This window comes from Myotis daubentonii, chromosome 3 (genome assembly GCF_963259705.1).
Source record: "Myotis daubentonii chromosome 3, mMyoDau2.1, whole genome shotgun sequence".
NCBI classification, from domain to species: Eukaryota; Metazoa; Chordata; class Mammalia; order Chiroptera; family Vespertilionidae; genus Myotis; species Myotis daubentonii.
In genome coordinates, this window is record NC_081842.1 from 207984401 (window position 1) to 208055132 (window position 70732).

At 53.9% G+C, this 70732-nt stretch overlaps 1 pseudogene; it reads right to left on the reverse strand.

Moving 5' to 3' along the window:
• Positions 1 to 7407: 7407 nt before the first annotated feature.
• LOC132231995 (U4 spliceosomal RNA) lies at positions 7408 to 7482 on the reverse strand (annotated as a pseudogene).
• Positions 7483 to 70732: the final 63250 nt, after the last annotated feature.

Below are 70732 nucleotides of genomic sequence, written 5' to 3' on the forward strand. Positions count from 1 at the left end.
AATCCTTTCTTGCATTCATTCAATACATGTTTATTATGTCCTATCATGTGCTGAGCCCTGCATGTGAGTTGGGGTGTAAAGGATGACTGGTGCTGAGCTTGGATGCATCTGATGAGTGGTTTGAGGCCCTCCCCTTCCCTTCCCTTCCCTTCCCTTCCCTTCCCTTCCCTTCCCTTCCCTGCCCTGCCCTTCCCTTCCCTTCCCAAGGGTCTGTTTACAATACTCAATGGGTCTAGGGTCAGAGGTGTGGGTTGGGAATGGCACTTGATAATAAAAAGCATAAATTTACAATTGAACACAGCCATTTTGATGCTTCTGAGCCCAAAAATATTGTGTCAAAATGTCACAGCGGTTGTAGACCATTGGAAACGGGGGAATCAGAAGAGTTGTTGCAACTGGGAGATAAAGGTCTGAGACTATGATCTTGAAGGAAATGGGTCACGTGATCATGGTGGGTGTTATTGCCTGGGCTTGGGGGTTAGGAGCTCAGGGATGGAGGAGAGAACCCTGGGAACAGTCCATTGAAAGATTGAAAGTCAGAGGAGGCATGTTCTGAGAAACAGGAGCAGAACCAGATGGGATGAGAGCTTGAAGAGAGGGTGGTGGTTAGTAGTTTGAGGAGATCCAGGGCCTGGTGGTCATCGGGGCATTGGTGACCTTGGGTATGGCCACCTCTGTGACCCTGAGGCGAGCACCAGAACATAGGGAGTTGGGAGTTAGAAGGGGTGGGATGGGGAGATGGGAAGCCTTGGCCATCCTTTGGAGGAGGTGGGCAGTGAGAGGGAGGAATATTCTGGGGGTGAGGCACCACTTTGGTTAGGATGCAGTTTGAGGCAGAAGAGACAGGTCTCCTTGGTGCTGTGCATGTCCTAGACGCACACAAGGAGATTGTGGGCCAGTCATCTTTTCATGTGAATAGTGTCTTCTTATTCGCCAAGTCCTTCCAGATAATGGGAGCTATTGCGTCCCTCAGTAACGCCTGAGCACCTGCTACATGCCAGATTGCGTTCCGTGTGCTGGGGATCCAGCTGTGAGAAGGTGGACAGGATCCTTGCCTTCAAAGATCTCCCCATCGGGTGCGGTGAGGATGTCAACAAGCAAGTTATAACTGAACTACCTTCCATCAGGCTTCATCAGAGCAGAGCACCGAGAGGAATGGTACAGAATAAGACTTCATTCACGTGTGGGAACTCGTGGGCCGTCTGTGTAGGCTGCTGCATCTGGGGCTAGGCCTGAGTTGCTGCAAGTCGGCCAGGTGGTCAGGAGGGAAAGCTGGATGTGGGCGAGAGCAAGGGCCCTGGAACCCGCACCTGTCTCTCCCCACCTCCAACCTCAGTGCTGTGAGTGGCCCGTTGGACAAGCTGGCACCCTTCACCATCAACCTGCACACACACTTGGCCCACGACTCGCGGAAGTTGAAGGGAGATCAGGTGGAGCTGGAGGAGCTGCAGGTCCAGGTGCCATCCCTCATCAACGGGGAAGGGGAGGTGGCGCTGAGACAAGGGTTTGCCCAGCCCTGACCCATAATAAACACTCGTAGCTGCTGCTGCTCCACTCTTACCTTCCAGATCTCACACAGGATGTCTCTTACTCCTCACGCCCCCCACCCCCAAACTCCAGGGAATTTGGGGAGAGGTCATTGGAACTGCATTGTGTTAGTTGCACTGACACAGTGCAAAGTTCTCCAGAGAGGAAGTGGGACCATGCGGTTGAGTGACAGGGGTGGGTGTTGCTTTAGCTCAGGTGGGTGGGGAAAGCTCCTGGGAGGAAGGGGCATTTGCAGCAATTCCCGGGGAAGAGGTCGGCATCCTCCGGGGTCAGGAAGAAGGGCAGGGTGGCTGGGGCCTGGAGATGAGGGCATAGGAGCCAGAACAAGGAGAGAGCCTCGCCGGCCATGGTTGGATTAGATTCTGTTCTCAGCAGGGCAGGGATGGGGCATGATTTAAGCTTTTAAAAGCTGCTTGGATGAGGGAATGTTGGGGTGGGGGAGAAGACGGAGTGGGGGGCCCACTTGCAGTTGGTGGGGCTCCTACAGTGGTCCGAAGAGATGATGGCGACCAGAAAGGGGGGGGGGTGCTAGCTGTGAGAAGAGAGAGGGGTTTGGATTCTGGATCCCTTTTGTGGACAGATTTAGGACTGAGGTGGGCTTGTGATGAATGATAGAGAGGCATTAAAGTCCTCAAGAATAACACAGTTATTATCCGGGACTCCTTGGGTCCTTGCTTCTGGAAAGGACATCCTTTCTTTCGTGGCTTCCTTGCTAGTGGCCCCTGTCCTCAGTGGCTACGACGACCCATCCCCCGTGTCCCCTCCTGTCGCCTTTGGTAGCCTACAGGGCTGGCCCCACCCCCATCCCTCCAACATCCTGTGCCTTTAAGATGGGGAGAGAAAGGCCAAGTGAAATCTATCTTCTCCAAGTCCTGCCCTAATGAGAGGCAGAGAAAGAAGGTAATCAAAGCAAGAACCAGCCTGGGGGAAAAAAGAAAAGATCTTTATCCTCCCAACCCTGCAAGTTCCCCTCTGGCTCTGAGAAGCCTCAGAAGATTTCTCTCCGAACATATGAGTAATACCCGGCCCAAGCGCTCTCCTCCGAGCAGAGGGAGAAGATGGAATGATTCTGTGTTTGATTAGAATTTATTTCCAACCTGCAGCCTCCCTGGTGTCAACCTCCCACGCTCGCTGGCTTACAGCCTCTGCAGAGTTTGGTGGCCAGAGAGGCAAGGTGAGGCAAGAGGACCCAGGGAGGAGAAGGGAGGGGGTAGAGGGGAGGCCGAGGGATCTGCAGGCTCCAGAGAACTTCCAGTTGTCCTGTTGACAGTAGGGACGGGGAGAAGAGATGTCTTCTCCACTCACTACCCCCAGGGAGAGGGGACAGCAGGGTTGCTGGGCTAGCACAGCTGTGAACAAGAGCTGGTTGGGTTTGCTGGAGTCTGGGGAGGGCTGGCTGACTGGGGCAGCGTCAGGCTAGGCTGCTAGTTTGCTGTGTGATCTTGGGTAGCTCATGTCCCCTCTCTGGGTCTCAGTTTCCTCATTTGGCGTTGACAAGCCTTTAAAGACTAATTTCTATGATTTTAGACAAATTCCACATGTCTGGGGGCCAATTTGGTTCTCACTGAATTGGTTTGGGGGAGGTTCCCTCTTCAGTGGTTCTCAACCTTCTGGCCCTTTAAATACGGTTCCTCATGTTGTGACCCAACCATAAAATTATTTTCGTGGCTACTTCATAACGGTAATGTTGCTACTGTTATGAATCGTTACGTAAATATCTGATATGCAGGATGGTCTTAGGTGACCCCTGTGAAAGGGTCGTTCGACTGCCAAAGGGGTCGCGACCCACAGGTTGAGAACCGCTGCTCTATGTCCTATTGGGGAGTGATATGGGCCAGGGGGAGGGGTCATGGCAAGATTGGAGTATTAAGACTTTGAGGTAAGGGCTCTCTCCTTTTTTGGGGGGTCATTTCTAGAGGACTGGGGTAAATCACACCAAGCGACTCTTCTTTTTCCATCACTTCATTCATTTAATCTCTCATTCACTCATTCATTCATTCATGAGTCACCACATTCATTCATGATGTGCTAGGTTCAGCGAACAAGACCTGGTCCCTGGCCTCACAGGCTCTCAGTGTGGATGGTGCAGCGTGCGGCCGAGGCCCCCCTTCAGCACTGAGGCAGCTCACCCTCCAGTTTCCAGGAGTGCTGAGAGCCTCCTTGGATTGCCCTTAGCCCAAGTCAAGGTCACAGCCCTTCTGAGGTGCACCCCCTGGCCTCAGGGTGGGAGAACTTGAAGGGTGAGCCTGCCCCAGAGCTCCAGCTTGTGGCAGCTTCAGGGCAGGCCAGCGTCTCCTTCTGCCCAATCCTGCTTCCTACACCTCCCGCAGGTGCCTTCCCAAGAGCCCTCCCTCCCCGCCCCCCGCATGAACCTCCTGCATCCACATCTTCATCGGAGATGCTGTTTATCAGCAGTCTGCCCGGACAGCCCTTTGCCCACACTATCTCATGTTATCCTCCCAACAGCCCTGAGGGAGACACCACGGTGAAACCATCTTTACACACTGGAGTAAAGAGATGAGCTCTCTGCTTGCAGTCACACAGGGTAGTAAATGGCAGAACTTGGACTTGAACACATGGCACCTGACTCCACAAGCCAGCTTGTAACCACCCTCTGGAGCCTGGCCCATCCCAGGTAGTCAGCAAAGGGCAGGAAGCCATTATTAGCACCCTTTTCTGCCCGGAGATTGGGCTGAGGATGGCTCTGGACCATTGCCATTTTCCCTAAGGACCTCCCCCCCCACCCCCCGCCCCACCCCAACCCAGCTGGCCTGCAGCCGCGATAGTAGCAGCAGCAGCAATCTTTGTGAGCCTCCCTGTGTGCCAGCACCGAGCAGAGGAAAACAGCACCTCCCTCAGCCACCCACTCTCCAGCTGCCCTGTCAACCACTGTTACTGCCACCGGTGGGTGTCTTTGCCTGTGCGCCACCTCACGTGTGGTTGGTGCTGCTGGGGGAACTGCAGGCAGAAGAGATTTGGAATCTGAAGCCACTTCAGATTCTTCCTGAAACTGAGCCAAATCGGAGACCCTGGAGGATGGAGGCTCTGGCCAGGCCAGGACCTGTGACGAGCAGTCTGGGCAGCGTCCTGGTTGCGAGGAGACCTAGTTCCAGTCCCACAGACTCAGGAGGGGTCCCTGCACTGCTCTGGGCCTTGGTTCCCCAGCCAGAGATGGTCAGCAGACCTCTAAGGGCCCTTCAGAGGCACAGCTCACATTCACATGGAGGGCCCACACCCTCTGAATGTCCAGAGGACCATCCCTCACTCACTGGTGTAGAGCTTTACAGTCTGTCAGCACTTCATGGACGTGGGCACATCTGAGCCCCCTCAGCACCGCTGTGAGGCTGGATGGCCGATCGCCTTCCCATGTCAGATGGTGAATAGAGGCTCAGAGATCAGAAGGGACTTTGCCTCAGGCCATTCGATCTTTGAAAATTCTTGAAATCCCTTCATTTTTAAACTGCAAATAAAAAATATGTCTGTTGCTGAAGATCAGAATTGAGAGCTTAGAAATCGTCTCGGGGGATCCTGGAGACCCCCTCCTGCACGTGGTGCAATGACCAGTGGCAGAACCAGGGCCAAGGCCGAGTCCGGGGCTCATGCAATTACTCCTGGTTGGGAATTTTTCAGATTTCATGCCACGAATTGTTTCCTGTTTAAGACTGAAACCTCAACCACTAATGGGAAGGCCAGCACCACACGAGCTTGCGGGCATTTGGTCCGCTTCTGATTGCCTGTTCTTGGGAGATGATTGGGCCCGGTTCACCTTGTAACGCAGCTGCGGGCGTGCACAGTGGAGACGGCTTCGTGTATTTATTTTCCTATCACGGTAGCACAGGCGGCCCAGGGAGGAGGTGAGGGTGAGCAGCAGGGACAAAGAAATGCGTGTGTTCTGGCAAATTTGGGGAATTAACTCTGAGGTGGTTCCAAGGAGAAAATGATGTTTTGAATCAGGACTTATTATATGTCTGAGCTCACTGCCTTTTAAAGAACCCCTTGTTTACCTAAGTGTTCTGTTTATAGATTTATTCATACATGATTCAGTTTCAGAAATAATCTGAAGTGGCTAGTTATTTAATTAGATTGTGAGTTCCTTGAGGGCTGAAACTACCTTCATTATCTCTCCTCTTCTGACAGGCTAACCAACTCCTGCTTGACCCTACCCACTGCATCCCCCCCAGCTAGATTCTATGCCTCTCTCTGCTGCAATAATCCATTTCTGTGTCATTGTTTTCCACTGAATTGTCAGTTCAGTGTGCACTGGGAAGATGTATCACACATCTCAGTATTGTATCCATCCATCCAACAACCAAATATCCATCCAACCATCCATGATCCATCCATCTCTACCATTATCTATTTATGTAACTATCCATCATCCATTATCCATTGATCCATCGATCCACCCATCCACCTATCCATTCAACCACCTACCCATCCATCCAACAACCAAACACCCATCCAACCATCCATGATCCATTAATCTATCCACCCATTTCTACAATCATCTGTTCATGCAGCTATCCAACTATCCGTCTATCCATCTTGTGCTGCTGTGCTGTGTGTGGGCTGTGATAAGTCAGTGTGACTAGAAGGGTCTGTGAGGGCCAATCAGGGCTAAAAGCAGTAGGCCCCAGAAGCCCGTGGGGCTTTGGAGAAAGGAAGCTTGACTGTTCAAGTTCACAGGAAGCCAAATGGAGTTCACAGAGAAAACCCCTCCTGAGCTTGTGGGGCTTCGCCACCTGAGGCCTTCCAGGCACCTGGCATCTCCCAAGTCCAGAACCAAACCCATTTCCTTTGTGCTCCACCTCTTCCACCTGCTTTTCCCTTGTCCTTCTCTGTCCTTGGAAATGACACTGCCATCTATCCCTTTGCCTGTTTCTTCCACATTTCTTCAGGTAACAGCACTTATTTTCTTGGTGTAATTGTTCCTCTTCCAGTCTAGTTCTAATGGGACTAGCCCAGGGGTGGGCAAACTTTTTGACTCGAGGGCCACAATGGGTTCTTAAACTGGACCGGAGGGCCGGAACAAAAGCATGGATGGAGTGTTTGTGTGAACTAATATAAATTCAAAGTAAACATCATTACATAAAAGGGTACAGTCTTTTTTTTTTTTAGTTTTATTCATTTCAAACGGCCGGATCCGGCCCGCGGGCCGTAGTTTGCCCACAGCTGGACTACCCTATCAGCATTTTACCTCCTGGCCAGAGGGAAGGGGAGTGGAAAACATCCAAATTAGGCCAATTATTGTTTCCTAGGCCTCAGGCCATAGGGCCAGGTGCAGAGAGGGACACCTGATCAAGCCTGACCAATCATAGCTCTTCCCTGGGATTTTTCTAACTAGAGCTGATGGGAAAAATGTCTTTTCCTAATGGTTACAGGCTTTAAAGATACGAGTCCCCCGAGCTCTTTGCTGTTGGATCGAGAATGACACCAAGACATTCAGGAAGAGGGTATCCTCAAGGTGCCTGCGGCCCAGGTTCCAGTCACTCCTCAAGTCAGCTCCACCACTTCACTTCCTTCAGTTTGTTTTCAGGACAGGGGTGAGTCGTTGGGTAACATTTACCCTTTTCCTTCATAATTTGATTGTATTTCTGTCACTTGCAATCAAAGAATCTTGGCAAGCACATTGCTCAATCCAGCAACTCAAGTATCTTCTTTGGTTCAGCCCTCCCCTTTATTTCCTTGTCCAATCAAAAGCAAATTCCTGCCCAGCTGGTGTGGCTCAGTGGTTGAGTGTTGACCTATAAACTAGGAGGTTATGGTTCAAGTCCCAGTCAGGGCACATGCCTGGGTTGTGGGCTCAATTCCCCAGTTGGGGGCATGCAGGAAACAGCCACTTAATGATTCTCTCTCATCATTTTTTTCTTCAATTAACAATAATCACGCCTCTGATAAACCTCATTGGCTATGATGCTGCCACTGTGCAAAGCTGTCTCTCATCATTGATGTTTCTGTCTCTCTCTCCCTTTCCCTTCCTCTTTGAAATAATAAATAAATATCTATATTAAAAAAAAGAAAAGAAAAAGCAAATTCCTTGAATTCAACCCTCTGATGAGCTCTCAAATCTGCTCCCTTCTCTGCATCCCAACAGCTTATTGGATTTTGGGAGATTCTCTCTCTGGGTCCAGTCTTACCCATTCCAATCTCTCACTTTAGCCAGGGAAATCTTTGTAGCACAAATTGGACCAGGTTATTCATGGCTATAAACCCTTCCGTGGCTTTCCCTTTACTCTCAAGATAAAGTCCTAACCTTACTAGTATATTAAAATTTTTTTTTGGAAATAATTTTAGGTTCACAGAAGAGTTGTAAAGATATTACAGAGAGTTCCCATCTATCCTTTACCTCACTTCCCCTAATGTTAACGTGTCACATCGCCATGGTATGTTTGTTAAAAATCAGGAAATTAGCATTAGTTCAACACTATTAACAAAATGACAGATTCCATCAGTGTTTCCAGCATTGTCCCTTTGCTTTTCCAGGCTCCGATCCAGGGTACCAGGTTGCGCTAGAAGTGCTAGCTTTCCAATAGGGCATTGAATGCCTTTTGCGATCTGGCCTCTGTTTACCTCCCAGCCCATCTCTAGCCCCTCACCACACCCCTTTCTGCTCTGCTCACCCTGCATTACCAGAGGTTCCTCAAAGGGGTCAGGCCTTTTCTTATTCCTCTCTGTCTGAGGAGCCCCTATTCCCTTCCTTGACCCAACTAACACTTTTTCACCCTTTAAGACTCTGTTCAGTTAGCTCTCCTTCTTGGAAGCCATCTTGACCAAACCCCGCGGACCCCTGGGCTTCTCTAGCCGTCCCCCTTGCTCTCTCCATCCTGCATCTTTACCTGGGATTTTGATAATCTGTTTCCTGTCCTCTCCATTGAGCTGGAGCTCCCCGGGGCCAGCACCCTGTTTAATTTACCTCTGTGGGAACTTGGTGAATGTTTGCAAAATGGATGAAGTTAGGAAAAAGTCAATACCTACACAAGTGTCGGCAATAGCTCAGAGGGAGAAATCGGCAGCCAGGGGGAGCTTCTTGACTTGAATCTTGGAGGATGGAGTAATAAACTAACATTCATTGAGCACAGACTATGCGCCAGGCACCATTCTAAGCACTTTGCACACACTAATTGAATTTTCACGAAAACTCCAGGAGGTAGGTACTATTATTCTCTCCATTTTACCGATAAAGGAATAGAGGTGAAGCAACTTGCCAGGTGCTCAATTATTAGAGGCACAGCTGGGAAATATCCTGAACTGCTTCTGCTTTGCTGGACTTGTGTGTGTCTCCTATGGAAGGGGTAGGAGGTATTCCAGACCAGGGCAACTGGTAAACCTAAAATATCTTCGAAGGTAAGCATGGGCAACCCAGTTCCTTGAAGAGTTCCTGGGGCGGGTGTGTTGTTGGTTACCCCTGAGGGTGACAGGTGGGGGGACAGCTGTTGGCAGATGTGGATTTGGAGAGCTGCATGCAGGTGTTAGAGCCATGGACACTCTCTGGAGTATAAGTTGGCCAGAGGCTAATGAAAAGCTCTGAGAGCTGGGAGAAAGCCAAGCAACCCAAAAAAAGAATCTCTCAAGGAAGGAAAAACATAGAGGCCCAGAGAAAGCAGAGTCCCCTGGCCAGGGTGGGCATGGAGTCAGGAAGAGCCTGCTAGAGTGAGATCGTCATACCAAATTCCCACGAGATGGGTGATGTGGTCCAGGTAGGCACTTGTAAGTATCCCCGAGTTGATCATCTATCACCTGAATTTTCCTCCGGGTTGCATGGCTTTGTACCCTAAATGGAGGGGCAACTCCTCATATTAGTGATAACTACTACTTGTGCAGTGTTTGTGAAAAGACCTTTCATATCCTATTGTTTCTGGGCATCCTTCCAGTGCCCAGACAAGGCAGGCAGGACTATATCCATGTCCTGTTTACAGATTAGGAATGGGGACTTAGGGTAGTGACCTGCCTGGGGTCACCCAGCTAGAAAGGGACACAATAAACATTGAATGAAGTCCTTGTCTGTAACCTTCGAGAAAGGGCAGTTAGTGCGTGAAGCTGGAGTACCTGGCACACAGTGGGGATTCAATAAAGAGCTGTTGAGAGGATAGATGCAAGTGGTATCAGAAAGGTGTAGGAGAGCAAGGCCCCCATCATATAACAACCTAGCATACCGCACACTCAGCTTGTGTCTGGAATGATGCACATACGACACCATTCAGGCAACCCTCACAACTTAGCTGATTAGATTGTCACTCTCCCCTTTCACAGGGGCGGGAAGGAGACTGAAGGAATTGGGCAACTTGGCGAGGAATCCCACAGCCCGTGAGTGTGCAGACAGGACTGGAGCCCGGTCAGACATGGAGCATTTGCACTTCCATAAGTCATTAGATGGTTACCTACTTATATAAACACACAGGTACACGCGAGAACTCATACATAGACATACTCACTCACACATGCCCATAAAGAACAGATATGTACTCAGACAGGCATACAGATATACACAGGTGCACAAATAGACATAGGCACACACATTCAGATACTCACAGATCTAGAGACACACAAAGACACACAGATATGCACACACACATCTACACACAGATATGCACACAGACACACATCTACACACATAGACATACACGCATGAGTTGTGGTCTTTGGAGAAGATTCACTGATGCCTTGGCTAGTGTCTCCACATGAGGAGATGCCAGGGAATGACTGGGTGTTCCTTGGTTGGTTCCAATCCAATTCCTTCAAAGAATACAAACAACCAAGCTTTCTAGAGAGGACCGTCTCCCTCCCCCCCTCTCCCCCCACTTCCAGCTTTCTTGAGAGGATGACAAAGGCATACAGTTGTGTCACCATGACCACAGTCCTGATATGGAATGTTTTCATCACCCTCGTGCCCAGGTAACCCCTGATCTGTTTTCTGTGACTGCAGTTCTGCTCTCTGTAGGATTTCACACAGATGGCATCACATGGTACATGTCTTTTGTGTCTGGCTTCCTCCGCTCAGCACAGTTATTTCGGGACCCATCTGTGTTATTGCTAGTGTCAGTAGTTCATTCCTTTGCATTGCCAAAGAGTATTCCGTTCTACAGAGCTACCGCATTTTGTCCATTCGCCAGTTGATGGACATTTGAGTTGTTTCCAGAAGGGAAGTGACCTATATTCACCCCAGAGGGATTTGGTGCTGGGAGAGCTGGGAGGGGCCAGTGGAGTGGAGTGGGAGTGAGTAGGAGCAGGGATTTGGAAGTTGGATGAGCCGCAGATTCTAGCCTTGGCTTAGTCAACTACTAACCTCTCTGAGCCTCCATTCTTCCTTCTGTAGAATGGGAACAAAAACAACCCCATGGGATAGATTAGGAGGATTAAGTGCCTGGAGGCTGATAAATTCAAAGAACATTCATTTAGCACCTATTATGTGCTAGGCACTGTTCTTGGTGCAGGGGATATAGTGGAGAATTAGATAAACAGTCTCTATGTTCTCTCATGGAGCTTACAGGCAGTCTGGGAGATGTAAATATGGAAACAAAATCAACAGTTATAAATTGTGACAAGTGCTATTTGAAGGAGCCAAATTCGCATCTACGTAGGACCAGGTTATCAGAGAGTTTGTTCAAAGAGACGATATTTAAGGTGGAACCTGAATGATGGGGAGGTGGAGGCGGTGGTGCTCTGGGGAGTGGGAACAGCACATGCAAAGGTACAGAGTTTGCAAAGGTCTGACTGCGTTTCAGGCACAGAAATGGGACGAGATCTGCTATGGAGACACCAGAGAACTGACTGCAGGCTTGGTCGTGCTGGCCTTGCAGGAGTTTGGTTTTTACACGAAGAGCAGATTTATTTTTGACACAGCGAGTGCTAGTTATTTATTCTTCCTCTCATTTTCCATCACCCAAGGGTCTCAATTCCCAGTTCAAACCTCTTTCCAAAAACTCAAAGTGGGCAGGTGCAAGGCTGGGATCTGTAGCCAGCTGAGCCTGTGCCCTTACCCCGACCTCACCAGCAGGCCTGGCAAGCTGGCTGGCACCAGCTGGTGGGGCAGGGGAAGAGGGAACACCATCTGCTGCTCCCTATTGTCCATCAGCCCATTGTCTGGTCCGCACCCTCTGCTCTGAGGACAAGGGTGACAATGGGGGAAAGTGATCTTCGGGGCTCTTGTTTCCTGGCCTGGCCCCTCGTCCCCACGATGACACCAGGAGAAGCCCCCCTGGGGCGGAGGCAGGGACTCTGCCAAGCGGGAGGCAGCGCCGCCAGCGCCACCCGGATCCCTCATCATCTCCCTGGCAACCGCAGCTGCCAAATTGTCAGTCGGAGGTTTTTTTTAGCGCCCTGGGTGGGGGTTTTCTTCTTGCATTCCCTTGAAGGGTGGGGTGCTCTTGGCCAAGGATCTGCTTATCACTTTCTGAGGACCCCCTACTCCTGGCCTGGGGTCCATGGGTTCCCCGGGCCACTGGGAGCCAGTGGCCGAACAAGCCAACTCAGACCAAGCACATGATTAAGATGCCAGCAAGGCAGAGGCACTGAAATAAACTCAAATGATATTGGAGACAGAACTTGTTAACTTCTTTGTGCTCATTTTATGTTTTAGTGTTATTTTTGTTTGGACTTAACACAGTGTGGGGGAGCAGGGCACCGTATTCTTTCCATGGCTTTGAGTCTTGAAGAGTCTGGACCCAGCCCCGAGGGGGCCTGAGGGGAGGGGTGCAGACCCCTGGACGGCGACCCTCTCATTCCTCTGGTGGGCAATTCAAGCCGTGCAGGGTGCCTCTCAGAGCTGGCTTGTTAGCAGCTGGTGAAGTCTGCTCTCTGGCGTTCCAGAAGCCAAAAGGGGCCATACAGTGTAATAATGGCCAATGTTCCCTGAGCAGTTACTATGTGCCAGTAATTGCCTTATATATGTCAACTCCTTTACTCTTCACAACAAACCCAGGAGGTGAAGACTACTATTAGCACCCCCATTTTGTAGATTGGAACACTGGAGTGCACAGAAATAAAATTTATTTCCCAAATCACAGCTATCGGGTGACCAAAGCAGGATATGAACCTGGCCAGCTGAACGCCATGCTCTTATGCTGTTATTCTCTCTCTCTCTCTCTTTCTCTCTCTCTCTCTCTCTCTCTCTCTCTCTCTCTCTCTCTCTCTCTCTCTCTCCACCCCCTACGCCCACTACTCTGATTGCTGGTGGGACTCATGCCCAGCTCCTTTTTCAGGAGGTGAGGACCCCCCTCCCCCCAGCCTCACATCAGGCCAGAACTCTGGGGAGATAAAACTAAAGATCCAAGGCCCCTCTACAGGCTTGTCAATGTCCAGGGGTCTGCACCCCTCCCCTCAGGCCCCCTCGGGGCTGGATCCAGACCTCACTGACTTGGCATAGCGCGTAGGTGGGAGCTAGACGGACCGACCTGGGTTTGTGTCCCTGCTCTGATACTTACTGGCTAAGTGGCCTTGGGTAAGGCGCTTCACCTCTCTGAGCCACGCTCTCCCGCTCTGTACTTCGGGATAACAACCATACCTCCTGCACTGGGTTGGGGTGAGCCGTGAATGAGCGCCTGGAACAATGCGTGCCCCTTAGAGTGTGCTCAGCAAATGCTAGGGTGATGGTTATGACTGCTGTTGCCCTCCCATCCGGGTGACAGGGGGATTGAATAATGGGCGAAAGCACTTTGTACGTGGAGGATAATGACACAAGTGCCTGGGCTTTGTGACTCATAAATACGAAGTGTTCAGTCTGGAGAGTGGGAGGGTGAAGGCTGAGCGATCCATCCTCCCTGGGCGCTAATTGCCAAGTGCCAGCTCAGTGCCACGGCAGTGAGGGCACCGGCAGCTAAGAGGCAAGGGCAGGCTGCCAGTCTGCACTGATCCCTGAGTCAAAGGAAAGAGGCTCGCCCCTCCTGCCCCCCCCCGCACGTTCCTGTCCCTCTCTGGGCCTCAGGCTCCCCATCTATGGAATGGGTGATTGGAGACGAGCTGATTCCTAAGCCCCCTGCCCCAGCTCTGATTTTCGATGACTCTAATAGAATGAAAGGATTATGTAAAAGTAAAAGTGGAAAAGAGACACACGGTGTGGTTGGTGGGTTGCAAAAATGTACCCGTTCTTCCCTTTTCTCTGTAATCGCGCCATTTACAAAATGACTTTGCAGCTTCTCCCTTCACTAGGCGGAGCCTGTTTCTGCAGCCCTGAGCCCGGCTGTCCTGGTGATTTGCTTTGACTGATGCAAAGTGAAGGAGTTGGCCACGTGCGGTTCCAAGTTTAGGCCTCAAGAGGGCTGCAGCTCCCTCTCTCTCTTTCTCTTTCTCCTCTCCTCCTTTTTTCCCTTCCTTCCTCTCTAGAGACTCACATTTCCTCTATCACTGTGACCCTTAAGAGACATGTGGCCTAGTCACTTCCGTCATCCCCACCGACAGCCAGGTAAGTGTCAAACAGGTGAGAGTGAGGCCGTCCTAGACTTGTCAGCCCTCAGCCCACCTGCCAGGTGTCAGCAGATACAGAACAAGATAAATGGGGAGCCTGGTCCAGAGCCTGCAGGCTGGTGAGAGAAAATAAATGGGTATTATGGCATGTCATTGAGGTTTTGTGGTTGTTAGGCAGCATTGCTGAGTCAGTAGATAACTGATGCACGTGGCCCGTGGACAAGAGTGTGGCTGTGATCCTCTGACCTCTGCGGGGTCTGTTTCGGTCCCCGGGGCCAGGCAGGGTGGGGTTAGTGGAATGGCGGAAGGCTTACCTTCTGGATAAAAACTGCCTTGCTTCAGACCCAGCTTTTCCTCTTTCTAGCTGTGTGACTTCGGGCACGTTACTTAACAGAGAGAATCGTGGATGCCGCCTCTGAGACTGTTACGTAGATGAAGTGAGTTAATCCACGGGAAGCACTTAGGAACACCATGCCCAGGTGTGGTCTGAGGTCAGGTAAGTCGGAGCTGGAATCCTGGTTCTGCCATTTACGGGGGGAGGGGGGGGTGACCTTGGCTCCCTTCTAGGCTGCCATGTGCTGATCTGTAAATGGTGGATTCTAGTCGCATCTTCTTCATACATGGGCTTCTGTGTGTAAAGAGCTTGACCCAGGGGCTGACCCAGAGGGTGCTTGGGAGATCTGTTTGGGGAGGGTCCTGCCTGGCAGATCTTCCCTTTCCTTTTGCCCCCCTCCACCCGCCAGCTGCTTCTGGTGACGTGGAATCAATCTCAGAACTGGGTGTCCCTTGGAGAGCAGTTCCAGTTCAGCCTCAATGGGTTACGAAGGTGGGGAACCGAAGGCCCAGAGCGGGACCTGCCCGAGGCCACACACAGGCAGCGGCTGGAACCTGCACACCCTGGCTCTAGCCTGGCGCTCCTTCCATGCTGGTGGGATGCCCGTGGTTCTGGGCTTGGCGGCTCAAGCTAGACCCCGCGCCCCATCCAGCACAGGACCCTCCCGGTGGCGAGGCTCTCATTGATTTCCCACGAGCCCACCCAGTGCCGCTCCTGGAGGGCCAACCACCTTGTCAGGTCAGGTGTTTAGGTGGCTCATGACCCATGTGACACAAGCCTCAGTGAGAACATAGAGGACAAGGTTCGTTCCCTGGGTGTCCATGGGGAAACTGAGGCTCAGGAGGGGCCGGGCTCTGCCCAGTATGTCCACTTAGGTAGAGGTAAAGCCAGGCCTAGAACCCAGGCCTCCTGACCCTCAACTTGGGCCTTTCTCTCAGCTCCTTCCCCCACCACCTGGACTCCTGTGGGTGGAGCCTGCCCCGTGCCAGGCCTCAGCCTGGCTCAGGGAGCCTCCTGGGGCTGTCCTCCAACCCATCTCTGTCCCTGGTGATTCCAGGGCTGCTGGCCTGGCGGTGGCCCAGACACTGTCTCCCGGGGCCTCTCGGGAATGGATCCCTGACCTCACTGTCTGTAGCGGGGGCAGCACAGATACTGAGTAGGGAGTTCCCCAGGCCCCAGCCTGCCTCTGCAGATGACCCTCCACGTCTTAGCTTGTTTCCAGGGAGGAGGCAAGGGGTTCCCTGCCTCTTTGTGTCCCTTCCACAGGCTGGCCCTACGGGGTCGAGGGTACTGTGTGTGTGTGCACGCACGTGTTAATCACATGCATGCCGTGTTCATTCTGTGTGCCCACTGGAAGTAGGTGTGCGGGTGTGTTCACATAAGTTCTTGCTGGACCTTCTTCTGCCCAAGGTGTGGGTCTCCCATGCATGAGTTGTGTGCACACAAGTTGTACACAGCGTGTGTGCAGGCACAGGAGGATAAGGGAGTCTTTGGAGCAGGTGCATGATGTGCTCACACCCTGAGCACCTACTGTATACACTGCATGTATGTACTGCATGTGAACTCTGAGTGTGTGCACATTGCATGTGTGCATGTTGTATGCGTGCCCATTATATGTGTGCATGTTGCATTCACACCACTTACCACACACGTTGTGAGTGCACATGGTGGTCAGTCCTCAGAGAATCAGGGTTGGCTCTGGGAGTGGAGGGGGAAGGGCTGCCAGGCTCAGCGCTGTGTGCATGTCCTGCCCAGTCCTGCTAGCTCGCCTCAGATCCTGCTTCTGGGGTGCCTGCTCCCCGAGCTCAGGCAGCCCCAGGAACTGGGATGTCTATAGGGAGCAGGAGGCAGATGGATCGCTTCGGGGTGAGTCCTGAACCGGACACTGGTGCCAATGAGAGACCTCGGCACCTGCATCGCTTCTGGCCGCTTTTGGTCACTCTGCCCTTTGATCTTTGGCCCCCAGATCTTTTGCCTCAGGGACTCCTACTGTCTTTGAGGGCCCTATACATAGGGGTCCATGAACCTTCAAGCAGGAGGGTGTGGCCTCCCGGAAGGAAGCCCCTTGGTTGCACCTGACCTTACATCTGGCTTTGATCCAGCCAGAGGAGCTGGGCGGCCTGGAGCCCAGGTCTGCTGGCATTCAGGTCCTGGGTCCCATCCTACCCCACCGTTCCAGGCCACCTCCAGGGACTTCTGCAGCCACCTGATGAGGTTGGGGGAGGGAATAATAACATCTGCAACTTGCATCTATCCATCCGTGTGCCCTCGTGTAATCTAGGCATAAGACACAGCGCAGTCTCCTCTCCCCCCTTCCGGGGCTGCTATGGCAACGCAGAAGTTGGCTTGCCATCTGCTGTCTATAGGGACCTCAGTCAGGCCTTTGTCATGCTAGGAATTAGTGAGAGGAGGCACCCGACCTGTTCTGGGGCAGCCATTGGCCACATCTGGCAGCTCTTAGCCCTGGAGTCTCTCAGAGATGATGTGGCATGGAGTCCCTCCGGCTGCCGGAGAAGAAGGGACATTGAGAGAGCCCATGGTTCTCTCTGGGGCTAACCTCTGCTAGTAACATCCTCTCTCAGGGTGTGTGTGTGTGTGTGTGTGTGTGTGTGTGTGTGTGTGTGTCAGGAACTTATTCACACTAGAGTGTAAATGACTAACTTCTTCTGGAAGGGCAGTGGGTTTGGGAGGATGTTGAAATGAACTTTAATTGAAATTAAGAGCTTTAGGCATGGGAGGGAAGTGTAGGGCTGTTAAACAATTTAAAATTCAGTTGTTAAGGTAGTCTGGAGGTGCAGGTGGGGGACTGCAAATCTAACTTGGCCTTGGGTGTTGATGGCAGAGGGGGAGGGTCTAAGCCTCATCTGGCCGCCATCTCTGAGGCCTTTGCTGCTGTTGGGAGCTGAGTTGTTCCTACCGGGCTCAGAGCTTCTCCTACCCCCACTTCTGGCTCCACTACATTTGTTTTCTTTGGAAAAATGTTCTCTCTTGGATGCTCTGTGCTTAGAGTGAAAAGAGCAGTAGGGAGGAGGAGAGAGTAAGGATTCCAGTAGAAGAATGAAGTGAGGGGGAGGATGGGGTGGCATGGAGGAGGACTGGGAGAAGAGGAGAGAGAGGGAGAAAGGGAAGGAAGGTCTGAAGGAAAATGTAAATGAGACCAGTTGCAGGGTCTGTTTGAATTGCTGATCTGTCACCAGAGGGTGCGTGAGTGACTTTGTCTCCCGTGTCTCAGCTTCCTGATCTGTAAAATGGGTGCAATAACTCACTGGGGTGGTTGTGAGGATTGGGGAAGGTGTATGCGGGGTCCTGGCATGGTGAGAGCTCAGGGAGATGCTTGTGGAGGCCTGGCATGGTGAGAACTCAGGGAGATGTATGTATGTGGAGGCCTGGCATGGTGAGAACACAGGGAGATGTATGTATGTGGAGGCCTGGCATGGTGAGAACACAGGGAGATGTATGTATGTGGAGGCCTGGCATGGTGAGAGCTCAGGGAGATGTATGTGGAGGCCTGGTATGGTGAGAGCTCAGGGGGATGCATGTGGAGGCCTGGCATGGTGAGAACTCAGGGAGATGCATGTGGAGGCCTGGCATGGTGAGAACTCAGGGAGATGTATGTGGAGGCCTGGCATGGTGAGAACTTAGGGAGTTGTATGTGGAGGCCTGACATGGTGAGAACTCAGGGAGTTGTATGTGGAGGCCTGGCATGGTGAGAGCTCAGGGGGATGCATGTGGAGGCCTGTCATGGTGAGAACACAGGAAATGGCACCACTCTTGCCCTCTGCCATGGATTCTGTGTCAGAGAGAGAGGTTTCTAGACCCGCCCCCAAGTCCTCCTCACTTGCTGACTTGGGCAGCACAGTCTGCCTGAGCGAGGAACCACCTCCCACAGGCCCTGGGCAGGCCCCACAGGCCTCTGCTCACCAGGCGGCAGGTCCACAGGCTGGGAGTAACCCACATAAATTGAGGTCAGTGTACTGTGTGGAGCCGGGATGCCGGAGTTCTCCACCTCAGGGGCCCCTGGCCCAATCCCAGGCCCAGGAACTGGGACGAACCAGGAGGTAAACAAGGGAGTCATTCTCAAGGGTGGAGCCCACCTCCTCCCCATGTCTAGCACCCCAGCATCGAGCCCAGCAAGCCCCAATAGCACCCAGCTTGGCTTAGCAGGGAAGGGAAAGGGTACAGACAGGAGGAGGAAAAGGCTGGGGGTGTGTGTGAGGGACAGGGCAGGATATCAAACCCTCTCCACCAACGAGTTCCTTTCTGTGAATTTCTAGCATCTGCAAATTTATTTCTGCCAGCAATTTACCTTTTCTGCAAGCAAGAGAAATCTGTTCTTGTTTATGAGTCACTGCTTTTCGGAAAGATTAGAAGAAGAAGCATCAGCAGTTGGGAATATGACAGGGCCTGAAGTTCAGTGGCAGGGCCAGCGAAAATGATCCGGCAGGGAGTCTAATGGGGTCTCACTCCCATTCAACCAGAGGCGGTTATTTCGTTGGCTGGGAGTACATGGCTTTATTAACGTGCACACGGTATCCTTCTTGGTAAAGCAAACATTTTATAAGTAAATAAACTTGGAAGCTTAGAAGTGAAAGCTCTAGCCCTGGCCGGATGGCTCAGTCGGTTGGAGTGTCGCCAAAGGTGGCAGATTCGAGTCCCAGTCAGGGCACAAACCCAGGCTGTGGGTTCGAGCCCCAGTGAGGATGCATACGGAGGCGACTGATGGATGTTTCTCTCTCACATCAATGTTTTTCTCTCTCCCTCTCCTTTCCTCTCTCTCTCAAATCAATAAAAACGAGCGAAAGCTCTACTTGACATGATGTAATAAACAGGAAAGTGTGCTGTCGGTAGAAAATGTCAAGCCCAGTTAGACCAGCCTGGGGAAAGCTTAGCCTTAGATCCACAGTTGAGGGCTGGAGAAGGGTGGCTGGATCCTGCCTCTGGGAAGGGAGGCTGGGCCACTGTCCTGTCCTCCGTGAGGGACACTCCCACCAGGAGACTCCCTGGGGCCCTGCCAGGGGCTCCCCTCCTCCCCTTGGGTGCCTCCCCTGGGAGCTTGTTAGACATGTAGACTCACAGGCCCTGCCAGAGCTGCCGACTCAGAACGGTCCCCAGGTCTGAGCACATCACAGTTCTAGAAGCTCTGTCTGAACCGGCCTCCCAAGGTTGCTGCGAGGGTTAAACGGGGTGAAGTTACAGAATGCACTGAAGGCAGCATCTGGTTCGCTATTATTATTATTGGTGTGGAGGTGTGTTTAGCAGTTTGCTTATTCAGATGCTTACTATGTATAAATAAGCGAGTGCAGGGAGGACCAGCTACAGAATTCCCAGGATCCAGTGCGAAATGAAATGTGGGCCTCTGGTTAAAAACTTAGATGGCAGACAGAGCCTCAAAGCAAGCGCTGCCCTCTTAGCCTGGGGCCTGTGTGACCTTAAGCCTGGGGCCTATGTGACCTTAAGCCTGGGGCCTGTGTGACCTTGAGCCTGGGGCCGGTGTGACCTTAAGCCTGGGGCCTATGTGACCTTGAGCCTGGGGCCTGTGTGACCTTAAGCCTGGGGCCTGTGTGACCTTGAGCCTGGGGCCTGTGTCACCTTAAGCCTGGGGCCTGTGTCACCTTAAGCCTGGGGCCTGTGCGACCACCCAGGTCCCAGGAGGAAGCAGGTCTGAGCACAGGCATGAGGGTGTGGACATGCATGCGTGTTTTCGAGGCTCTGCTGCTTCGAGGGTTTCCTTTCCATGGTCCATCCTTTTGGTTTCACAGACGAGGAAAGCCTGGGTGAAGGGTGTCAGAGCTGGGATTGAACTCCGCCCCCCACTTCTTCCCCTTCTGCACCCACAGCGCCCGCCCGGTAAGTGTGTCTGAGCCTGGGCGTCAGCCACTTCGGGGACTCGCGGAGGACTCGCAGCTGAGAAATGTTCTCTCACGTTTGCACATTGCAAAGAGACCGTGGGGTACGTTCCCCCGGGAATCGTGGGCATCCATTCCCAGGGAGCTCTCGCTGCTGGAGAAGGGGTGTGAAATTTAATTTGCACTAATTATCCCGAAGTGAGAGGAGCGGGAAATGAGCTGGCGCTGCACAGTGCACATTCGGCCTCTTCCGGTGGCGCCAGGTCCCCAGGTTGCAGTTTATTTATGTGCAAGCGGTGTGTGTGTGTGTGTGTGTGTGTGTGTGTGTGTGCGTGTGCGCGCTCTTACCATGGCAACCACAGCTGCTGGGGTTTTGGGGTGGCTGGGCGGGGAAGTAGGATGGGAGAGGGGAGGGAGTGAATGGGGGGGCCGGGCAGACCCAGGGCTCATAGGTCCCTGTGATGTTGGGGGGCCATGGGCGGAGCCCCACTCTCTCTGTGGGGGAACGGTAGAGGGAAGGAGAGGAATGCTAGGCGAGGCCTTTGGCGGGAGAGGTCAGCAGGAGAGGGATGGGCTGTCCCAGTCCTGAGGGAGAGATGGCTTTCCTTCCTTTCAGCCTGTGCAGGGGTGTCCCTCTGAGGTCCCCAGGATGTAGGCTGAGCTGGAGGACAGAAACCCAGAGGCAGCTGGCAGAGGAGGGGTTAAAGGAGGGACTCTGGAGCCAGGGGCAAAATGCCTTGCCTGTCTCTTCCTGCGCCTGCCCAACCCCTTCCTCAGCTCTAGCTTTTTCTCCCCATCTCTTTCCTGCTCATTCTCCCCGCTCCCTCCCTTCCTTCCCCCTTTCCCCTTACCAGCGGTTCTCAACCTGTGGGTCGCGACCCCTTTGGGGGGTCGAACGACCTTTTCACAGGGGTTGCCTAAGCTCATCGGAAAACGCATATATAATGACATATTGTTTTTGTGATTAATCACTATGCTTTAATTATGTTCAATTTGTAACAATGAAAATACATCCTGCATATCAGATGTTTGCATGACGATTCATAACAGTAGCAACATTACAGTGATGAAGTAGCCACGAAAATAATTTTATGGTTGGGGGTCACCACAACATGAAGAACTGTATTAGAGGGTCGCGGCATTAGGAAGGTTGAGAACCACTGCCTTAGACGCTCTTTCCTGCCACCACTAGAGGGCGCCGAGGTGCTATGGTCATCTATGATTCATCAGCCTGGGACCCGTTAGGCAGCCTTGAAGGGTGGAAGCCCACAGCACTGGGAGAGGATGTAACAATGACCTCCCCTAACAGCCTCAGGGAGTTTTAGGTGTGTGGGGGGGGAACTCTCTTGGACCTGGAAGGAAGGAACTGAGTTTCCTTGGGGTCCCTCTCACCTCCTCGAGCAGGTCACATCACCTCTCCAAGCTACAGTTTCCTCGTCTGTGAAATGGGGCAACCAACCCCATCTTACTAGTGAGGATTGGATAGAATCACATACAGAAACCCACACATAGTAGACACTCCGATGGGAGTCTTCTCTGCCTTAGTAGGACAGACAGTCAAGAAATGTTCGGTGCTAGGGGCTCTGCTAGGCACTGAAAGACAACCGGAAGCAAGGTAGCCACAGGGCTTTTCCTCACGAAGCTTTCAACCTGTCAAGGATGAAGTGATTAAATATAATTGAAGCTATTTTTAAATGGTAAATGCTTAGGTCATTATAAATGTGTGTAATGTGTCACAAAAGAAAAGTTCTGGGTGCCGCGGAATGCAGGTCGGAGAGCCCTGCGGGCTCTGGCCTCGGCTGAGCTCTAAAGGACGCGTAGGTCCGGCCCAGGGGGAGGACTGGGAAAGGGCCCTCCAGGCCGAAGGACAGCACATGCAAAGGCTGGGAGGGAGGAGGAACGAGATCCCAGGCACCGCAGCCGGCCCCGCGCGTGGCGGAGGCTTGGGTGAGAAGGAATGAGGTGGGAGAGGGGCTGGGGAGCGGGCAGGGCCGGCTGCCTGGGCGGTAAGGGTGCAGGTGCGGACGGAGCAGCAGGAAGGCGAACTAGAAGGCCCAGTGGCCTGTGTGTGACAGGGAAGAGATGGGCATTTCAAAGTGATGGCAACATGTTTGAATAGGAATGTGGGTCTCTCTGTTTACCCAACAGCCTCAGAGCATCTGAAAATAAAACAGGCCCTGGGAGAGCATCCTGCGGGTGGCGTCAGCTCTGTGGGGTTCACATGTGGACAGAAGGGGGACCAGAGGCGGAGCCGGCCTCCCGGCGGCCAGAGGGAGGACGAGAGTGAGGACCCTGGTGTCTAGGCTGTGGCCTGAGGAGAGCCCTTGCACGACTCGTTGCCTCAGTCTACCCACCTGCAATGGGGAGAGTTGGTCCTGACCACCTCCAAGAGCCCCTGGGAAAAGCTGCTCTGAGCTCCTTGCCACAGAGGAGGTTTGCTGGTGCCACAGCCAAGGTCTGTGCATGTCACACTGGTCTCTGCATCCATGGGCAGGGAGACAAACGTTTTATTGAGCCCCTACTATGCTGTAAGCCCTGTGCCTGGCATGGGGGTGTGGTTGGGTGAGGTTCAGAAGTGGGGAAGTTGTGTTTTCAGCATCAGGGAGCTCCCAGTCTAGCTGGAGAGGCAAGTCTGAATGTTATAGGAAAAAAAGCAAAACCTGTCTGCATATGTTCCCTCCTTTTCTGGCTCCTTCCTCCTTTCTCTCTAACGGTCCTACCCAGACAGTCAGGTGCTCACTCCACATGCATTGTCTCCCCTTCATCCTTGCCACATCCCCGAGAGGTGGGTAGTGTGGCCCCACTTTACGGATGAAGAAACTGAGGCCTGGAAAAGTTGAGTGACTTTCCCAAGATCACACGGTCACTCAGTGTCAGTTTCAGAATTGGACCCCAGGTCTGTCTGAACCCAAAGCCGCCCGCCTTCTGCTTCCCGATGTGTTGCAGTGAGAAGCCCGAATTCATCATGAGCTGGGAAGGCTCCACCTCACATTGATGGCTCGACAAGCTTGGGCCCCGGAGCTGCGGGCAGCAGTGGCTCAAAACAGGCTGGCCAGCCCCCTCTCCTCCCAGAGCCCCTAGCAGCCCAATCACTCAATGGCTTAGCCCCTCACCGCTCACCTCTGTTGGGACGGCTGCTGATGGTCGTGGACCCACTGCCACCTTTCCCTGTTGTCATCAAGGCAATTATTGTGGGACAGCTGCGTGTCACGAGGACAGGAATTCTGAGATATTTTTAAAATTTGGGGGAAAATGGGCACTGATCAGCCGCTTACTTTTTAGTGCGAGTAAGTAACTTTTCTCCTGGCGCTGCGATTGGATGGAAGAGCAGCAGAAAGTAATCCGGGGGCATGTTCAGGGTGGGGTGTTGCCGTGGGCAGCAGGAGGGCGCTGGCGCTCACTCACCTGTTAGTGAAGGGGCAGCAGGAAAGGCACCGTGGGCAAAGTTTTGGCTAGAGAGCTGGCTTTGCCACCAACTTGCTGCGTGACCCTGAGCAAGTCCCTTTGTCGTCGAGGGTGCTGTCTCCCGTTTGTACAGTGAGGGCTAAACGACACTAAGGTTTCTCCCAGAGCAGGAGGTTGGTGCTGGTTCTTTCTCCTGGGGTTTGATGTGGGGCGGCCATAACTGGCACCAGAGGCCCACGGGTAGCCAGCAAGTCATGTTCAACATCTGGGTGGTCCCAACAGAGGTGAGCGGTGAGGGGCTGAGCCATCGAGGCCTGGGCTGCTAGGGGCTCTGGGAGGAGAGGGGGCTGGCCAGCCTGTTTTGAGCCACTGCTGCCCGCAGCTCCGGGGCCCAAGCTTGTCGAGCCATCAATGTGGGGTCGAGCCTTCCCAGCTCATGATGAATTCGGGCTTCTCACTGCAACACACCCGGAAGCAGAAGCTGAGAATCCAGCATCGGGAGGAAGCCGGGCTCAGCTATGGTCTTCCCTGCCTCCTCGCCTGCACTGGGAAACCCTGTAGGGAAAGAGAACTGGACGTGCATGCAGCCAGACCTGAGAGCGAAACCGCCCTGAGTCTTGGGTTCTTCATCTGAACATGAACATGGGGACCAAGCCACCCGCTTCCCGGGGTCCTTGAGAGCGTTAGGAGAGGACATTGTGGAGGTGTCTGGTATACAGTAGGTGTTCAATAAATGCCCGTGGATCTGGGCCAGCGTCAGCCCTGACAGCAATGGGCTCGTCCTAGTGTCACAGAGTCTCAGGGATTCTCCCTTGAGCGAGAGGCCCAGACCTGCGGGGCTGTGGGCAGGGCCAGGCCAGGCCTTGTGTCCCCGCTGGGGCCAGACTCCAGCCCTTGGCCAAATGCACAAGCTTTTGATTCTGTGGGAGGGAGTCTAAGGTACCTGTCAACATCCCTCCCTCCCCTTTCCCTTCCTCTCCCTACAGCCACCCTTTCTCCTCCAAACTTAGATGCTTTAGGCCTCAAGACCAGAGGTTTTACTTTTCAGTTCAAAAAGTTTTCGTTCTCATCAAAGTTATACATGCACATAGTGTTAAAAATTAAACAGTTCTACAAAATTTATTATAAAGTCAGCTGTCCCTTGACCTCTCTCCATTTCCCTGACCCCAGAGAGGCAACTATCTACTTTGATTTCTTTTAGCTGATTATTTTGGTGTTTATATTCATGTTTCTAAATAGCATGCTTGCATTGCTACTTCTTGAATGGTCATTTTTTGGTTAGTTATTTGATTTTTGGGGTAGCAGTTTTATTAAGATACTAGAGGCCTGGTGCACAGAATTTCATGCACTGGTGGTGGTGGGTGGGGGGTCACTCAGCCGGGCCTGTGCCCTCTCGCAGTCCGGGACCCCTCTCACCTTACCGTCCACTTGCAGTGGAGGTGGGAGAGGCTCCCACCAGCCACGGCCATTGCACTCGCCAGCTGTGAGCCTGGCTTCTGGTTGAGTGGTGGTGGAGGGAGTGAAGGGGGCAGCTCCTGCATTGAGTGTCTGCCCCCTGGTGGTCAGTGCACGTCATAGTGACTGGTCGTTCTGCCTTTCGGTCAATTAGGGTTTATTATATAGGACTAGAGGCCTGTTGCACGAAAAGATTCAGGCAATACGCCTTCCCTCCCCCTGGCTGCTGGCACTGGTTTTCCTCCGGCACCCGGGACCCAGGCCTTTGCTCCGGCCGGAACCGCCTTCAGTCTTCGCTCCACTGCTTTGTGCCTATGTATGCAAATTAACCACCATCTTTGTTGGCGGTTAATTTGCATATCTTGCTGATTAGCGGAAGGCGTAGCGAAGGTACGGTTAATTACCATGTTTGTCTATTATTAGATAGGATAATTCATATACCCTCCAATTCACCATTTAAAGTGTACGATTAGTGGTTGTTGGTATACCACGTAGTTGTGTGACTATCACCACAATCAATTTTAGAGCATTTTCATCACCTCATAAAACGTCCTGTATCCTTTAGCTATCCCAGGCCTCCCATTGCCCCAGCCCTGGGCAACCACATAGAGACTTTCTGTTTCTACATATTTGCCCATTTTGTACATTTTCTATAAATGGGTCATGTAGTATGTGCTCTTTTGTGACTGGCTCCTTTCACTGCGCGTATGTGTTCAAGGCTCATCTCTGTTGTAGCCTATCTCAATCCTTTGTTGCTTTTTTATGGCTGAATAATATTCCGTTGGACAAATATGCCACATTTTGTCCATCCGTTCACCAGTGACGGACATGTGGGTTGTTTTCACCTTTGGGCTATTGTGAATCATGCTGCTCTGAACATTCATGGTGACGTTTGTGTGTGGCCCTATGCTTTCATTTCTCTTGGGTGCACTATACCTGGGAGTGGAATTGCTGGGCCATGGGGTAGCTTTATGCTTCAACTTTTGAGGATCTGCAAGAATGTTCGCCACAGAGGCTGCCCCGTTTTACATTCCCACTGACCAGCATGGCTTTTTGGAGTTATTTGAAAATATTTATAATAGCTACTTAGAATTCTTTGTTAAAGCTGACATCTGGTGCCTCTCACGGGCGGTTCTGTTGCTTGCTATTTTTCTTGTGTGTGGGCCAAAATTTCTTGTTTCTATGCATGTCTTATACATTTTCTCTTGTTGGAAATTGGGCTTCTGAAATAACATATGGTGGCAATGCTGGCCTCCTTGGTGGACATAGTTTTTGAGATCACTGCTTGAGGTTTGCTCTGACCCCGAGAGGGCTCCTCTTACCTGCCTCCTTCCCTGGTTCTCTCTGATAAACGGGTCCGTTTATGGTTTACCTTTTGTCTCAGGAACCCACCAGTCTCCTCTACATAGCTTTCCACCAAAACCCCTGCTGCTTCTGAGAGCACTCTCAATCTCTAACTTCCCCAAATTGTGTTGCGAATGAATTCAGTTCTTTGGAGACTCTGTTTGGGAACTCTCTCTTCTGTGGTCTGTCTCTCCCCTCGGGCAAGATGGCAGCCAGGGCTCTGGAGCTGGGAGTGGGGGCAATGGCACGCTGCCCTGAGCGACAGCCCTGCTGTAGGCGCTGGGCACTCGGGAGTGGGGTCAGCCTCGGGTTCTCTCAGCTTGCCCTCCTGGCATGGCAGCTCTGTTGATGAGAGAGCCAGGGTGATGGTGACTGGGGCCCAGTATTTCTCAGCACAACCACATACAAGGCGGGGCCTCCATCCCACTGGTGGGGCTGGGAAGAAAGGAGTTCCCATCTCTAAGCTGCACTCCCCACTGCCCAGAACGTAGCCTCTGTAGCAGTAAGCTGGGCAAGATGAGAAATTCCAATACAGTGGGTCCTCGGGTTACGTTGGAGATCGGTGGTTGCTACCCCTGGTGCCCAGTGTCACCCTGGACTCCTCCACCATCAGTGGGAGGACTCCGGGGGTGCTCTGTTGTGCTGGGCCTTCAACTTCCTGCATCCCGGCTCCCTTTCCTGGCTATTCCTTTGTTTTGGTGGAGCACATCCCTCAGTGGGTCCTGAGAAAAGACCCTTGGGGTGTCCATTGATGAAACTTTGCACACCTGAACATGTCTTCATTCTGCTCGCCCCTGGGCAGCTGTCAGTCTAAGTACAGAATGCCAGGCTGGGAACCATTTCCCTGCAGAACACCGGGAGGCTTTGCTCTCTTGCCTCTGGCTTCCAGGGAGAAGGAAGCTATTCTATTTCCTTGTTTTTTCAGTCTGGAAGCGGAGAGCGCCTTCTCTCAGCTCCCAGCCTGGTGACATTTCACGATGATGTGCCTGATGTTCGTCTATTATTATGTACCGCGCGGTGCCCTCCGTGAGTCCTTAAAACCTAACAGCGATTTTTGGGGTCTGTGAAGCGCTTTTGAATTATTTTTATTGATGACCCCACCACCTACATTTTTAATGCTCTTTCTAGAGTTCCATATTATTTGAGAAAGGAACTCCTGGAAAAATCCTATATTAAAAAACCGTTTCTTTTCTCTCCAATTTTCTTCCTTCCTTCCTTCCTTCTTTCCTTCCTTCCTTTCTTCCATCCTTCCTTCCTTCCTTCCTCCCTTCCTTCCTTCCTTTTTTGTTAATCTTTAGTGAGGATATTTTCCCATTGATTTTTTAAGGGAGAGTGGAAAAGACAGGCAAGACAGAGCGAAACATCGATGTGAGAGAAACACATTGATTGCTTGCCTCCTGCATGAGCCGTGTCCAGGGCCGTGTCCAGAGTCCGGGCCAGGGAGGAGCTTGCAACCAAGGTAGGTGCCCTTGACTGGAATTGAACCCGGGACCCTTTGGTCCACAGGCCTATGCTCTATCCACTGAGCCAAACCGGCTAGGGCATCTCTGGTTTTCTTTATCTGTCACTCTGGAAAAGCTAAACCTTATGTTCCAATTTTTCCTGGTTAATTTTGCCATTGCATTTTGAATTTTAAAAGCCTTTCTATTTTGTGCTGTGTGTCTGGAAAACGAGAGTCTTATTTGAATGTCACCTGTGCATGTCTTAGGTGCATGCCAATATCTGAGGATATTGGCGGGTTTCTCTATTCCTTGCTATTCTGTTAGCTCCACGTTGGCGTTTCCTGTTTGTTGCATTGTTCTCTTTCAGGTCAGAGGCATTCCTCTGGTGGCTGGTGAGCTCAGTTATCTGCACATTTACAAATAGGAAAGTGGGAGCTGACTGGGAGTCTGAGCACAAGGGCGGGTCGGGGGGCGGTGCTTCTTCGCAGGGGGACCTGGCAGCGCTGTTCGGTTCGGTGGAAAACCCCAGGGCTGGTATCTCCAGGGTCTCTCTAGGTCTCTTCCCCCGATCCCTCCTGGTTCTCAGAGAAAGCTCTTCCAGCCGCCTGCCTGGAGGGGCAGAGCCTGGCTCAGAGGCCTGAGCGATGGGAGGGAGACGGTTGGGGCCTCGACATCGCCTGCCCCCTGCCAGCTCCCTGCCTGGCGCTCCCTAGTCTAGAGGTGTCTGAGATCTGGGGTGGGAGGAGCTCCTTAAGCAGCTCGAAGAATCCCCTTTATTGGAACTGCCCTTTACCACAACTTCCAGGGGTACCTGATGTGACAAATCCCTGAGTTTTTTGGGGGATTATTGTTCCTGATTCATTTTCCTTCATTCTGAAATGTTGTGGTTTCCTCTCCCACTCTCCCCATCCTTCCGGACTCATACCCTCAGACACTGGAAGAAACCCTTTACTCTTGTGTTAGCATCCCCGTGGTGTGGGGAGCATGGGAGGGGGGGTACTGTGCAGTCAGCCTGCCATCTCCACAGGGACGTCTTCTCACTGCCTTGCCCATCCCCGTCCATGGAGACCCCATGCTTCCAGCTGCTGAGGTCAAAACTCTGGGGCCATCTTAGCTCCTCTCTCTCCCCTGTACCCCACATCCAATCTCAGCACGTCTGTGAGCTCTAACTTCAACATAGATCCAGAATTCACCACCCGCATTGCTACACCCACCACGCTGTCTTGCCTGGACGCTGCGAGAGCCCGGCTGGCCGCCCTCTTTGTCCCTGTGTTCCCTGCAGTTGGCCCACAGCACGGCAGCTGCCACATCTGCCCTATCCCAAACCCCTCTCCCCGCAGCTCTCCTGTGGCTCCCACTTCACTCTGATCAAGGGCCCAGATCCTAACAGGCCAACAAGACCTGCGTGATGAAGCCCAAACACCCTTCCAGGCACTGGCAGCCTGGCCAACTCACAGCCCTGGCCAGCTCCCTGCTGCCTGCTCCCTTTGCCTCTCTCTCCAGGTGCCTGCAGGCTCCTCCCTCCCCTCCTCCGGGTTGCCTGTGAGCGTCCCTGACTCTTCCATTGAAAAATACATCTCTCTTCCTCCCTGGGCCCCTCCATCTTCCTCATCCCACTCGATCTTTCTCTAGAGCAACTCTCAAGACTGGATACATGTACATTTCCTTGAATGATAGCAGCTTATCTCTGCTCTCTAGAATGGATGGCAGGGACTCCGGCTTCTTTTGTTCACCTCTGCATTCCCAGCACCTAAAACAAGGCCTGGCTCAACAAATACCTGCCTCATAAGTGAGTGAGTGAGTGAATGAATGAATGAATGAATGCCTGCTCGGCCCTAGCCCTGGCTCTGGGACTGGCTGTGTTCTGGGCAGAGGATTTAAAGAGCTCTGGGTCTATAGCCCTCCATTTATTCATTCACCTGTCTATCCATCCATGCATTATTACTGTCATTATGAATATTAATATCCTACCGCTAGCAAGTGTCAGAGGGGGGATTTAGCCCCAGCCTGTCTGCCTCCAAAGCCCTGGCTCTCCCCAAGGTCAGACTGAGACCACGTTCCTTGTCTGGGAGTAAGAAGTTAGAACAGAGCCTGGCCTCAGGTGCGCATGTTCATGAGGTTGTCCCTGCTTCATGGACAGTCTCTTAAGAGAGTCCTTCAAGGTTCTACTCCAGTGATGCCACCTCAAGGAAGCCCCCCAGGACTGCCTAGGGCAGAGTCAGCTGCTCCTTGCCTGCTGTCTGAGCTGTGCACATCCTCTATCAGTGTGAGCACCAGAATGCGTATCGGTTCTCTGTTCACCTTCAATGGCGAGCTCTTCTGGGACAGACACTGGGTCTTGTTCAGCTCGGTGTCCCAGGAGCCCAGGGCAAGGCCTGCCGCTGGAGGCACTAAAGGAGGACTGAATGGAATGAAGGATGCAGACTAGGGCGTGGTCCAAGTGGTGGCCTGAACTGGAAGTCCAGCTCTGCCACTCACTAGCCGTGTGACCTGGGGAAGTCCCTCAACTTCATCCAAAATGGGTTGAAAAACAGCCCCCATTTCCACGAGTGAGTTAATGAATGCAGTTGCTTCGCACAGTGCCTGGCATGGAGCAGGGCTTGCAAGAAAAATCTCTGCTCCATGAGCCACTGCCCCCACTCCAGCCCATTGGCGGTGCCCTCCCCCAACGGCAGGTGCCTCCACCTGACTTCCTCCTGTGCCCAGGCAGCTGGCTGAGTTCCTGGGCCACCAGCTGGGCCTGCTGCCACTCAGAGATTGGCCTGTCTACACTTAATGTTTGCCTCCAAACAGCCTGGCCCTGACACATCCTGTCCTTGTGCGCTGGCCAAACTGTACACATCATCACGGGGCACCCGAGGCCTCCCCTGGGGCTGGCGACAGGGCACAGGCATCGGGGCAGGAGCCACGCCCATAGGACCAGAGATGTAAGGGGGAGGAGGGGGGCTGACCTGGGAGCCTGTCTTGAGGATTTGGGGAAGATGGTATTCTTGTTGTGTTTTTATTTATTTTTTAAATATATTTTATTGATTTTTCACAGAGAGGAAGAGAGAGAGATAGTTAGAAACATCGATGAGAGAGAAACATCGATCAGCTGCCTCCTGCACATCTCCCACTGGGGATGTGCCCGCAACCCAGGTACATGCCCTTGACCGGAATCGAACCTGGGACCCCTCAGTCCGCAGGCCGACGCTCTATCCACTGAGCCAAACCGGTTTCGACTCTTGTGTTTTTAAAGAACGAAAACCAGTTTTTCGCTAGCCAAGGCATGTGGATTTCAAATGCCAGTCTTCTTTGGCAGGTCACCACCTCCAACTAAAGTCAGGGTCCTTAAACTTGGGAGGAAGGGACCCTACAATGCCTCCCTTGAAGTCTTGAGATGTGGGGCTGGGGGCCTGGAGTGGGGACTCGGTGGCCTGATAGATGTTCCCAATAGTACATCTCTCCGTTACTACAATTCATTGTTAAACGCCTAAACTTCCCTCCAAGAGGCCAGGGTTGGTCTATTCAACTGTGTAGCCCTTTTGTGTCTAGCAAAATGCTTGATATAAACAAATAAACAAACAATACAAATATGATAGCTATCTTTTAATAAGCACTTACACCCAACCCTGAAGGACGTTCTACTATTGTGCCCATTTTTGGATGAAGAAACAGGTTCCGAGAGGTGAAGGGACCCAGCCTCGGCCACACCGTTGGAGGTGGCGCGGCTGAGATCTGACCCCTTCTGAACCGTGTCACACTCCCTCCACCACACGGAGGAAGAGTTTGTCAAATGACTGAGTGATGACAGGTGGTGGTGGGTGGATGTGTCAACAGGAAAGGGCTTGCACAGCTCGTTTCTGCCAGCTGCAGCTGTTTTTCAGGGACAGGAAGGGAGAGGGTGACCTGGGGCACCCCATTTGGGGGTTGGGGTATGGCTCGGAGGTCTACCAGAGATCCAGACTTTCCGGGGGAACCAGAGCCACCCAGGTCGTTTGCCACCTCCCCTTTGGATGGTAGAATCTGTCTCCAGTCTTCATTTGGGTTTCATCAATTTTTCTACTTATGCTCTTTCCCTGCCCCAAGAGAGAGATTTTGGTCTGTCTTGTTCACAGCCGTTTCTCCAGTGCCCGGCAAGGGGTCCGTGTTCTGTGAACATCTGGGCACGAAGGCCCTGGGCTTCTTGAATCCAGGATTCCTCCATCGTCCGGTCCTTGCTGAGTAGGTCCAGAGACAGAATCCATGACACACCATCGGACGCCTCCTGCAGGCTGACACGATCACCTACCAGCAACGCCTTGAACTGGGGCATTGGACAGGTGAGGGATTCCCTTAACCATCCAATCCCTCAGCCCTGACATGGAAGCTCTGAGAGGAAGGGAGGTGGGCCTGTTTTGTTTGTTCTTGTGAACAAAATACATGCAACACATTGCCTTGAACACACAAAAGGCTTACTAGATGTTTGCCAAAGAAAACCAACAACACTAAAAAGAGCCAGCAGTGACAGGGTCTCCTCTAAAATAATCTACAAATGGTCTGGTTTCCTCAGGGTCAATTCCCACAGAGCACGCCTTTCTCAAGGGCATCACAGACAATAGAGAGGCAGCCTTGGCCTTGGGGACATGCATTTAACAAAAGTGCTCTCTCCTTCACACACACACACACACACACACACACACACACACACACTCACCCACATTGATCTCGTGGTGGGGAAACAGCATCTGTTTACATACAAATATCTTAGTGGCCTTGACGGAGCAGAAGGAACAAACAGAAATCAGGTGCTGCTCTGCAGGGGGAGCAGTGAAAATATTACGCAATGCAATGTATTTACACACAAGCAGTTCGCTCTGATCAGAGACTCTGGCCAAACTGGAGTGAGTCTGGTGGGGAGTGGGGAGTAAATAGATGTGGATTCCAGGCCCCTTGCCCCCCACGTGGAGGTCATGCGGAAACTGGGGCTCCAAGCTCCTTTATTTACTCGGCGCCTGCATGTGCCAGGAGGGGTGGGCTGGCTCGTCTGCAGTCGAGGTAACCCGGTTCAGACCTTGCCCTCGGACTGTGGGCGGACTCAGTGACCTCTCGGACATCTCCCGGGCATCCTCCCTTCTCCAGAGCCCTTCCAAACCCTTGATTTCTGGGCCAGGTGCCCCAGGATGGTTGCCAGGGAGCCGGTGTTGCCCTGTGAGCTGCGACCCTGGCCAGTATGGCTGCACCACAGACAGGCTGAGGACAGAGTAGGAGGGAGGGGGAAGCAACCAGGGAGAGTCACGTTCTTGAATCGTGTGTGTCAGCCTCGGCTCTGGAAATGAAATGCCTTTTAATTTCATCGTCTGCTTTTCCTTTTCCCCTCTGTGATACTATCTGTGCCAGGCGGCCCTTGGCCACTGGATGCGAATTGAACAAATCCAATAAAGCCTCCCTTTGGCTGGCTGCTTGCTCCCTGGAGCTTGGCTGGCCTGGAGACATTACCTCATTCGCCTTCTCACCTGTGCGAAGGCGGGGTGGGTGGGGGCCGGGAGCCAGGTCAGCCCGTGGCTGGGATAAGCCGAGGCCTGGAGGCCTGTACTGGTCATGAGGGGTGACAGATGGTGCCTGGGGCAGTGTCCTGAGACCTGAGTGCTGGTCTCAGCTCTGCAGCCAACTCTTGGTTGGACCTCAGGCAATCCCTGGACATGCTGGGTCTTAGTTTTTCTTCTGTGAAGCGGCAGGAGTAGACTAGGTCAGTGGTTCATAAATTCTTTAAAGCAGTGGAACCAATTTCCCAAAGTGGAATAGGCTGTGGGAGTCTCACCTTGAATGGCCCTGGCCCTTGGTCACCACTCCCCTGACATGCGTGTGCGTGTGCGTGTGTGTGCATGTGTGTGTGCGTGCATGTGTGTGTGCGTGTGTGTGTGTGTGTGTGTGTGTCTGTGAAGATGGCAGGCTTGTTTCTGCCTCAGGACCTTTGCACTGGCCTTTCCTCTTGTGTGAATATCCTTTCCCTAGAATGATCTGTGCATGCTGGCCCTTCTCTGTCATTCAGGAGTCAGCGGGGATGGTCCTTCCTCGGACAGCCTCCTCTGAGCCTGTCTAATGGTGTCCTGCACCCCAAGTCCTCTGTACCCCAGCCCTGCTCTACTGAGTCCTCAGCACTTAGTACTCCTTGATGTTTCCTGTGTCTTTATTTGTTGGCATGTTATGATCTGTTTTCCCCACTAGCTTATAAGTTTCATGAGGATAGTTTTTTCTCTATTCATAGCGGTGAACACAGGGACGGAACTCAATAAACATCTGATGACCGGATGAAGAAATACATTCATGCCCGTCTAATGTGGATGGAGGTGAGTTTGCTCTCGGTTGAACTGTTATGGAGCGCTGTGTGCCCCACGGGCTACCCACCCTCCTGACCTCCTTCCCATGGTCTTTGAGGCCCCTCTCCACGCCCCACCCCTTCCCCACGGGGTGCCACAAAGCCCTGTTAGAAAACCTTTTGAACTAGTTCTGACAATCCACGGCTGACTCTGAAACAGCCAGGAAGGAAGGGTTCCGGCCATTCCCGAGGAGTGGCCCCAAGCTGGTTTAGAGATTGAGAGACGTTGCCAAGAGCCTTCGAGGAGGAAGAAGAGGAGAGAAGAGAAGCAGAGTCCCTGGAGGGGGAGGGGGCCTTTTCCAGACAACCATGAGCCCACCAGGTTGGCAGCGGTCAGGGGAGGTTAACAGGAAGTGGTGGACACGCCGGCTGTCAGAGGCCTTGGTTGCTAAGGTGAGGTGGTTGTCCTGACTTGTGACGTGGACAGGAGTTGGCACTGAAGCTCAGAGCAGGACAGCAGAGTCGTCAGGGCCTTCATGTGGGTGATAAAATGGAGAGGGCAGAAATGGAGCAGGGACTGGGGAGGAAGCTCAGAGGTGGGGAGGCCCAGACCAGGCAGTGGGGCTGAGTGAGGGACTGGATTCAGGAGGGAGAGGGGACTGAGGACAGAGCCTATTTGGCCGTGGGGAAGGAAGAGGGGAGAGACTAACACAATGCCGAAGTTTCCCGCCGGCTCATGGGCACGGCTCTCTCTCCAGGCACTGTCTGGATGGCAGCGTTGGCAGGAAGGGTGGCGGAGGGCTGGGCTGCCCCTGCCCCACCCCAGGTCAGAAGGGCCAGGCTTCCCAGCTCAGCTGCTCCCTACCCCAGGCTGCGAGTTTGGGGTGGCCCTCCCCGCAGGGCCAGGATTAAGGTGCTGATGGTCACCCCGGGGCCTTGACAGAGAGTGGGATGACTCAGTGCTGACTCATCCTCGCTGCAGAGAACGAGGTGCACCGTGGAGGGCACTGGGAGTGCCAGGCCCGGGGAGCCACCTTGATGGAGGGCTGGCAGGTGATGGGCACGTCTGTGATGGTTCCCCTGACCCCCTTTTCCAGCACAATCCTCCCAGTTAAACAGAAAACCAGTTCCTGGGAAGAATCAACTCATTTAAGGATGTGTTCTAGTTCAGGGCATGCTTTAGAGTCTGGGGGTGCTACCCAGAGACTGTGCCCAGACCTCCAGAAATGGAGGGTATTCCTGGGATTTCTAGAATGTGTTCTAGACCTTGGGGAAAATATTCTGGAAGCTGAGGACAGATTTCGGAATCCCAGGCTTGTTCCGGAACCCTGGGCTCCGTTTCAGAATTTTCGGGGCTGTTTGAGAAGCCTTGGGTGAATGCTGGGCATATTCAGAGCTCTGGGGGCCTGCTGGGCTGGCTCCCCATCGTGCACCTCAGTGGACTTATCTGGGGTGATCTGCTGGTACACATAGTTACAGGGAGGCAGTTGCTATGGCAACAGTAACCATGGGGTGTATCAACTCCCAGAATTTACTGGGAGCCGGTGACATTTTAGCTGGTGGAGGACGCCTTTGGCGTTGAGTCCGAGGGGCAGGGATTCCTGCCAATCCTGTTTTTGTGTCTCCTTCCCCCAACCTCAAATAACCTCCCTCTTGGCTGGGGATCTGGCTGCCCCACACTCCCGTGGGCAAATGAATATTCAAAAGCAGCCAAAAAGCATTTTCACATCTTATAACTTCCGCCTGCCTTGCTCCATTGAAATGCGTCGGCATCTTCTCTTTGCCCCATTCATCAGCCAGGAAGGTGAAGGGTAATTCCAGGGGCTGAGAATAAGTGCTTTCCCCGCGTAGCTTTCATCTCCTAAGTGGGATACGGAGAGGGGGGCTGGGCTCCTTGCTCTCTAGATGTGGCCCCTCAGATAAATCTCAGGGTCTTAAAATGCTGGAGTGCATCTGCTGAGACGGTGGCCCCTGGAGGGGAAGTGACAGCAGACGCGGCCGAGGCAGGCTGAAGGCCAGCTGGGCTCTCCGCCGGGGGCTGTGTTCTTCACCAGCAGGGCTGCCAGCTCCTCCCTGGGACTACATGAGTAGGCTTCCTGCCTGAGCTCCTGCTTCTGTCTACAAAACCACAGACTCACGCGTGGATGATCTTTGAGAATCTCCTGGGCTCTAAATGTGGGAAACTGAGCCCCAGAGACATCCCTCAGATAGTTGGTCAGTGGCAGAGCAGGGACCAGACTTTCAGGCTCCCAGTTCCCAGCCCAGAGCCCTTGCTGTCACACTCACCTCTTCTCACAGTGTCATTCGTTTGTTCATCCATCCATCCATCCACCCATTCATCCATCCATCATCCATCTGTCTCCCCATTGACCCATCCATTATCCATCCATTATTCATCCATTCATCCATTCATCCATCCATTCAGAAAGATATTAAGTACCTGCTGAATGCCCTGTACCACCTTGGGGTGAATGAACATGGTAGGAAGTTCATGGTCGGGCCCCCTGCCTATGATCTGAGCAACCTGGTCCACCCTGCCTCATTCATCTCCCTTCTGCCAGACAGACATTCTTCCATCCAGAACAACACAGGCCCATCCCTGCCTCTGCCCCCAAGCTCCTTCCAGTTTCTTCCTCGTTGTGTCCCACGTCCCCCTGCCTGGAATGCCCCGATCCCTTACAATTTGTCCAAACCCTACTCATCCTTTAAGGCCCATGAAAAAGTCCTCCATCCTCCACAGAATGTTTCCTCACCAACACAGGCCAGCGGAGGCCTCCTTTCTTTCTTCTGTGACCCTTTGATGAAGAACTGCCCAAATGAGCCCCTGTTTTCTGCTTTTCGGATTTGTGCCAGTCCACTCCTTGAGAGCAGGCCCCATACTATTTTATTACTAGAATCACTGGTGACATATTACACCTGGGCAGCACATGGTGTAAATAAAACGCCATGAAATGTGGAATCAGAAAAGGGGTCAAGCCTTAGCTTTGCAGATGAAGTGCTGTGTGATCTTGAGCAAGTTACTGAACCTCTCTGAACTGCAGAGGTATACGATTTGGATTTGTGAGAGGACACCTTTGAAAACGAAATACTAGTAAGTAGGAGAAGTCTTCCTCATTTCAGGATCTATTTCTCTCCGTGCTACCTGGGCTTATGATCTTGAATAACTGCTGATAGCCTAAGGCTCAGAAACACCCTCCTCCCCCCCTTTCCTTATCCCGTGCCCCCCCCCCCCCCCAGGCCTGCTTCAGGGCACTCTCCCAAGAAGAGTCTTGCTAAACAGCCTTTTCTTTTTAGTCTATTCTCTCCAAGTAACATTGGCGGAATAGGTGGGATCTTTTTTTCCCTCCAAGAAAAACTTACTCCCTCAATTGGTTGAGAGTGGGCTGGAGCCTGGACAGGCCTTTGAGTATTTCCCAAAGGGCCATGGCCTCCTTGGGGACAGCATCCTGTCTGGGAACACGGGAAAGCACTTGGCACCAGACTCGCCCTGTGTGGGCTCCTGACTCTGATCTTCTCTGTTTCTCTTTCCTGAACTGTGGTTCCACGCTCCTGTGGGAGGAGGTTTATGCCTTAAGCACTTTTTTTTCCGGCTAATTGATCTGCGTTTTCCAGACCTGAGATTCCATCACAGTGGTTCTGGGAGAGAAACTCAGCCAGGTCCTTCCTCACCTCAACCTGCATCAAAACACATGCATGCAATCGGTGTCAGCCTGCAGCACGCATCCGCGCTGCCCACCGCATGTACACAGCCAGGTGTGCGTGTGAAGGCACACATTCGGCAGGCACACAGCTCATGCCCATGCCCCCAGCCTCTGCTTCTGCCTTCCCCACTCATCGCGGTGCCCCACTCAGCTCTATACACGCAGTAGATTTACACGCGCGCCAGCACAGACAGGGCTGCTCTGTCATGGGTGTGCATGGGTGCACACAGGCTTGTACACCCACATGTACCTATCTATGTAAAAGTGTAGACCCATGTGCATCCACATGCCACCAAGATAGTAACAGCTGACTGTTACACACCTGTGTCAGGCACTGTGAACTGGAGGGTGTTAACTCAGCGAGCCCTTACAAAGACAGTGTGATATACATGTGACTGTGTTATCACCCCATCTTCATGGATGTGGACACTGAGGCTCAGGGAGGTTAGATCACTTGCCTGAGTTCCCACAGTCAGGACGTAGGAGGGCTGGGGTTTGAACCCAGGCGGCGGGCGCCAAAGCCACACTCCTAACCACGCCACTTACTTGGTCATACAGGCCTGTATTTGCAGGCCTTGCAAGGACTAAGCCAGCCTCTACTCTGGGCCTTTCCTTCTCATAGGAGTGTAAGTACAGGGCAGTTTGGCCCATGGGTGTGAAGGCGGGCAGGTGGTGTGTGTGCACACCTGCCCCAAGTGGCCCCTTGGGAGCCCCCAGGAGCAGTTTAGCTTTTCAGGGGCCAGTGCCCTGTGGCTCCCTAGCCCACCTCGCTAACCTGCCATTACATTTCCTTTCTCAAAGCCGGAGCCCCAAGGCCCAGCTGGGCCCCACCAGGCAGGGAGTGAAGAACCAGGCCACCGTCCCCAGCACTGAGTCTTTCCCAGTAGTCAGGTAGCTCTTTGAGCCTCTGCTCCCCTGCCCCCCCCCGCCCCCCCCCCCCCCCCCCCGGTGCTCCCATTCCTATCCCCGTCTCTCTTCTTGAGATCACTTTTGAGGATGGATGGCTTCCTGGGGACCAGGCTGATGGAGTTTGGGGTCCCCTCCCTGAGCACCTATAGGATCTCCCTGGCTCCTACTTCTGGCTCTGCTGCTTCTCAGCTGTGTGGCCTCGGGCAAGTTTCTTAACCTCTCTGAGCCTCGCTTTCCTCATCCGTAGAATGAAGATGATTTCATCCACCCATGAAAAGGGCTAGCACTGCACCTAGCATGTAGCTACTGTTGCCCTCATCACTGCAGTTCTGGCCTTTACTGACACGCTGAGCCTGGTCCTTTGTCAGCCTCCCCTGCAGGTGGTGTGCTCTGTAAGGGCGGGACCATGACTTATTTCTTCTCCTCTCGCAGGGCCGGGCTTGGTCCCTGGTGCATTTGTGATGCCGCTCAATGTTGATTGAATGTCTGAATGAAGGAGCCCAGTTCTTCCCCCAGTGGGACCAGTTCTCTCCATGGTGGGATAAACCCCATCTCTCTGTCTTAAGGGGTGGGGTGAGGCCTCCTGCTCTATGCCAGGGATGCAAAGTAGGGCAGGCCTCCCCAGAGGGGTTGCCATGGCGACAGGGAAGGTTCTGCTCAGAGGCAGACACACACAGGGTTGGTTGGGAGGCATGGTGGTGTTGCCGGCCTGGAGTAGGGAGACAGGCTGCTGAAATGGCTTTTGGGCCTCAGTGATTCAACTGTAAAATGAGGATGAAGCTCCCAGCCTGTGATTAGGGCCATGTTGAAGAGGGTGTACGTGGGGAAGGCTGTGGAGGGCTGCAGAGGGCTGAGCCAGTCTCACCTGCCTTATGACCGTCTTCCCTCTGGCAATGAAGCATCAGAAGAGAAAGGGCACTGCTGTACTCCCAGCCCCCAGAACAGTGCTGACACTTAGTAGCTGCCACTAACTATTTGCTAAATGAAGAATTAGTCAAATAAGGTGGGACATCTCAAGGTCCCCCCCCGACCCCACATCTAGAATTCTACTAGACCCTGGTTTCGAGCTGTGGTCTACACTAGAGACCCCTTGATGCCACTCTGACCTGTCACATGCCCCGCCCTACACCCCAACTTACACACTTACACCAGGCCCCTGAGTACCACCTCCTGCCCTAGTGTGAACTCTGTGAGGGTGCCGGGGTTCCACGTGACCTTGGGAAAATTGTCCCAGACTGGGATGCTTGGACGTGGCTGATGACAGAAGCTTGGGGTGTGGGTGTGAAGGTGGTCATAGTGGATGCAAATAATATAGGTTCCCAGGCCCCTTCCCAGGCCTACCTGCTAAATCTGACTCTGGGGTGCAGCCCAGCATTTGGGGTTGTAACCAGTTCCCAGGGGATTCTGGTGAGTGGCCAGGGTTGGGGACCTCTGCTCAGGAAACAGCTGCCTGCGGTTGGAGGGGCTTTAAGGAGTCCCCCCAGCCAACCCAGGGTCTGGTGCTTCCTGTTGGGGAGGCCGAGGTCCAGAGAGGGGTGACTTGGCTGGTTGAACCCTGGCACTCCTTTCCCCTTCCCTCTCTGCTTTAGCTTCTCTACCGACGCTCAAGGTGCCCACCTGGCCTGGATCCTCTTCCCCTTGACTGTGCAGCCCTGCACCCGAGCTTCTGGTCATGACACTGAGCGGCAGGGGAGGAGCAGGCTACTGAGTTTGCAGCCGGCTCCTTCTTGGCTTCTTGAGCAAGTGCCTTAACCCCCCTGACCTTCAGTCTCTGCCTCTGAAAAATGGGCACAGCCCCGCCCATTTCGTGGAGAAGTAGGTTGGTGAGGAAGTTGAGTGTAGCCTTTAGCCAGGCTGGCGTGGCTTAGTGGTTGAGCATCAACCTATGAACCAGGGAGGTCGGGGTTCGATTCCCGATCAGGGCACATGCCCGAATTATGGGCTCAATCCCCAGTAGGTGGGTGTGGGGGGGGGAGTGCAGGAAGCAGCTGATCAATTATTCTCTCTTGTCATTGATGTTTCTATCTCTCACCCTTTCCCTTCCTCTCTGACATCAATAAAAGCATATATTTTTAAAAAATAGCGTGGACTTTGCAGGCAGGGAAGACTGGTTTGAATCCTGGCTCCACTGGGTTGGCGGCTGTGTGACCCAGGCGCGTGGCTTCACCTCTCTGAGCTTTGGCATCCTCATGGGGGTCATTGTGAGGATGAAGTGCGAGGGTGCCCATGAAGCACGTAGGGGACGCAACGAAAACGACTGTCCTTTTAAAGAAAGGCAGGCAGGGGGTGAGTGGTCCAGAAGTCCAGCCTGGTCCACCCCAGCGCTGGAGAGAAGCTAGGAGAAGGCCGGAGCTTGGCCTCTGTCTCCGAAGGGCAGTCCAGAGCGGGGGCAGTGGAGGGGAGAGGTGTTTGTTTGAACAGCCAGAGATGCTGAGAGGCCCCTGGTGTCTGTCCATTAGCCAGTTCCTGCTGAGTCGTGGGGAGTTGAAGGCTGCGGAAGTGATGAGCCATCGCAGCTGTGCGGTACTTTCTCCGCTGAAAAGCAGTTTCCAACTCGTTATCTTCCTGCGTCCTCACAATAACCCTGGTAATTGTTAGCTCAGGGACCAGGCTTCCTGTGTCAGTGGGGAGATGAGAGCCCAGAGAGGTCAACTGGCCCGGCCAAGGTCACACAGCACACAGCGGCCAGAGACAGGGAAGATGGTGGGTGACTATTTCTAAGTGACGGTGACAAGCGGTGGGGCATCCCTCCCGACTGCTCTCTGGCTGCTGGCTGCAGGGCTCGGAGGCCAGATGTCTGAGTTCAAATCCCGTCTCTGTCACTTCCTAACTGCATGCTTTGAGGAAGTCACTTAACCCCTGTCAGCCTGGGTTCCTCATCTGTCCCGTGGGGAGAATAATAGTATCTATCTCACAGGGCTGTTTGGGGGAGCTGCCCAGATGGTATATGTCAAGCATGTGCCTAGCCCATGGCAGGTTCTCTATCATATGGATAGCGTTGCTGTTCCCAGATGACATGTGACCCTAAAGTCACATCAGCTTCTGGGCTCAGTTTTTCATCTGCCAAAGGGGCACTTACTTGGTGCCGAGCACCCACCGAGGCCCGTCCTTAGTCCCATCTTCAGGTAAGGAAGCCAAGATGCCAAGAAGCGAGTGGACGTGTCTGTAGTTACTTGGCTGGTGACAAGATGCTCCAACTCAAGCTCCAACCTGAGATCCCCAAACCCGTGGCCCCCAAAGGTGCCTGCCTCCAGGTTTCCCTCCGGGGAATCTTTAGGGCTGGCGAACTTGCCTGGGACTTTGGTGTCTGGAGGTTGGTGCCTCCCTGGGGGCTGGAGCAGCACCAGCAGGAGGGATCCCTCTGCCCCAATCCCCCTGCAGACGGTGACCTCACTCTGTGCCCTGCCTGGGCCTGGGGTTCCAGTCCTACCTGGGCCTTCCCCCTTCCCCGGAGCCAGGGGAGAGGCTGGCAGGCTCCAGGCCATGGCGGGAAGGCCATTAGCTGGCCCTGGAGCCCAGGGCTGGTAATGACCCTGTTTCCATATGGAGGCAGCTCACGGTCTCCCCCCACGCACCAGTCTGCTCCCCGAGCTCCCATTCGGGCAGATTATGTAATGGGGAGCGGGTTATGCAAGGATGGAGCAGGCCCTGGTGGGACTGGGGGAACCGAGCAGCCTCCCCAGCCCCGAGCAAAAGCCTCTGGAGCCGGGCCAGGCTCCTGCTCCCACCGCTCAGCTGCCCACTTGGAACTGAGAGCTGCAGCCAGGACTGGGGCAGGAATGGAGAGGGCGAGGCCGTAGTGTGGAACGAGACAGCACTGCCCGGGCATCAGGAATCCCAGGTTGGGTCCCATCTCTTCCATGAATTGGACAAATCAATCCTTCCCTTCTCGGGCCTGCTTCCCTGGCTGGAAACCAGAGGAGGGGCGGTTTGTACATCTCCAGGCACCCTCCCATTTCCAGGGCTGCTGTGTCTGTCACCTTGCAGAGAGGCTCCAGATGTCTAGGTTCTGAGTCTTAGGCTTGAGCAGGAGCGTCCTCTCCCTGTTCTTGCTTGTCTAACAGGAGAACGAGCGCCTGTTAGCTTCACTGGTGCCAGATGTGCCTGGACTTCGGCTTCTGGAGGGAGGAGCCAGGACGTCTCATCCCCTCCTTCTTTGCTCCCGACTGAGTCCCAGCACAGGCCAGCCACACCACATCGCAACAGCAGTGACAACATGACAACTACTTTGATTGGCCAGGCCCTATGCCAAGCCCCTCTCCATGCATCACCCCACCGAATTCTCACCAAAGCCCTATGAAGGATGTATTTTAGCATCCTCATTTTGCAAATAGGGTCTGAGGCTCAGAGAGGGCAAGTGACCTGCCCAAACTCACACAGCCAGTCAGTGCCCCAGCCAGGATTTGATTCCAGGCTTGTCAGACTCTAGAGCCCAGGCCACCGTGAGTCGGTGTAGAACTGGTCTGGTTCTTTCCAGAGACCAGAGAACTGGGTCTGAGCAGATGGTGTAAACAGCCCTGTTCTGTGGACTAGGCTCTGAGGAATGTCCGCCCCCCTCACTGGCCACCCCCGGGCCTCTCTGGACTCTCCCCACCCCCCTTGTTTTCTTTGTGCCACCCACGGTGGCCGTGTCGGCATCTGTGAAGTGGGTAGCACAGCCTGCAGGCTGTGTGGGCAGTTGGCACTGAGGGTACATGGACACTTGTATTTTTAAATCAGGCTCTGGCCAACCCCTGAAGTCAGCTCAGACAGGGCCGAGGAGTTCTCTCTGGGCACTGCTGACCTGGCGGGGGGGGAGGGCTGGGGCAACATTGGCCTCAGGAGTTGCGCTGAGATAGGGCGATAGGACCCACCTCCTGAGATGGGGATAAGATTGTGATTTTTCTCGCGGTGTTTGGCTGGAGTTATTGTTTAGAAAGTTTCTGTGGGCGGGGTTCTTGATCTCTCCTGGTCTTTTGGGAAGGGAGAGCAAGTTCCTTCTCTCTCTCTCCCTCTCTCTCTCCCGCTTTAAAATATCCCAATGGCATCTTCAGGCTGCTGGCTTCTTCAGCACCCAGTCTGAGATATAGAAGACAAACAGAATAAAACAAAAACCCAGGGAGCTCACTGTCGCGTCATCCCTTGGGGCCCCAGCCAGCCTGCCTTCTCTCCATCGTTGAGGGTCCGCTTGCGCTTGTTTCAGCCATGAGGCGCAAGGTGTTGAGCTGTACCCAGCAGGGGGAATTGATTCAGACCCAGAAGTCAACTTGGTTCTCTACAGTGTTTTTAAAAAATCAGTAGATCTATTTTTATCTACTTGGTTAGAAAGAGAAACAAGCCTTGGTTAGACAGTAGAAAGAGATAAATCAGTTGACTGTAATTGGGCTTCTGGAAGAGAAAACAGAAAGTGACTGATGGTTGGCCGGATTTTGGTCAGAGCAGCACAATGTGGTCGGCTTTAGGGATACGATCAGGGGAGCAAAGCAGCCCAGCACACCCACCGCTGCCCGTGGATAACGGTGTAGGAAGAGGGTGGTGAGTGGACAGGCTAGTCTGGACCTAGAAGAGGACAGACTGTCCTTGCTCCCGCCTAGCGGCAGTACAGACAGCCCTGAGGGAGGTACTCATTGGGGTTGGGTGGAGGGAGGTCTGAGTGGAATGGGGGTTGGGCATCTTGTATACATGTGTAAATCCAAACATGTGTGTGAAAATCCAAACATGTGTGTGTAAATCCAAACGTGTGTGTGAACCGTGGAGGGAGGCAGGCCTTTTGTTTCTTCTGCTGACCCTGGTCAGGTTCCTGAAGGCAATAAATAGGTGGTCGGGCTTACCGCTCCGTGCCCAACAGAGGACCTGGCACATAGTGAGTGATCAATAAGTATTTGTTGACTGAATGGACGAGGAATGAGTGTTGATCTGGATCTGCTCACATGTTTCACTAGATGTTGTTGCAGACCCGAGGTTCCCCATTGATGGGGAAATGGTGGAGGCTTCCTCTCCTGGGCTCTGGGTAAGTGGCCTGCGGTGAACCCTCAGGACAGCGGTGCATTGGTCTTCAGGCTCAGCGAGTAGGCCAACTGAGGGGGAAGACAAGATTAGGGAGTTGACGGCTATATAACCATTGACCCATCCATTCACTTCCCCATCTAGAGTTGGGGCCAGATGTTTCGGTTTTCTTGCCTAGAGGGATAGGCTCATGAGAAAGAGAGATGGGGAGAAGGTTAACATTTCACCTACCCAACTATCCACCCATCTACCCACTTACCCACTCATCTATCTATCCACCCATCTACCCATCCATCCATGTATCCATCTGTCCATCCGTCCATCTGTCCATCCATGCATCCATCCATCTATCCAGAGTTGGGGCCAGATTGTTCATGGTCATTGAATGCCAGCCTCAGGACTTTAGATTGAAAGCTATCTTTTGTGACAGCCATCAAGGAAGAGGGGTTAATTTCCATGAACAGCCCAAGTGCATACTGGGGGCTAATTAGGGCTTAAGCAAGGCTGGTCTGTAGATCCTGGGGTAGGTGGAGTCTGAGCATTTCAGGAAGAGCTCTCTCTACTCTCCCATGCCAGTTCTACAGAGGCCGAGACCAGGTAGGACACAGCTACTCTCATGAGCAAATCACCTGGATGATGTGCTCATAACCAGTTTGTGCCGACTCCGGAGCGGAGGGCAGCAGACGGAATGGTCCGGGTTGGCTCTTCTCAGAAGTCCTCGAAAGGGAGAGTTAGGCTTCCTGGCATCTCTGTTGGGCTCAGGATTGAGTAACAAATACTTTTGGAATGAAAAGTTGTCTGAGGGGGGTGGCTCTTGAATGTTCTCACCTTGAGTAGGGGACACATTGCCTCTGCCTTCTTCCCTCCCATAGGCTGTGCTGGATTTCTCTCCGTGCTCAGTGTCTGAAACATCATAGAGGCCCGGAATGTTTATAGAATGAGCGAGAGGACGTTGTCCTGGGAGCTGAGGATGCAACAGTGGGCACGACGAATGCTCCATCACCATGGGTCTCAGTTTGGTGCTCAATGTATTTAAAAAACAAAAGTGAGTCATACGTCTTATTAGGGCTTATCTGCTGCCGTCGATCCCTGTGGGTCTGTGCCTACTGGTGCTTGCAGGTGCCAGTGGGTAAGATGTCTGGGAGCCAAGGCCTGGTGGTGGTTCTGGGGAAAAAAGAATGAAGAAAGGGAAACACCAACTGAGGTGTCAAACTTGGCAGAAACTCCTCAGGGCTGTCTACTGAGCTCTTGTTCGGTGCCAACAGAGAGGTTACCTCTCGGGGGTCCCCACCCTGGCAGCTCTGATTTATGGAGGAGGCCGCTGCTGGGACTCACCAAAGGCCAGTGAGGAGTGGGTGGTGGAGTTGGCATTTGAATCCAGGTCTGTTTGGCTCCAAATCTCAAGTTCTTAAAAAAATATTTTTTTAATTGATTTCAGAGAGGAAGGGACAAGGAGAGAGAGAGAGATAGAAACATCACTGATGAGAGATAATCATTGATCAGTTGCCTTCTGCACCCCCCCCCCCATTGGGGATCCAGCCTGCAACCCGGGCATATGCCCTGACTGGGAATCAAACCGTGACCTCCTGGTTCATAGGTCGTTGCTCAACCACTGAGCCACGCCGGCCAGGCCACATCCCAATTTCTTAACCACTTGGCTTGACTGCCAGGAAGGGTGGAAGGGTGTGACAGAGGGGTCTGCAGGAGCTGGGGCCCGGCCATGGGCAACATTGGAGAGCTATCCTAGGTGCTGTCTTGGCCCTAATACCCTCTTGCCCTTGACTGTGAAGCTGTCATGAGTGATTCCAGGCTGACCCACCAAGCCAGGCTCCCTGCTGCCTGCTCGCTGAGGAGGCCATTGGGCAATGCAAACCCTGTATGCCTACACCCAATATAGACCCTGTCCATTGATACAAGTCACTGAATAAAGGTAACCTATTATTGCAATTTCTAGATACCACCCTGCCACTCAGGGCTGCAGGGAGGCCCCGAATGCCTAGGGAAGGCTGTCAACAGCTCTGGGCTCCGGGAGGGTAGAGTGACAGTGTTGTCGCTGCCCCACTGCCACGCGGCAGGAGGGAGAACCTGGTTTTCTACTGTGGCTTTGAGGGCTGACCCAGTCCCAGCTGTTTGTCTAAATCTGCCCGGACTCCTCCCCATGTCTGAAAGCCAACCCAGAAACTAGAGGTGGTTATCACGATAAAACAATAACCACAGCCAACTCTCACTGAGCGCTTTTCCTAGCTCAGAGCTTAAAGCTCAGAACCACTCCTGGAAGGAGGAGCTTTGCCATCCCTTTATGAGGTGGAAACAGGCTCAGAGAGGTTAAGCCACTCACTCAAGTCTCCCTGCTGGTGATTGGTGGAGAACATCACAAGCCCAGTGCTGGCTGATTTAAATGTCTGGCTCTCAGCTAGGATGCTGCCCTGTCCCGACCTGCCTCCTCCCTCTGAGACCCACCAGGAGAGCATACTTGGGGAACCAGCCAGCAGCAGTGGGTCCATGAGAACAAACCCAGGGGCCAATGCACTGTGTGTGCAAAGGTCTTTGAGTACGTGTCCATTCGTATGTTCACACCTATGTCCTTTTGTGTGTCCTTGGGATTTTGCACACACAGTAAAACGAATGCCATGTGCCTGAAATTGTGTCGCTTGTGTTCTGCGTGTTCGCATCCTCACGTGTGTGTGCCCGGGGGGTGGCTGGCTGCTTTTGTGTTCTTGTTCACAATGGTCAGCATAGGTGCGCGTGTTTGCGCTAAAGCACATGAAGTGTGTATCTGATTTTTGTTTCTTTTAAATATATTTTTATTGATTTCAGAGAGGGAGGGAGAGGGAGAGAGAGATAGAAACATTAATAATGAGAGAGAATCATTGATCGGCTGCCTCCTGCATGCACCCTACTTGGGATCGATCCCATAACTGGGGCATGTACCCTTGACCGAATCGAACCCAGGACCTTTGAGTCCACAGGCCGATGCTCTATCCACTGAGCCAAACCAGCCAGGGCTGTATCTAATTTTTATTGGGTGCTCACTCTGTCTTAGGCACGATTCTAAGTGCTTTTTAGCTTCATCCTCACAGCAACCCTACGAGGCAGGATATCCCCAAACCATGGATGAGGAAACTGAGGCACAGGGAGGGGGTACCAAGGTGCCCAAGCATTACTTCTTGTAACTACAGAACCTGTTTTCTTCCGTCATGCCTGCCCGCCCTCATTTCTGGTCCATGTGGCTTAGGCTTTGTCCCCCACATCCCCAACACCTGGGTTGGCCATGGGACCCAGGTGTGATTGGTCCAAGCAGCCGGACCTAGTGGCTCCTGAAACACACCTGAGGGTTGTGCAGTGTTACTGAAACCGTGGCCTGCAGATGGCAGCATCCGATTCCAGGGCCCTGGCTCCTGAATCCAGAATCTGCTTTCACACGCCCTGCAGGGGACCCTCCAGCACTTAAGAATCTGGACCTTGAAACCAAACTGCCTGGGTGAAGGCTGAATTCCAGGCCCACTACTCCTCAGTTTTACTAGTAGACAAGCTATATAAGCTTTCTGGGCCTCAGTCTCCTCATCTGTGAAATGGAAATAATAGTAGTCCTGACATTTTTGAGGACTAAATAGGTTAATGCATACGAAGTGCCTAGAGCCGCCCCTGGCCTGCAACTAATTGCTGGAGGGTCACTGTCACTGCTATTGCTCAGGGACAGGCAAGGGGCCCAGTCCTGCCCAATGAGCATCGGCCCTGAGACTTTTGCTGGCACCAGTAGGCAAAAGTCTCTTTCTGTTAAGATGGGATGTAAGCCCGGAGAGGCTGGTGAACACCTCGGGGGCAGAGCTTGCCTGAGAATAAAGCAACAAAGAAAAAAGTAGAGGGGAGAGAGGTTCCTGGGGACATTTCTGGAAGCAGGGCCCCGCCTAGAGCCACTGGACTCTTCCCTTTCATGAGTAAATGCCTGTGGTTTTGGCTTTTGGCACTTTGAATTGGGTTCCTATCACTCACACGTGAAGGGCTCCTGCCAAGTGCCTAATCTGACCCAGGTTTTTCCAAAGAATTGACTGAAGTGAGTTCAAGGTCAGACAGGCAGTTGGGGGCAAGACTTGAACCTGACTCCCACCCAGTCTGGCCCCTCTTCTCGGCCGTCTCATCCTGACCAAGAGGCCGCCGTGCGCCACCCCCCAGCCGTGGTCGGCTCTCTCTGGGAAGGCAGCTGAAGGCCGGCCCTTGTCTAAGGCGAAGGTGGCATCGCATTTCTTCGCAGCCTCCCTTTGGCCTGAGAGGGCGGAGGTGCCTCCTCCCACAGACTGGGCCCCACGCAGTCAGCCTCATCACGAACCTGGCACATTAGCCACGTGGGGACTTGTTGATGAGGCTCCTTGACCTTTAAATGTCGTCCGACGGCCAGGCACCCACTGCTGCCACCACTGGGCCTCCTCACTGGCGATGCCAAGGCCCCATGCCCCAAGCCTGCAGATGGGCCGAGGTCAGAGGCCAAGGGGCCGTGTGGGCAGAGGTGTGTCCGTTTCCTTCCTGCTTCATTCACGGTCTGCATAGGTGAGTGGCAGGTAGAGGCCATTCCCTGCCTCAGCGTCCCCAGCTGTGCACCTCGGGCTTCCTGCGTCTTCCCCAGCCTGGCAGGCTGCCTTCTGCCCTTGCCCCTCTGGCTTTCGCTCGATCTTGCCCAGCTTCCCCTCTTCCCTCTTCCCTGCTCTGCTCCCAGCCTTCCCGTGCCTCCCCAGTTCAAGTTCTCAGCTTCCCATCTCCCAAACCCCTCCAGTCTCCCTCAGCTACTTCAAATCTCCCAGCTTCCTTTAACCGCTTGTTTGACCTCTGCGTGTGTCTCCTCCCCGCCTCGCCAGCTCATCACAATGTCCCATGTCCCCAGGCTTTCCTCCCTCCCCAGAGCTCTCCTGATTTCTCCATCCTCTCTGAAGCTCCGTCCATCCTCTTCCTGCCTCAGGCAGCAGCCCGCACCTGTCTCTCCCTCCTCTCCCTTTCCTCCAGGTGGCCCGCTGCCAGTTTGGTACCAGTGGGGTTGCCATGGGAACTACTGAGCTGCTTAGAAAGCTGCCATAGATCTAATCATGGGCTGTGAGATTTCAAGGAATAGCTCACATTAGGGAGGAAAGATTGGTGTTGACAGCCAGTTAGGTTGATGTTGGGCGGTGGAGGTAGGGGGAACAGGGGCCAAGTTGTCAGCCAAGGCAGGGCCCAGCCTCAGTGGCACCTGGGGGCAGGGGGCCAGATCCACCCAGCCCACACTGTCTGCTGCCTCACTGGCACTCTCTGACCTTCTGGGATTGTCCTAAAGAAACATTGGTTCATTCATTCACTAGCATTCATTCATTCACTCATTCACTCACTCACCAAACTACCTCTCCCTTTTGGTCATGTGCACCTGAGGTCTTCCCAGTGCAGTGGGGAACGGAGCCTTAACCAGGAACCTGGAACCCGAGGGCTGGGCTCTGCTGGAGGCATCCAGGGGCGGTGGGAGACCCAAGGCGGGCGGGAGGTCCCTGCCAATCGGGGACATGAGGCAGCTGGGGGATGTGCCTCACAGGGGTCCTCGAGCTGAGTCAAGGAGGCACAGGAGTGTGTCAGCAGAGGAAAAGGTGAGGGTGTCGGCCCCTGGGTTCTGTCTCTGAAGGGGGCCATGGAACCCGTTTTTGAGTTCGCTTGAGTGGGGCCATGAGGAGCCATTACTGACTGACGTTTCCGCTGGGTCTTGGAGAGCAGACCCTTCTTACAGTATGCAAGGATGGGTCACCCAGTCCATAGCACCCAAGTGCCCCAGGGTGGTGGTCTGTGTTACAGGAGAGCAGGAGGGGGAGAGGTTCCACCTGCTAATACCCCCCCCCCCACCCCACTTCAGTTGTGTAGCCAACGGGGTTGGGTCAGAGCTTTAGGGCCAGCAGGGCCCGACAGCTTGGTTTAGTCTTAGATGGTTCCCCCTGGTACCAGGTTTTCCATTTCTCTCTTCCAAGCCAGAGACTGTGTTTGCACATCATTTGCATACATTTGCATGTGGTGTTGCAGGGCCCAGCAGAACATGGGGAAAACACATTTTTCTCTCCAGGGTGCTTGCCAGCCTGGATCAGAGCCCGATGTGCAGAGACGAGGCCTATACAATTCTTCCCTCATTTGGCCCTTCATCCCCCTCTAGGGCACCCTTTTCTGCATCTCTCCCCCCCTGTGGAGCTTGGTCCCCAGGTCAGCAGCCAGGAAGAGTGTCCCAGTCAGGACCTGGCTTCTTCCAACTTACTGTGTGAATTGACAAGTCACCTTTCCTCTCAATGTCTCAACCTGCCTTTGTATGAGTTGAGGGTATACAGAAGATCGGGAAGTGGAGGGTGTGCACCTGAAGAAGTATCACTTTATTGATTGATTGATTCATTCATTCAATTTTATTCATTGTGTGCTTACTAGTACCATATACCAATGCCCTCTGTCCTGAAATGAACAAAAGCAACCGTGACCCCTGCCTTCCGGGAGTTTCAGGGAGACTGGCATTAATCAAATGACCACACAAATCAATGTACAATTGCAACTGTGATGAATGCTATAAAGAGACATGCAGTGCTTTATGGGAGCCCAGAATTAGTCACAGAAGACTTCCTGGAGGAAGTGTCCTTCAGCCGAGATGTTAAGTATAAGATGTTATCTAGGTAACCTCGGCTAGAAGAACCTTCCAGGGAGAAGAAAAAGCACGTGCAAAGGTGGGAAGCAGCAGAGAGAATGTGCAGAAGGGAGGGGAATGTGCCGAGTCTGAATAAGAGGCTGTGAAGTGAGAATACAGAAGAAGTTGGGGCCAAGCCCACAGGGCCTTTCTGATCCATTAAGGAAAGCTGTCTTTAACGCAATAATGCCTTTTAAGCTAGGAAGTGACATAATCAGATTTGCATTTTACAAAGATGTCCTGGACTACGGTGTAAACGGGCAGGCGAGAGCAGGAACACCAATTCAGGAGCCTCTGGGATTGTCCAGGTGAGCGAAAGCAGGGGCTTGGGTTAGGTCACGAGGGTGGAGAAGGACAGGAGGGGAAGAAGCTGTGAGGTCAGCGGGCGGCAACATGGGTGAGGCTTGGTGGTAGGTGAGTTAAGGGGCCGGGGCAGGAGGATGGAGGAGGGCGTGTTGACAATGACCTCTAGATTTCTGAGCAGCCTCTGAGCCATTGATGCACGTGGTAAACATGGGGTGGGGGAAGCCCAGGTTTGGGGGCAGAGAGCAGGACCTGAGTTATGGCTGTAGAGTTTGCATTGCCTTGGAGGCCTCCTAGTGGCAGCTAGGTAGAAGGGTGTGGAGCTCAGGGAAGAGGTGGTCGGGGTGTTGTGTCCTCCCAGCCCCCAGCCCCCAGCCCAGGAAGGGGGCCTCTCCAGGAACCCCTTTGCATCTAACCTTCCAGATGCAACGTCATCTGTCTTTATATGAGTACTTTTGGCTTATTTTTAATCCAAGGGCAGGTGGAATATTGGGGTCTCTGATAAACATCTTCCCACCTTATGTGAGTTAACCTTACATCCTCCCTGTATGGGGTGGCCTTTTCTGTCCCCTAAGTCAGCACCCGCCAGGGACTTTCAGGCTGGTTCCTGAGCAGTGCCCATTCCGGAGGGCGTATTCCGGATGCAAAAACTTTAGCATTCCTGGATTTTGTTACGGTGTGTGGGGATGAGGGGACAGAATACTTGGAATCAGGACCATCTCAGAAAACAGGCTATTATTTCCATGCTATGTAGGAAGGGGGGAATGAGAGGGGAGGGAGCGGGAAGGAAGGGCAAGGAGAAGAGGACCTATTATATAGGAACATCTCCTGGATGCCCGACCTGAGGCTAGTTTTTTCTTTTTCACGGTGTCATGCCATTCACTTCTCACAAAAGGGAGGGAGGGTTTAATCAGCCCATTTTACAGGCGGGAAAACGGAGGCTCAGCGAGGTTAGATAACCTGCCCTGAGTGGCACAGGTACTTAGGGTTGGAGCTGGAATTCTAACCCAGCCTCGTGCTTTTTCCAACACATCAGCCATCTGAAAGTGGAGTTTTAATCTGGAGTCCAGGAAGGATTTGTCTCTCTTAAGGACCAGGTGCCCAGAGGGCAAGGAGTCACGTGGCTGGTGCACAGCCCAGCAGGCGCCTGGAGCATCTGTGGGCCCTTTTGTGTTCCCGGCAGTCCTGCTCTCCGGCCAGTGGTCTGTACCTGGCTCTCACCCCTCACTCAGCCACCTCACTCTCCCTTCACCTGCAGGAACTTTCCCCTGGCGCTATTGCTCTTGTCCCCGTCCCCTGGCAATGCCGCGGGCCTTCCCACCTCCACTCCTTTCAGAGTGCCTTGTTCTGCCCTCCACCTCCCACTCCTGGCCCCCTCCCCCTCCCCCTCTGTGACCCAGCTCAGGGGGCTCCTCTGTACCCTCCCTGGTTCTCCAGGCAGAGTTGAGACCTTCCTCTCCTGGCCTAGGAGAGTGCCTAAGAGCCCAAGGCCAGGTTCAAATCCTGACACCTCCACTTAGGAGCTCTGTGACTGTGAGCAACTTACTTAACCTCAGTTCCTCTGTAAAGTGGGTCATAACAGCCCTGACTTCATGGGCTTGTGGTCAGATTAACTTAATGAGATGACAGAAGTAGCACCCTCGGCCCAGTGCCTGGCATACAGTGAGCCCTTAATGAGCGATGCTCACTGTATGGCTTGGGGCCCACGCTTTTGCAAGTATTTACTTATCCATCTGTCCTCCCGCCTCCCTCCCTCCCCCCAAGGCTGGGAGCTCCTGGAGGACAGAGCCTTTCTTTTAATGGAGTGTTTCTAGTATCTACTGTAGGCGGGATACCTACTAGGTGCTTAGTGGGCCTTTGCTGAATGAAGGGACAGAGACCAGTGCCTTTACTCCAGGCATTTTGCTTCCCTTATCTCTGCACCTGGCTTTTCAAGGTAGCAGCTGGGTTTCATGCACAGTTGTGCCCTTCCCAGTGCCAGGCCTGCACACAGTAGGTGCTCAACAAAGGTTTGTGGCTGATTTCTTCAAGCCAGAGGAACCCAGCCTCTGATCTGCACACGCATCAGCCGCCCTCCTGGGTGTAATGGATACATATTTCTCACTGCCCACGTGCCTAACCTTCCCTGCTGAGCAGTGTCTTAAATGGCTGTTCAGCCACTCAAGTGCACAAACATTCCTCTCAAAATTATCACCTTCACCTTTTGCTGGCAGAACATGCCATATGGAAAACTCAACTCCTATTGCATGTGGGCGTGTGCTTTCTGCTCCCAACTCGATGGCAGCATTTGAGGCCAAAATCCCTTGTCAGGGTTCCAAGTGCCTGCTTCGCTAAGGATTAGCTGGGCTCCGAGGCCCAGTGGGGAAGCTGATTCTGGGTTAACCGGAGCTGACCTGGGCAGGGCTGTTATTGCCATCACATCACCATTGTCTTCATCACTAACACTGCCACCACCACCACCACCAGCATCACCACCATTGCCACCACCATTATCATACCATCACCACCATAATCACCACCACCACCATCACCATCACCACCACCATCATCACCACCACTACCATTATCACACCACCATCACCGTAATCATAACCACCATCACCACCATCATCACCACCATCATCACCACCACCACCGTAATCATAACCACCATCACCACCATCACAATCAACATCACCTTAATAATAACCATCACCATCACCACCACTACCATTATCACACCATCACCACTGTAATCATCACCACCACCATCACCACCACCACCATCACCGCCACCACCATCTCCACAGTCACCATAACCATCACCATTACCACCAGTATCACCAATTTTGCCATGATCACAGTGCCATCCACATAGCCGCCACCACCACTACCATCCTATACTAATAAAAGAGAAAAATGGTAATTGGCGTACAACCGATACCTTTTTCATTGGCTAATCAGTGAGATATGCAAATTAACTGTCAGCCAAGAGGGCGGCTGGCAGCCAGGCAGCTGAGAATAGGAGGCTTGGTTGCCCCAGCGATGGAGAAAGTCAAGGACCCCCGCAGCTGCGGGGCTCTGAGCTCCTGAAGCAACAACTCCAAAAGATACAATGTTTCAATTATAGAAGCTAAAAGATGGCGGTTAATTTGCATACTCAGGCTCCAAGCAGAGCGAAGCCAAACAGCCCTGAAGCAGCAGGGCAGAGAGGCCTCAGGGCCTGGGATCAGCAGATCCGAGAAGCCTCCCAGCCCCGGTGATCAGCGGAGCCGAGAGGCCTCCCAGCCCAGGTGATCAGCGGAGCCTAGAGGCTTCCTGGCCCCGGTGATCAGCGGAGCCCAGAGGCCTCCCGGTCCCGCGATCAGCGGAGCCGAGAGGCCTCCTGGCCCCGGTGATCAGCGGAGCCGAGAGGCCTCCCGGCCCGGTGATCAGCGGAGTCCAGAGGCCTCCCGCCCCCCGATCAGCGGAGCAGAGAGGCCTCCCGCCCCGGTGATCAGCGGAGCCGAGAGGCCTCCGGGCCAGGGATCAGGGGAGCCGAGAGGCGTCCTGGCCCTGGGATCAGCGGAGCAGGGAGGCTTCCCAGCACCGGGGATCAGTGTGACAGGGTGCGGAGCTCCAACCCTCTGATCGGCCCTGCTCTGTGCATGACAGGGGGTGGCGCTGCAACCTCCCTATGGACCCTGCCTTGAGTGTGCCAGGGGGTGGTGCCCCAACCCCCCAATCAGCCCTACCCTGAGCATGACTGAGGGTGGCATCGCAACCTCCCAATCCGCCCTGCTCTGTGCATGACAGGAGGCGGGGCCCCAACTCCCCAATGGGCCCTGCTCTGAGCCCGACCAGGGGTTACACCTAGGATTAGGCCTGCCCTCTGCCACCCGGGAGCAGGCCTAAACCAGCAGGTCCTTATCTCCTGATGGGTCCCAGACTGTGAGAGGGCACAGGCCAGGCTGAGGGACCTCCTCTCCCAACCCCGAGTGCACAAATTTTTGTGCACCGGGCCTCTAGTAATTAATAATACCGCTAGTTATTAACATTGGAAGAGCTTTATCTGTTATAGACATAGAGCTAAGCGTTTCACGTGCATAACTTTATTTAATCCTCAACATGACCCACAGGTAGGTACCTTTTTTGAAGCTAGAGAGGCTGAGACACTTGCCCATCACATAGCCAGCAGGTTGTGAAGTCAGATTTTTAAGCTCCTGTCAGCAGACATGTAATGAGTGTCCATTGGCACACAGGAAACCGCGCCTGCCATTACCAGGGACACAGGAACAAGCGCGCGTCCTGACCACGGGGGTCTTCACAGCTCTCCGAGGGAGGCTGGCCACATAATTAGCACAGAGCAGCCTAAAGGAACCAGGGGCACAGGGCAACGCGAGGCCTCCTGCCCACAGACGGGGCGCCTTGCCTCGGGGGCAGCAGGGAAGCACCCGTGTGCCCGGAGGCTGCAGGCGTGGGCTTTGGCAGTCACCTGCCGAGGTGTCTGCACCTCTGAGACCTGCTGTGCTGAGGCTTATCATGGTTAAGGGGCAAGATCATGGTCTTTAGAACCACCCAGGTCTGGACTCACGTCCCAGCTCGACCACTCACTGGCGGTGTGAAGTTAGACAAGTCATGGAACTCTCTGAGCCTCAGTTTCCCTATCTGTACAAGGGAGAGTGCTGCCCAAAGGGTCTGGCCCACCGTAAGTCACATAGAGGCACCATCTCACCACCTGGCCACACCCTTCCTCCGGCCACTCCTGGCTGGTTCCTCCCCCAGGACGCAATTCTCTGCCCTGATGCCTTCCGCGGCCTCACCCCTTGGACAAGGCCTCATTCTTCTGGACGGTGGGCACCTCCTCAGGGAAGCCTTCCCAGAATCCCCAGAGGGCTGGTCAACCCTGGTTCCTTAGGCCCCCATCATGGGTTTTGGGGCAAAGCGTGTGCCTGAGGACCTGGGCTGTGCCCAGCACAGGGCTTAGCACAGAGCAGGAGCAAAGGGAATATCTCTTGAACAAATAGATGGAGGAGGAATTTAAAATAGGAACGAGTTAATGAGCAAAGGGAGGAATGATGGAAAGGAGGGAAGAGGGGGAAAAGAAAAAAGTGAAGGAAAAGGAGAAGGAAGGGTAGGAGGGAAGAAGCAGCAGGGAAAAGTAAATGTGAGGGAAAAGGCAGAGAGGGAGGATGGGTTTCAGGCTGTGTCCCTACAGGGCCCTTCCCTCCACCCACAGGGTTGACACCCAGAGCCTGTCCCCTCTCCCCTGCCTGCTCCTCTCTGCCTGCCGCTCAGTTGCCTCTGGCTCCCACAAAATACTCATTATTCTCTTGCCTGCTCTGCTCGGTCTCTCCCTGCCACTTAGGTGCCAAAATGATGGAATTATCAGGGGTAAAACAGGTCTGTCACCAGGCATGGTGGCTGATTCGTAGAGAGACGCTTCTCTCTGGGCTCAGGCGCAGAGGCCCACCTAGGCCCGCTGTCTCTTTCCCCGGGAGCCAGAGACAGTGGCAAAGGCTAGGAAAATGCTGTGTCAGTCCCTGGGGCTGGAGAATTTCTTTTAAAGCAACTGGGGTCAAACAATCCTTTTTTGGGGGGGCAGTCCCCAGCTCGGGGTGCTGGAGGGGGCCTGAGAAGTGGTCCAGCCTGCACCCAGGCTGAGGTGGGAGTGCAAACTCAGCTGGGCATCCTGGAGGAACCCTCTGGGCAACTCCTTGAGTAGGATTTAGGGTGGCTGGTCCCTTAGGATGGACATGGGCAGGGGACAGACTTTCCAAGTGGGAGACAGGGCTGGGAGAGCAGGAGAGAGCTAAGACTGCAGGCTGGGAGACAGAGGCCATGTTTCAAAAAGGCTGCTGAGACCTCCGCCCGCCCAGGTCTGAGAAGACGGCCACACAGCATCCAGCTCATAGCTGGTGTTCACTGTGCACCTACTATGTGCCAGGTCCCGTGCTAGGTGCTCTAGGGGCCTTGTCTGCTTCCAGCCCCACAGCAGCCTCTGGCACGGGTAGCATCCCCGCCCCCATGTTAGAAACCGTTGCATGGACAGGCGAAGGAAGCCGCCAAGCCCGTGGCTGGAAATGTCAGTCAAGGACTGTCAAATCCTGTTAGGTCCCGTGGAGGCCCACTGTTAACAAATGACTGCTGCATCATTCCAGAGTATAATAATAAATGCCAGCTGTTGAAACTTTGGAAATAGAGTTCAGGAAAGAAAATGGAGTTTACCCTAAAACAAGCATTCTTTTCCATGCCATTAAAAGTCACCACACCGCACACTCCTGCTGGGACCTTGTTTTTCCTGTGTAACGTTCGGGCATAAGCAGTCTCCTGCGCTTGTAAAAACTCGCGGCAAGTGTTACTGTTACTGGCTGTCACAGTGTTCTGGTTGGGGAGGTGTCCCCCATGTTTCAGCCGTGCCCCTATGTTTGGACGTTTGGATGACTCCGTGTTTTTCCTGTTATCAGCAACCCTGATGCATTTCTTTGTGTTCAAGCCTTTTCTACACTTCAGGCGACTTCCCGAGCAAAGATTTCTGGAAGGGCTGCTTGGGGGTGGGCAGATGGGAAGAGGTCAAGGTTCCTGGCAGTCCACCCCGAGGAGGGTGGCTTCTTTCTAACGGAGACCAGCTTGCGAGGGAGGCGGTTTCCTTTGGACTAACGGGTTCCTGACGCCTGGCCACGGGAGTTAGAACCTAACAAGAATTTTTTTTTTTTAAAAAAATATATATTTTATTGATTTTTTACAGAGAGGAAGGGAGAGGGATAGAGAGTTAGAAACATTGATGAGAGAGAGACATCGACCAGCTGCCTCCTGCATACCCACTACTGGAGATGTGCCCACAACCAAGGTACATGCCCTTGACCGGAATCGAACCTGGGACCCTTCAGTCCACAGGCCGACGCTCTATCCACTGAGCCAAACTGGTTAGGGCCTAACAAGAAATTTTGATGTGTATCTTCACCCTCTCCCAGGAGCTGGTGGGTAGGTACTGAGGGGACTTTCATGTAGTCACCCAGCTACTGGAGGGTCAGCTCATCCAACCATCCCACATTCACATAGGTATGCATTTGGCAGGTGGAGCAGCTGAGTCCCAGGAAAGATAGGTAACTTGTTGGAGTCGCTCTGCTTGATAGTGACTTTGCTGGGGCGGACGCAGGCCCCCTGACTCCCAGTCTAGCGCTCGCTCTTTCCACCACCGATGGGAGCTGCTGCTCATCTTGATTGCAGGTCATATCATTCTATATCCTGAGAACAATGAATAACAATTGCTGGTATCATGGTTACCATGGCAACATGGGCCCCTGATTTCTTCCCAGAGGTTCTGGGAGTGAGGCTTGGGCTGTGAGAGGCCTCAGGCTGGGGTGGGGCTTGACCTGGATGGGGCTGAAGTCTGCTGTGTCTCAGGCCAATGGGGTGACATCATCCTGATGCCCTCAAGGAAGCCCCAGGGTTGGGCCCGGAGCAGGGACTGTCACCAAGGATGCTCCAATTTGGTGCTGATGCTCCCGGTGAAGACAGAAGCAGGACCCATGGTTGCGGTTGTGTTTTTAAGACAGAAAGATGAGAGGCACAGCTGAGTCTGGGAGCAGACTGAGCTGCCTAAGCAAGGAGGAGCCACTGGGGAGAAAGCTTGTCCGGTGGCAGCGGTGGTGGGTGACAGGCATTGGTTTATTTGGGGGCAGCCACACAGAAAAGTGCCTGGAGAGAGGGCGAGGCCCAGAATGGGGTTCTGGGGATAGAGAGGGCTCCCCAGACACAGTCCTGAGGCTCACAGGCAGGACCAGCCTCAAATCCTACAGGTGTCCCCTGAGCACTGTTCAGACGGGCCTCTCCTGGGCTGGGCTGGGCTGTGGAGGAGGAGGAAGAGGAAGAGTGGGGGTCCAGGGGAAGTGGGGTGGGGAAGAGGACCCCAGGGTGCAGGAGGTGAGGGAGGAGTTCTTCGCTTCCTGCTCTCTTCAGCTCCTTCTCTGTTCCCCTCTTTCCTCTCCTCCGTGTCCCTCTCCCTCTTCCCTACTCCAGGTCTCTCCCCTCCCCTCCTCCGCTGTTTCCTTCCTTCCTCCTCTCTCGCCCCCTCCTTTCTCCTCGGCCCCTCTCTTCCTCTCTGACCTCTTCTCTTCCCTCTTTCCTCTAGCCACTCCCCTCCCTCCTTTCTCCTGTCCCCATCAGGTGACCAGACATGCAGTCCTCAGCCCCCCTCCCCCCGTCCACAAAGCCAATCTCATTTTATAAATAGAAAAATAGATAGAGAAGTTGATTAAAAATCAACTGGGCTCCCCCACCCCCAGCCATCATCTGGGCCCGTCACTGCTTGTTCCGGGAATGCAAACACCAGCCCAAAGCAAATGAAATTGACAAGGAAAACCTGTTGCTAAAACTTCCCAGGGCCACAGAGTGTGCATCAGGGACGGCATTTCCTCTTGTGGCCTAGGAGCTCCGGTCCTCACAGTGGGAGATGCAGGTCAGGGATGTGGTTAAAGCACAGACTCTAGAGCTCGGCTGCCGGGTCCCAACCCCTGCTCTGGAACACACTAGCCATGTGACCTGTGGTAAGTGCTTTATTCCTCGGTGCCTCAGTTTCCCTTTCTGCAAAATGGTAATTACACCCTCTTGTCATAACCACCTACCTCATAGGTTGTTATGAAGATTAAGTGCCTTAAAATGGAAAGATCTTAGCACAGCACTTGGCACGTAGTAAGTGCTATGTAACTGGTAGCTATGTCTATAGGTGTTCCATGCAAGGAAGTTTGAGTACCATCTTGGAAATAACCACCATAAGGCCCAGAAGTCCTACCGCTAAAATATGTTTGACTTTGCTGACCTTGCAATTCTCAAACTTATTTTTACTATCGTTCTCCCCCTCCCTTCTTCGTAGGCACTAAACACCTGACTCTTAGGACACGCCCACTTTTGAGGGTCGCAGTCAGAGGAGTGCCGGTTTGGGATTATTCATCGTTTCCAGACCCTGGTGACAGAGGCAGAGGGAGAAAGCATTCTCTGAGTCATCACCAAAATCTGGGGTCAAACCCCAGCTTCACTCTGCCAGCCACAGGACCCAGGGAGTGTCACAGGCAGGTCCCGAGTCAGGAAGTGGCTCGCCCAAGGCCATATAGTGAGCTGGGGGAGACTCAAGAGTAATACAGGACTCCCAGCCCTGGACTCTTCCACTTCCCTCACCTCTCCAACCTCTTTGTCAAGTAAAAGGAGGAGGTCTTTTTGGGGGCGAGGTAAGGGTGTTCATCTTTGAGGCTCATGTGAGACCCTCCTCCCTCACTGGCGCTTCATGCTCTGCAAAGCGTGAACCACAGTGGCCACAAAGAACGTAGCTTTCCTCCCAACCAGTCAGAGGGAGGAGGTGAGAAGTTCCCACTCTTGTCTTTCCACCAAAAAAGGCAAAAGAGCTAAATTCCCCACAGGCAGGGTGACCAGGCACTTTTTAAAAAAATTTTTTAAAAAATATATTTTATTGATTTTTAACAGAGAGGAATGGAGAGGGATAGAGAGTTAGAAACATCAATGAGAGAGAAACATTGATCAGCTGCTTCCTGCACACTCCCCACTGGGGATGTGCCCACAACCAAGGTATATGCCCTTGACCGGAATCAAACCCAGGACCCTTGAGTCCAAAGGCCAATGCTCTATCCACTGAGCCAAACCAGTTGGGGCTGACCAGGCACATTTGAACTTTTGAGAGCCAAAGCACCTGCCCCTGTCCCTGGTGCTGAAACATGCCCTGGAGCCTGGGCAGTGGTCCCCAAGTCCAGACTTGGCAGAATTTCCTGGGGAGAGTTCATCCAACTGGGATCCCCAGATGTTGCCTCTCACCCACTGAACCCGATCTCCTGATGTCAGTGCCTCCGTGCTTTTGTAAATCTTCTGAGGGATGGTTCAGGACCCCACTACCTTGGGGAGCATTTGTGTAGCCCAACCCTAGCCCACTTCTCCAATGGGTCGTTGTTTTTCAGTGATATTTACTGAAAAAAATTGTACTTTTGACACTGTCACTGAAAAGAACTGTTATTTTATATGTTTCCCATTAATGGAGCAGCTTGGCGGTCTATTATTTTTATAGCGGTAGCAGTTGTTTTCCACTCTGGGATCTTGAGGATGCATATTCCTTCCTGATTCCACTGCCTCTGTCTAGAGTAAAAAAAGAAGAAACTCAAGGGGACGTGGGTTCGTTTCTGGAAAGATGGACTGGATTGGTTTCGTGCGGCCCTAGGGGGAAGCCACAAAGCTTAGATGTCAGGAGCATAGACTTGAGGATCAGACAGGCTGAAATACGAGTTCTGACTCCGCCATTCACCACGCCTATGAGCTTGGCCTCTTAGAGGCTCAGTCCCTTCACCTGTGTAGTGGGACTAGCGGGAAAGGCCACCTCAGTGATGTGAGTCGATAAGAGCCAGTGGCAAGACGTATGACATGCTTCGCTCCTTTGACAAATAAGATTTTAGGTCTGTGTCGCGCACATGCTAAGATGTTGAGCCAGAAAGTGAAGAGCGAGAACATGGAATACGGCTATTCCAGTATGGCCAGGAATAGCCCACACTGTCTGCACATCCAACATTGCCTGTGCAGACTTCCAATGATGGAAGGAGCTGCTTGTGTGAGGGGGGGCTCCTCGTCACTGGAGGTGAGCAAGCCTGGGTGGGGTGCACGGAGAGGATTCAGGCTTCGGCTGGCTACATGGCCCAGCGCCTCTGATGGTCCGTGGTGCCCACTCTCTTCCTCCTCCATTCCCTGGCTCCCGCTCACCGGGGCTTCTGTTTTCCAAAGCAGCAAGCAGCCTGCATGGTAATTACTTTTGGACTTATTAAGCATAATTATCCCCTAATCGCATACAACCAGTAATTACTGTGGCTGTTAGCAGGGGCCTACCCAATGCAGTACCGCCTGTAGCCCTGGGGTCCAATGCCCAGCTGGGGCCTGAGATGAAACTGGGGCTCCCTGCCATGGGGTTGGGGGCTCGGTTGAGATGGGACTGCTGCATCTCCCACCCGGTGCTCCTTCAGCTTGAGTGCCAGGCTGGTGGAGTACACACGCCAGCCCCAGGGCCACTCCAAGCTCCAACCAGCCAGCGCCCTTCCAAGTTCCCCACCTGTGGTGCTTGCCCAAACCGCCAGCCTCTGCCCATGCTGATCCCTCCTCCTGGGACTCTCCTTCTCTCCTCTTATTCCTCTTTCTTTCTTCTAACCAACTCCCCTCCCTTCTTCCCTTAATAGTTGTGATTTCCTTTTATGTTCTAGGTACTGGAGCTCTGGTGCTGTGGGGGCAGGGAGGACAAAATCCAAGCTTTCACGGAGCTAGCTTCCTCTTTGAGAGAGAGACAAAGAACAAGATAGATAAGTGACAAAGCATATTAGAAGGGCTGAGTGCAACGGAGGAATAAAAGCAGGGTGATTACGATGAAGAGGTTTCTTTTGGGTGGGGTGAGAGAAACTCACAGTTTTAACAGGATGGCCTTGGTTGACCTCTTGGAGAATGGGACACTAGAACAGACATTTGAAAGAGGTGATGGGCTAACACTAGGATGGTTATGGGGAAAGAATGTGCCAGAAAGAGGAAACAGTGTGAAAACCCTAAGGTGGGAACAGGCTCCGAGTGTGAGCATGTGAGGCTAGACTGGTTGGAGCAGAGGGTGGGAGGGAGGGGAGAGGAGTGAGGAGAACATCAGCCAGAGGGGAGGAGGGGTGGAGTGTGGATAGCTAGGGCCTGGAGGGCGGTTTTAAGGATGTTGGCTTTTCCTCTGAAGGAAACATTTCAGGAGGAGCGGCCTAATCCCAGAGAGAGACTGTGGAGGGGGGGTTGGGGTGAGGGAGCCCAGTGAGGAGGAGCTGTGGCAACAATCCAGGTGAGAAATGATGGGGGTGTAGGCTACCGTGGGGGCCATGGAGTCAGGAGGAATGGAAGGATTCCAGAAGCATTTTCAAGGTAGAGGACAGGACTGCTGGTGGGTAGTGATGAGGTGTGAGAGCGGCAGCAGGAATGACTCCAGGGGTTTTGGCTTCAATAACTGTGAGGGGGAAGCTGCCACTTGCTGAGCTGGGAAGCCTGTGGGTGAAGCCGACTTGGCCTGGTGATTTGGCAGCTGGGTAAAGCAGGCCTTGGGGAGGTGAAGTGACTGTGTGTGCGTGTGTGTGTGTGTGTGTGGGGGGGGAGGGGCCAGGTGTTTGGTTTGGGGCATGTTAAGGTGGGTTTAGACCTCCGAGAGTTGTGTTCGTCTGTGGTCCAAAGGAGGCCCGTCTGGCTGGAGTGTGTATGTGCCGCCCCTCCACACAGGGATGACATTCAAAGCATCCGGACTGATGTGCCATCCAGTGAGGACAGGTGAGAGAAGGCCCACGGTCTGAGGTGGGGCCAGGGGCCTGAGGAGAAGGCACAAGGAAGACTGAGGAGCAATGAGAGAGGCAGGAGAGGATGACGGGCAGACTCTCTCACTCTGTGACCCCGGGCATCAGGTCCTGCCTCTCCTCTCCCCAGTCCTCGCTCCTGGTTCAGCTCCTCTCCGAGGGCCTACCCGTGGTCGGCAAACTGACTGCGGCTCACGAGCCATATGCGGCTCTTTGGCCCCTTGAGTGTGGCTCTTTCTTAGCCTTAGGAGTACCCTAATTAAGTTAATAACAATGTACCTACCTATATAGTTTAAGTTAAAAAAATTTGGCTCTCAAGAGAAATGTCAATCGTACTGTTGATATTTGGCTCTGTTGACTAATGAGTTTGCCGACCACTGGGTCCCTCTCCGTCCTCCTCTCCACCCCTTTTTCAGCCTTTCCCTACCGCTTCTGTGTTTCTCTGGGTCCCTCAACCTGGGCTCCTTCTTCAGGCCTCTCCCTCCACTCCCCCCTCCCCCATCCCCCCTCAGCCCTCTGGGCCTCTCCCTCCACTCCCCTCCCCCATCCCCCCTCAGCCCCCTGGGCCTCTCCCTCCCCTCCCCTCCCCCATCGCCCCTCAGCCCCCTGGGCCTCTCCCTCCCCTCCCCTCCCCCATCCCCCCTCAGCCCCCTGGGCCTCTCCCTCCCCTCCCCCATCCCCCCTCAGCCCCCTGGGTCTCTCCCTCCACTCCCCCAGCTCAGCCTCAGGGGCGCAGGGAATCTCCCAGGGGCCCCCGCAGGCACTTGCCAATCTCCTCGCATTTCAAACCAGCGGGGGAAGGGGGCTGCCCCGCGTCCTGCCCACGTAATGCGCTCTAATATTTATTTACATGCGTTTCAGACTATTATTTATTAAGGTATTGCTGCCAATTGTGAGCGAGCTAATTGCTCTTAAGTGCCCCCTCCCGGTTCCCACCGCTTTGCCTTCGTGGAGGCGGGTCCGCGCCTTTCAGGACGGGGAGACGAAGGACCCAGAGCGTGGAGGGTGCCGGGAGCGCGGATTGTCGCGTGGGTGGGGGCGCGGGGGAGGGGAGCGAGTACTTGTCGAGTTGGGGACACCGGGAACGCGGGGTGAGGGTCGCGGAATTAGGGAATGGAGAGGCGTGCCAGGGGCGCAATTTGGAGTCTTGGAGCTCAAAGGGGACTCCCCGGTGCGAGGGGCGGCCCGGGAAGCCTGGTGGGCGTCTTGGAGCTGGGAGGCGGACCCCCGTGCGAGGGGCGGTCCGGGAAGCCTGGTGGGCGTCTTGGAGCTGGGAGGCGGACCCCCGTGCGAGGGGCGGCCCGGGAAGCCTGGTGGGCGTCTTGGAGCTGGGAGGCGGACCCCCGTGCGTGGGGCGGCCCGGGAAGCCTGGTGGGCGTCTTGGAGCTGGGAGGCGGACCCCCGTGCGAGGGGCGGTCCGGGAAGCTTCCTGGGGGTCTGGAAGTGCCTGGGGGAACCAGAAGGCGACGTGGTGCCTGGAGGGCAATTTGGAATCTGGGTCGCAGGCGGGGATGTCCGCGCGCGAGGGTCCGTGCAGGGAGACCCAGGGGGGAGGTCTTGGAGCAGGTGGGGGACCCCCAGCGCGGGGACTGTGGGGAGTAAGGTTCGGACCTCAGCGCGTGGGCCTCGCGCGTCTCGCGGGCGGTGGGTGGACAGACGGAAGCGGCCTGGCACCAAGAGGGGGCCGCCGCCTCTCCCCATCCCTCCCCTCCCCTCCCCTCCCCTCCCCACCCGCGTAGGCGGTGGCCGCTCGCTCGCTTCTCCCCACGTCAGCAGCAGCGCAAGGAGCCAGGAGCCGGGAGCGGTGTAATTGGCAGGATTTGGGTTAGGACAGATGTGGCGTCGCTGGGTTTGGAGGCGGGGCGCGCGGGGCTGAGGGAGGGTGCCGGTCCGGCCCTGGGAGACAGAGGCAAAGGCAGGGTGGGCGATGGCTGGGAGCGAGCAGCCGACCAAGAGGGATGAAGCGGGACCGGAAATACGGCTGGGCAAAAGCAGAGGGAGAGGAAGGCTGGAGAGACAGTGGGGAGAGGGGTCCTGCCGGTCTGGCTTCTGCCCACTGCCAGGGGGGCCTCCCCTCCTCCCGCCATTAGCACAGCCCCGTCCCAGCTGCAGGCCTGGTTTCCAGAAGGGGACAGTCAGTCATTTAATTTCATTGCTGGGACGGTGGGTACAGTGTCTACCGCTCCCAGGCCTTGCTGGTGTCACCCCGAAAGTTCTCTCTCTCTGGGAATTGCAATTTAATAAAACCCAGGAACTGCGCCCCCCCCTCCCGCCCCCCAATAAAGACTGACTGACACCTGAGCTGCCTGGGCCCAGTGTGCCTCTAACTGTGAGCGCCCTGAGGTAGGCCTGGTGGTTTGCCTGCTGGGCAAACCTGGGCTGGGGAGATGAAGTGACTCCCAGCTAGTGACAGGCAGAGGCTGGAGGGAGAGGCCAGCCCAGAAACTCACACTTTTTCCACTACCCAGGGCCAAACCTCTGATTGATGGTGGCTGTAATTTCATCAGGCCTCCGGCCCCAGGGGCCGCGGTGGTGGTGGCCTCCGAGCTTTCTGGAACGGAATCCTGCGGATCTGCGTGGCTGGTGGCTGCTGGAGGCTCCAGGCCTGCTGTCTGCTCTGTGTGCTTTGGGGACCCAGAGCTCATTTATCACCCCCCCCCCCCACCAGGTGCGGCCTCTCAATGCCTGTGGCCCCAGGGCAGAGTCCGTGTCTCCAGGAGAGCTAGCACAGCCTCCTGGGGGCTCAGGCTGGAGTGTGGGCAATCTGCAGGAATGTTCTGGAATCAGGATGTTAAACTTACCACCCTCAGAGCTGGAGGGAACCTTGGCAGTTATCCAGTCCACCTCTCCCCTTTCACAAATGGGGAAACTGAGGCCCAGAGAGGGGCAGGAACTTGCCTAGGGGCGCACAGACTACACACCGGAAATGACCTGGGAGGTCTCCCCTCAGCATCAGGGAATCTGGGGTTGACTACAAAATGGGGAGGACAGCAAGATTTATTTCTAGTTGCCCCAGCCTTGCTCCGGCTCTTGCTCCTTGCCTCCCCAGAACCTGGCTTCCCCCAGCCTAAGTACCTGGCTCATGGGTATCACCCCTCGGAAGTCCCCGTCTCTAGCCTTCACCCACACAGGGGTATTTTCACAGGAGCCTTTCTGAGGACATTGCCGTAGAGTAGCTCTCACATGGGACCTTCAGATACAATGAGGGCAGGTTTTGGGGGACCTGAGTGACCTTGGTCCAGGCCCTAAATCCCAGGCGTGATTCTACGGTCTTTCCTCTGATTCCTTAGATACAATGGGTGACGTTGGCCCAGGCCCTCTGCCTCCCTGGGCCTCCGTATCCCTCCTGTAAGATGGGGGTGGGCTGGCCATGTGGAGGTTTCTCAGCACCGTTTCCAGCCCTGACATCTTGAGCCTGCCAGCAGGAGCAGCTGGGACTGGGGTCCCCAGGCCAGGGCCGTCTGCTGCTTCCCTCCTCGGGGCAGGAGTGGGGGCAGGTAACGGGGGAAGCACAGTGGATGGAGAAAAGGCAAACAGCTGTGGGCTCCGTTGGGGCATGTGATGAGCAGGGACCGGCAGGAGGATTTGTCACAGATTCTTCTCCTGTGTCTTTAGTCCCTGGCTGTCTTCCTGGGGAGGGACCGGAAGAGTTGGGCTACATTTACCTTCTGGGGATGGTGTGGTGAGGAGGGGACTTCGTGGGCAAGGGGACAGTGAGCCAGCTGTCCTACGGCTGAGCATGGAAAGCTCGTGAATAAATGCTCCCTCCCCTCCCCTACTTCCTCTCCCCTCCCGTTTCCTCTCTTTCCTTCTCCTCCCCTTTCTGTACTTGGCCCAGTCAACTTGGCCTGGGTACCTACACATGGTAGAAGTCAGAGTGAACAAATGAATGATGAATGAATGAATGAATGAATGTCTTGAAATGAAGAGACCTGGCCCAAGAGTTGGGCAGACCTAGGTTTGGATCCTGCCCCCACCAGTTTTTGGCTGGGTGACCTTGAGCAGATTACTTAATGCCTCTGAACTTCAGTTTCCTCATCTGTCACACTAAGATGATACGTCATGGAGTTGTGAGGAGCAAACGAGGTGAATCAATGGAAAGACCTAGAATCATGCCTGACATTTAGGACTCCCTAAATTATAACTTCTGATTATTTGCACTAAACATAGAATGATTGGGTCACCCTCTAACCTTGCACTTCAGCACACGTTTACTGAGCAGCTGGGATGTGCCAAGCACTGCTGAGGCCCAATCTCTTCTCTCAGGTCGCTTATAGTCTGATGGACACACAGCCTTGAAATATCACTGAGAGAGCTCATAACAGCCGTCACTGAGAGCACAAAGGGCTGTGGGAAAGGTCCTCTCTGCCCTGGGCTGCAGGTCAGGGAAGGCTTCCTGGAGGAGGAGTTTCCCTTGGTAAACTCCCATCATGGGCAGAGAAAACATGGCAAGGACATGAATGGCTTGCTTGGGGGACACTCGGAGTCCAGTCGAGCAGTCCTCTCTAACTGCCCAGGCACAAACAGCATCCTCTCCACTCTGCTACTCCCTCCCCACTAACACTGCTCCATTTTGCTGCCCTGTCATCTCTTGTCCTAATATGTAGTGACTTGATTTTGTGTTTCCTGCCTAGCTCTCTCTACCAGGACATCAGCCCCACGAGTGCAGTGTCATAGCTTTGTGTCTCCTGCCAAATTCATACGTTGAAGTCCTCACCCCCAACACCCCAGGGTGTGACCCTTTGGGGAGAAAGGCTCTTTTCAGAGGTAAGCACGTTAAAGTGGGGCCATTTTAACCGGGTCCAATATGACTGGTGTCCTTAGGAAGAGGGGCAATTTGGAGACAGACACAGGCACTGGGGAAGGCCATGTGCAGATTGCGGTTCTGCTGCCGTGAGCTGAGGAACCACCAGGAGCTGGGGAGAGGCTTGGCACAGATCCTCCCTCACAGCCCTGGAAGGACCCGGCCCCGCTGACACCCTCATCCCGAACTTCCAGCCTCCACAACTGCGAGGCCATACAGTCCTGCTGTTTCAGCTCCGGGGCTGTGGTACTTTGTTATGGCAGCCTGAGCAAGCTGAAACAGGCCCCGCCTTCTTTTTCTTTTTTGTATTACCAGTCTGGGGGCCCGGCATTTAGTAGGTAGCACAGTTCATAGTTCTTGAATGAATGGGCTTTGCTCATGACGTGCAGGAAGTGAAAGCAATGAGGGGAAAATGAGTGAGATGGTGAAGGGTCCTGAGTGTCAGGGTGAGTTTGGACTTGCCCTGCATGGGTGATGGGAGCCACTGAAAGTGATTTAGAAGGCTCCTCTGGCCTCATTGCGCAGGCTGGATGCAAAGAGGCCAACTCGAGGCAGGGAGAATAGGGCAGCACTGGACTGTTGTACATGTGGGCAGTGATGAGGGCCACCTCTTGGGTGACAGTGCAGTCAGAGTGGAGGACCTGCAGGGAGGGCGAAGGTGTGGTGCAGACGAGGGGGGGGAGGGTCTGGTGTTTTCAATCTCCTCCAAGTCTCACCTGCTGCCTTTCTGGTCTTCTTTCCCAAGGACCTTTTGCCTGATCCTTTGATCATTTGCCTGATCAAATCCCAACTTTCTCTTGCCCAGTGTGCAAAGCTCACAGGACTTTGGGGGGCCCTCTCAGATCCCCCCTTGGGGGTGTGGGGAAGAGGGCTGTCTTCAAACTGCTCACCGTCTGTGGACAGAGTCCTAAAACCGGTGCTAATGGAGCTACCCCAGAGTTGCCGCAGAGCACACCGTCGGGTGGAGGAGACATCCCTGTCTGATGGAGGAGATAAGATCTGTGGCTTGGGAGAGACCCCATGTATGACTGGGAGCTCCTATAAGAAGCTGCTGCTAATACAAGGCCTGGGAGGGCTTCCTTAAGAAGTGGGCTTGCAGGAAGTTTGGAGAAGGAGGGGGTACTAATATGGTGGAGGGAAGGAGGGGTGGGCAGAGCAGGAAAAGGACTAAGTAGTCACGCTCTCCTTTCCAGTCCCAGGTGAGCTAGCTCAGTGTCCAGACACACAGGTGACCAGCACAGCCTTTCAGTGGGCTAACTAGCCATCACGAATCACCCACTTTTAGCCGAGAAAAAAGACTGTTGCCAGGGAACAGGAATAGCTTCTAAAGCCTGCCTTCATTCCTGCTGCCCCTCTTTCCCCAAATATCTCAGCCCGCCCTGGGCCTGGAAGGCAATGCATGCCCACAGCGCTCTCTGCTGGGCGATATCAGAACAGCACTGGAGGGTCTGAGTGTCAGGGCATTTGTGCAAACAGCCCCTGGTTTCCTGCTCTGGGGAAGCCCCAGTGCCTGCAGAGTCCATATCTGCAGCCTGGAGGATCTTGGAGCTTAGGGGTAGTGTAGGGGATAGTGAGCTCTGCTTGGGGGAGCTGAGGGAGCCATCCATCATAGACAACGTCCCTCCCCCCAGATATGATCAGGATCTTAGGAGCTGCGGTAACAACATCCTGAGTCCCCAGGCCCCCACCCCCAGGCTAGGAGAGGGTGCCTCCCAGCAGAGTACCTGTGTCTCATTATATCATGGAAGACATTTCCCCTTCTTCCTCCACCCCTGGACCTGGGGTGGCTGGACTTTGGGTGGGTGGTTTGGATGCTTCTGGGAAGGATGGATTCATGGTTAGCAGATTCTAGGTGATGCTCAGGTGGGGACGGGGACAACTGCTGCTGGATGGCAGACCCAGAGAGCCGCAGAGCGAGGCTGGACTCAGCTCCCATTTCAGACCAGGGTAAAGATTACTTGAGCCAAGGGAGCCCAGGCTTCCCAGGGGGCCAACCGTGACTGGA